The sequence below is a fragment of the Vidua chalybeata genome, chromosome 7, assembly GCF_026979565.1.
Source record: "Vidua chalybeata isolate OUT-0048 chromosome 7, bVidCha1 merged haplotype, whole genome shotgun sequence".
Classification (NCBI taxonomy): domain Eukaryota; kingdom Metazoa; phylum Chordata; class Aves; order Passeriformes; family Viduidae; genus Vidua; species Vidua chalybeata.
Window position 1 is genome coordinate 17,251,898 of NC_071536.1, and position 64,639 is coordinate 17,316,536.

Below are 64,639 nucleotides of genomic sequence, written 5' to 3' on the forward strand. Positions count from 1 at the left end.
AGCAGCTAAAAAATGCTAATGCACTTGTGGGTTTTTTTTTGTGTTTTTTTTTTTTTTTTTCTTCTCAGATTAAAATTTTAAAGAGCAGTTTCCCACTCTCCTTATTGGTGATACTGGAACACAGAGGTCTTCTGAAGGCCTGAAATTTTGAAGCTTCCAGGATAAGATCTCCCTCTTCTAAGGGCATTCTGAATTTGAATTATCTTTTAGCAATTACTATTACTTCTACTTCTTTTTTAATTTAAAAGAGAGGTTGATGCTTTTAACCTATAAACACCCATTAAAAGTTCCTCACCCTATTATGCCAAACTGCTGCTCTTAATTGTATGCAGCTGGGTGGATCACTGAATTCTCATGTCAAAGACAAAGATTTAAAAAGTACAATTAATTAGGTATCAACTCCTCATAACATGCTCATTTCTGACATGTAGATAATTCCCATGTGCTGGGAATTAAAGTCTCCCTTGTAGTGTTTGACCACAGCAGGGCAAGACCAGCTCAGACCCAAAGCAGGTGACCAGTGCCATGAAGCTGGTTTTGGCACCAGTCTGGTTTTGAGCCCTTCTGTGGATGAAGGGGTCCCAACCTCTGTTAATTCTATTTTTCATGTGTTCTCCTAGTTAACCAAAATTACTTTCTGGGAGATGTAATGTGAACTGAAGGGATTATTGGTTGGTGGACGTGTAAGGGGATGAGACACAGACCTTTCTGGAAACGAAAATATTTTATATACGTGCCATGAGTGCTGTCACAATTATGAGCACCAGAGAAGTGCCCTTTCTCTTGTTTGAGATCTGGGGTGAAGAATGAGGGTGGCAGCTCTTACTCTAGGATCTCTCTGAAACTTAGAAAGGCTTGTTCTGGGATTCCTATCAAGAGAGAAGCCTTGTGCTCTACCATAGAGGTTGTAGATGTCCTTGCACAAAATTCTGCTAAGTCAAAGAGCTCATCTGAAGACAAGATTTCATTCAAAATGTGAAAATGTATGCAATGGGATGTTAAGTTAATAACTAAAAAAAAACTCTCGATAAAGATGAGATAGTGAGGAAAGTTCTGAATGTCCAAAGATGACTTTAGGGCAGAGGAGTCTTCCATTTTTGACATGTTTAACATTTTCAGTTCTAAGTGCCTCCATTTAATGCCTCAAGTAGTCTACTCCTAAAAGTCAGAATCTCTGGAATTTCTTCACTATGACACCCAACACAAGCTGTTGCTTTGGAAGGCATGGGTGTTACAAAATTAGATGGATGGGACAATCTCCCAGACCAATGCACAGTTCAGATGATGCAGCAGCAAAGATAAAAGCATATGGCATCCTTCAAATCTGCTGGTCTTCAAACACTGCGAGGGGCAAGAGTTGAAAGAATAGATTAAAATTGTCAAATAATTAAGATGTGTGTCATGGAATTAGCAGGTTTCAGTCCTGTATTAGGGGTGGACCCCTACCGCTGTGTAGAACCCTAACAAGTTCTGGGGAAGTATGCAGATAAAATGTCCCACTACGACTGATGAGAGATTAGGGTATAATTTCATGCAACACTCGAAGAATAGAGAAAGCATAATTTCTAAATTGAGGAAAGCATGTGTTAAAGAACAAAAGATGATGCCAGTGTAATAAAAGCACTTAAGTACAGTGTGAAAAAGCAAATAATTATTATAGCTATATAGAAATTTATATGTAGTATCAATATTATAAAGCAACACTAATTGATTAGTTAATTAATGAATGCATATGCTTTTTCTGCTAAAGAAGTGTCTTCAGGAGAGTTTTAAAATCAGTAAGCTGCAGATGGCTAGTCCATGAGCAGGCTGTTCCTTTTCTTAGGGAAATCAACAACAGCTATACCAGTGGGGAGTCACATACTCAAGAAAATTCTTATCATCACCAGAAAAACAATAGGCAAATATACTTAATTTTCTCTAATGGGCTCATTAAGCAGAATTTATTGTATTAAGATAGAATTTCCTTACAAAGAATATGGTAAATTACTTAAAAAGCTAAGATTATTATCAAAGGAATATACAAGTATTTCATGACTCAGGATCAGACCAGAAATTCTGGAGCAAACTGGGTAAAACCAAAATGCCCAATCTATCCATGTGATAGAATTTGATTAAGTTTTACTGGCTTTTTACTACAATTTCCAATTTGATTGGCCCTACTAAAGCTAAAATTGAACTTCATATACAAAGCTTATGTGGTTATGTTTGTTATTAGCATTGTCTTCCCTGGAGATATTTGGATTTTGTTTAACTGAAAAATAAACAAGTTAAATGCCGAATTGCCTGGCTAAGACAGTTATATGATGTGGTCTTTTCCTTTCATTATAAAGATTGTGAGTTTTGGGATTCATGTTTAGGAGTTTGTGGTTACTTTACTTTAAATCTAATATCATGGACACATAATGGTTTTTTTCAATGTTCTGCTTTTTTCATATAAAGTTCTGTGTCCTGGCCAATTTATGGCCAGACTTATCCAATAAACAACTTTGTAGGAATGCATTTATAGATTGTTAGAAATATGTGTGGTGCCTGCCCTTTTTTCAGCAATAATGTAATGATTTATTTTGACTGTTAATTTTAAGCTATATTATAACAAAAAGGGAAAATAATTTACGTACATCAGAAGTTATTTTCCTAAAAATTAGGAAGAAATAGGAAGATGCATAGGTCAAGATTAAAAAAATACTTAGCAAGTATGAATGAATTCCTCTGGGCTTGACATTTAAACCCCCTTAATTTTCAAAGGTTAGACAATTAGCACTTGCTGAAAATCAGATCCCTTGCAGTATGCCACCTGAAGCCTTTCTGAAAGTTTTCTTAGTAAATCAAAGAGTAAGCAAACAATTCAAATGGGAAAGCCTATTATTTGTCAAAGCATATATCAGAGAGGTATAATTTACTACATTATAAAATAGGAGAGGAATAATTCTGCTGTGGAAGCTCCCAGGAATCCTAGGATCTAATTTGCTAGCCATGGGTCATTCAAGCATAAAACTGAGACAGCACCAAGCTGTATATATCCTATATACAGGGAAAGAAGCAAAAAGCATCCATCAAGAAGACATCAATAAGACAATACCACTTAATTTTCAACGTGCCAAATATTGTTATTTTTCACTGGTCTTCTCAGTGTACTATGGTGTTAGAACTCCAGTGAAAATGAAGGGAGGTTGTGATGATTTGAAAAGCAAGCTGCTAAGACAGGCAGCTAACAATGAGAGTAACCAAGTTTTCATTGTACTTTAGGGTAATAGGTTTGAGATTAGCACCTATCTCTCTTAAAGTGAAGATAATTAAATGAATATGTAAAACTACTATTCCTCATAAAGAATTTAAGTCAGTGGCAAACATAAAATGCATTACAGCATTTTTTTTTCTGATTTTCTGGCATGAAAGAATGGATCTAGTATTGATAAATGTATATCACTTAGTAAAATAACCCAGGTCTAACAAAAAATATATTTTGCCCTAAGATAAAAGTCCTAGACTTCACTACGTGCTATTTGTATTTTCTAGTAACTTCCTTTATTCTCAACAGGACTCAAATTGATGTTCTACTTCTGATGGAAAATCAGCCTTTTCTAATGCATTTTATTCTGGTTTACTTTGCCTAAACCCTTAAAGTTTTATTCCAATTTCTCTCTTTCCCCGTGCCTCATCTGCATTTTACCTTTGACTCATTGCACCTTTATAATTGACTTTGCTTTTCGTTTGTTGATTATGGGTCAGTTTACAACTGGAATGTGAAGAGTACCCCGAAAATTTGCAATGAAACTCCAACACACACTGCTCCAAAATGCCAATTCCCAAGTGTGTTTTCAAAACTCAAGACACATTAATTTTATCTAAGCACCTCTATGTAGCCAAAAGAGGCTTGAAATGATTTTGAATACTATCATTTGAAGTTATTGAAGTAATTACAGTAGAAGTTCTGGTTTTTGTCCAACTTCTAAATGCATTTAATGAAATAAATTCATTTTGAGAAAGGGACTATTTTGGACATCCTTCTAATGTAATTAATTCAAGCTCTGTTTCAGACATTTATTAGTATGACATACCATGAGAAAATAATTTTGCCTGGGAGTTTTGCACATGATGGCACTGTAATTTCAGATCTTAAATTTTCTAAACTTGAAGCCAGTAATAGTTGTAGGAAAGGATACTCAGTAGCTGCAATATGTTCAAAAATTCTGAACACTTGCAAATTTCACATTCTTTGAAAACTTATTTGAAAATCACATATTAAAAGACTAGCAGAGTTTATACTATTAAACATGAACACAAAGCAACTGTTCATTGTCCTTCAGCTTGCAAGATATATGTTTGCTTTCATGGGGAGCCCTAATATTTGTCATCTTTAACTGAATGAAATCACAGATATTTTTACATGTGGATTTTATTATAAGAATTGGTTTATAAGCCTGCTATTTAACATGATTCTATGAATTACGAACTGTGATTTTATTTCTTTTATAATCTCTGTAGAGCTTGCCATTACTTTTACATGTCTGTGTCTGGCATTATGCACCTTTGAAATTGTGCCAGAAATATTTATTGTCCTATTTCTGGCATTCTGGGACTCTTGGTTCCGTTTGGTTTCCAACCAGAACAAGGCTTATTAGCAGATCCAGTTCTTCATACTTTACTGAAAACAATTTTATATGTAAATTTAATACTTCATTAAAGTAAGCTCTTGTAACAATCAGGAGTATGTATGAAATGCATTCAATGTAGGTAATGTTCTATCTACCATTTGAGCAGTTATCAAAAGCAAAATATATGTACTAATTAGAACTTTCCTTCTCATTGCCTGTCTCCTCCAGCTTGACTAATAAGAGAGCATTAAAATGCAGTCAGGTTGAGCAGAAATGGGACACCCTTCCTGCACTTGCCTGTGCTCTGCACACGCAGGCAGTGCCCTGGAAAGAAGGCTTGCTGCAGTGACAACAGCACATTCTCATTCACCCCTTGAATCACATTTACTTGGTTCCAAATTCCATTATTCTTAATCAAGTAAAAATCCTGTTAAGGTCAACAGAAGTTCCATTCAAATTACTTCATAATTTGGCCCTCGTTTTGTTGGGGTAGTTTCAACTTTGCCCACTAGGCACAACCATATCAAAAAGGCTTTTGGAAAGTATTCTTTATTCCATTTAGCTTCAAGGAAATAGATGTTAATAAAATTTAAGGATGTACTTACATGTTTATTAAATAGGAGGAATCTTGTTGGATCAGAACTCTAATTTGTTTAAAGAGCAAACTTCTCCAGGAAGCAAAAATGTAACTGGTGTAGGTATTAGTACAGCTCAAATACTTTTAGTGAGAATAATCACGCTTTTATTTGGAAACTGGGTAAAATTGATTTAGTATGGTTTTTTTTTACAGAACATTGAGTTATTGTTTATATAGTAATTTTTATAACTATAAATATAAATTACTCATTATAGCCATTAAAGGGTCAGAAGCTTGAAGTTATATTTATCACAGAACGGGAGGTACTTACACATATATAACAACTGCTTCTAAAATTTCATACATGATCTGAAGCATGACTTCTCAGAGGCAGAACCATCTTTCTGCTTCTCATGCAACAATTTCACACTAGGCTTCTTCTTTTTGTTCATGAGATCTTAATGGCAGAACATATTCACTTCAGCATTTTATAAGAAATCACTTGCCTAATTAATTGTGCCACAAAAATAATCCAAAGTTTAATCATGTTCCTAAACATATTGTCAGAGATGTATAGTACTCAAATTAAGAAGAGCCTCTCATTTCTACTTTATGCTTGACTGCCTTCCAAGTATATAACAGGGTATCAACCAAGAGGTTTAAGACACAAAATGTAATTAATTAATAAATTAATTGAATGCTTTTAAATGTTTACATTTGTGACAGAGAAATAATCAGTAAAATAACTATAGAAATAATAACAGTAACAATTGTAATAATAACTAACTACATAGTTATTAAATGTTACATGACAATACCAACAGTAACAGCAACAGTAACAGTTACCATGACAATAACAAAAGTAAGTAGTACTACTAATAATAGCAATATTATTAACCAAAAGCAAAGATCTTAATCACAACAAGAATACTTTATGGAGTGGAAAAGTTGATCTTGGCTTTTTCTGATGACTGTATGCAACTGCTAAGAGATTTTTATATGATCCTTTCACTTGATATTACACCTTCTGCCCTGATGGATTATAGATTTCTTTTTAAGGTAATAATTTTCTGGCAAGAGTCACAAGGAAAGAACTGAATGAAAGTGATCCAAATGCCCTACGTGATGGAATACCAAAAGGCTCAGGGAACTGGAGGCAACTGTAAGAATACAGACACATGAGTACTCCAAATACTACAGCTGGATCAGAACATCAAAAGAAGCATATACTATTGCATATGAAAAATTAAATCAAAACTAGGATATCTTTCCCAGTGCTGTTGTTGTAGAACACATTTTTAAAGCATCTTGTCAAAATATGTCACTGAAGTCATCCCAGCCTAGGAGTTCCACCTTTTTTGTATGCTCTGAAATTATTTGAATGTCAAAAATGAAGCACAACTTATTTGCTTAATCCAATTTTAAGCTTTCTTGCAGCTACCAATTTATATCAGCCTTCAGGCCTCAACTCCTTCCAGCTCAGCAATTCCTTCTACTAGGGCTCTATCTGTCCCTTGTAATATAAGCATTTTTTCTTTTGGTCTTTTCACAGTCCCAGTCCTAACTGGAACTTGCAACAAAACAAAACAAGAAAATAGTTTGGAGTCATCATAATCAGTCACATCAGTTAAGAGCTAAGTAGAGGCTTTTTTTACTCCAGATATGCCCACACAAAAGTAATGAATTGCATATGTATTTCCTTGCACTGGTAAAAAAGAATTTCTTTCTGTATTGCTTTTCCAAATATATTGTAAATAAAATATACATAAACATAATTATATTTTTCCCAAAGCTGAATTACATAGGGCATTCAAAAATGTGTGTCAATTACTATGTGTGTGTCATTTATGAAATACCAGCAAGCACTCATTCTGCTCAAGATGCAGAGAAAACAGATTCCAGGCCTCAAGACACGTGGTCCATTGTTGACCAGATTAAATTTTGGTGTCCACTAACACCACTGGCTGTGGCACCTTCCACTGAGGATGGGATGTCAGGATGCCGGCACCACCTTTATTCCACCAGTGGTGGTAGAGTGGCTTTGCAGGTGGAGAGCAGAGCTGAGGAGAGCCTGGATAGTGTCCCTAACAGCTTGGGATTGTGTCCCTAACACTTTGGGATTGTGTCCCTAACAGTTTGGGCTTGCTTTAATCACTGCCGTGCACACAGGGCATGAGGAAGTGGCCTGGAGTGGCTGTGCTCTTGAGGAGTCCCCTGTGGTGTACAGCAATGAGCACAGAATGGCCAAGGCACACCAGGGAACTGCGCTACCCCAGTTTCAGCCTGAGCAATGCAATGTACAGAAGCACCTTATTCCCAATAACTGGGATGTGAAAAAAATGGTGGGATAGCACAGAGTACAGTCACAGCATGGGCAGTGAAGCTCATGGTCTTTAGGCTATATACATACCTTCATCTGCTGCAATCCATTTGCAGTGTAAACAAAGGTTCTGTTTCCCCATCTAAAACTCCCCAGCATCCGCATGGCTTCACCAGCCAGAGACGTCCAAAAGGGTCCATTTTAAATTAAAAGCCTCAAGTAAACACAATTTGGCAATACTAAGTTTCTCTTAAAAAGACAGCATTTTCCAAATAATGTACAGACCCATATACTGATTTAGAAAAATAAATTGGACTACTAGGCTACATATATTGGTAAAATATAGGAATGCTACAAATGTTACCATGGAAAAACTCTTCTCAATAGCAGTCTTAGGATGCAAGATCAAAACATTTTAAACTAAGCTTATTGTTTAATTTTAAAATAAGTTGATTGTTCAGTGTTCTGCATATAGAGGGACTGAAAGTGCTAAATGCCGCCTATGATGCTGGGGAAAATTCTGAAGATGTACTCTGCTGCTAGAGTGGTAATGCAAAGTCAGTTTAAACACTAATCCCACTGATAATGAAGGATTTTGAAGGGAATCTATTTAAGAGTTTTAAATACTCTGTAGGGGGCAGTTTTGAACCAGATTAATGAAAGTTTTAAGCTGGCTGATTCAAAGTTATGTTTTTATACTCAGTTTTATTATCTTCAGCAGCTACATGGGCATAATTTCTTTTTTTTTAGGTAGATCTTGGTGCTTAAGCAAACAGGGAGCTGCATGCTATTGTATAACATCACCCAGCTGAGAGGTTTATCTGCATGTAAGGTTCAGAATGGTAGCTAACAGTACTTTTTTAAACTACCAGTTACAGAGATCCACAACTGAATAGCAATGATTAGAACTTCATGGCAGAGGCCTGCATAAAAACCAGCTCTGCAAAAGACCCCAAGGACAGAAGAAGAGTTTGCAATCTCCTTCACAATTCTGGTTCAGCCAGAATCAATTTTGTTGTAACTAGAAAGTATTTATGACATTTCTGGAAAAGGAAGAAAGCAAAAAAAAAAAAAAAAAAAAAAGCAGCAGATTCTTAGAGACACTAGTATGGCCTGCAGCATTTCCAAATGCCTTTAAACATGGTATCTTCATTATTTGTATTTATTTTAAATGGATATGGTGCTATACCATGGAAAAAGATGTCAGCACACTTCAATTTGTTAGCTTAAAAATTAAGATTTAAATCAGTGTCTCTCCAGCAACATACCACTTTGAAGTATCAAAGTCAGAAGTGGACTATTGATCTGAAACAAAAAAGAAAGATATCCTCTCAGCAAAGTGGTAGTCATTGTTACAAGGATTTAAGTAGAAGTGGCTCTAGAGTGCAACCTGAAGAGTAGGAGAGGCTGAGTCTTTTTTCCACTTGGAAAGGAAGGAACAGTCTAGGTCTCAATGAGAAAAATGAAGTTGTATATGTAGGTGAGCTCTGTAATCGATAGCAGAGTATTTCCGGTAGAGTCAGTGGCTCTCCATTGATCACCACTATCTTGATTTGAATGAAGTGTCTTGAAGCCAGTTCTAAACCAGATTTACAGCTAAAGTTGTTACTTATCTGATACTGTAATCATGTGAGCAGCAAGATTCACACTGAACACTGGCAGGAGCTAAACACATCAACTTCCCAATGTCCAGACTAAGAATGAATGCATGCAGATGATCAGACTCAGCAGCTCTACCACTTAAAGCTTGAAGCTGATTGCATTGCCTGGACAGGTGGTGGGATATCTTTTTTGTCCTCACCTGGTCTAAAAGCTTTTCCTATTCTTTTTGAGTTCATGTACAGGGATGGGATGAAGCAATTTTCTTCACACAGCCCATATGCTGCTGTGTTTTGTGTTCTGTGACTAGAACAGCACTGCTGACACAGCAATGTTTTGGCCATTGCTGAACAGGACTTGCACAGCATCGAGGCTTTACCTTTTCTCATGCTCTACTCCTTTAGAGAGTAGGCTGGGGGTAGGCAACAATTTTGGGAGGGGAAACAGCCAGGACAGCACACCCAAACTGGCCAAGAGGATATTCCGTACCACATAATGTCATTCTCAGCAATAAAACTGGTATTGCAGAATGAGAAGGTGGGAGGGGGGGTTTGTCTTCCAGAATCAACAATTGCTGGAAGACTTGCTGGGCATCAGTATGCTTGTGGGAGGTGGTTAGTTATTTCCCTTGCATCACTTTTTTTTTTTTTTTTTTTTCTTTCATTCACTTACTAAACTTTCCTTTAATCCAACCCATGAGCTCTCTGACTTGCCCTAGTATCTCCCCCATCTTCCTGAGGGGGTAGGAGCAGGAGGTTACGTGGGTGTTTACCTCCTGACAAGGGTCAACCTACCACAGCTGGGAAAACCCCAACATTTATAGGCTGCATTATGATGCACTCTTACATACAAGAAGTTCAACAATGCAGGGTCAGCTGAAGATGTACAGCTTTTGCATAGCAATTTTTACTACAAGGCACTTGGAAGGACTTTCTTCCACATCTATGCACACGCACTTGTGTCAGTGTAGTGGTAAAACTTCTGAACAGGGCATGTCAGAAATACAGTGCAAACAGAGCAAGTATTTATTCTCTGTTCCTGTATCCTGTCGCCATAAGGCAAGGGACGGGTGCCAGCGACGTAAGAAAGCTGATGGAAGTACAGCACCAAGGGAGAGGACACTGTGATTACAGTAATGGGATTTAAAGACATTCAGAGTTCTGCTTCTCTCCAAAGACACATGCCGACTGGAACGAAGGGGACGGTGAGAGCAGCCCTGTGCCGTGACCCTAACGGGACTCCGCGCCTGCCTGCAGTACACACAGCAGCACGCCGCCTCTTTGTCAGCACTGCTTCATTGGCTAACACTAGTGTCACGAGGCCTGCAAACCTCCACGGCAGTTTGACCCTCACGTTCCTCCGTTTTTACATTAAAACACTTTTATTTTCTGTAAGAGATCAGCGACAGCCGCAAGAAGACGGGCTTGCCGCCCGCGGTGCCGCCGGCGGTGAGAGCCTTCCGACACCGGCCGCCTGGACTTGGCTGGGCAGAGCCGCCCGCGACACCGCCCGGGCCGGGCCGTGAAGCGCGGCGGAAGCGGCGCATCGGCACGTCACGGCACGGTCGGGTGCGATCCGGTACGGTTCGGAGCGGCACGGCACTGTACGGAGCGGAGCGCGGAGCGGAGCGCACACAGAACCGCCCAGCCCCGCCTCAGCCACCGCCCTCAGCGCGGCCCGGTCCGGCCCCGCCCCGCTCCAGCGCGCCCCGCGGCAGCGAGGCGCTGATTGGCTGCCGTGCCCGCGCGGGGCCTGGTGGGAGCAGCGCCCGCGCGCCGCGCTCCTCCTGCGGCGGCGTTGGCGGCGGGCGGGATGCGCGGCCCGGCCCGCGGCAGGTACGCGATGGCGGGGGATGCGCGGCCCGGCCCGGCCCGGCCCCGAGCGGCTCCGCGGTGGGAGAGGGGCGCGGGCTGGCGGGTGAGGGGCGCCCGGCGCTCCCCATAGGAGCACTCAGGTACCGGCCCCAAGGCAGGAAGCGGAGCAGGGCGGCAGGTGCCCCCTCTCTCTCCCTCCGGGCAGCGGGGCGGCGTGGGCCGTGGTGCAGCCTTGGAAGAGGAAGCCCCCGTTGCGGGGAAGGGCGGCGGGCGCCCTGGCCGGAAGCGGGGAGCCGTGCGGCTGTCCCGGCCGGGGAGCCGGGGGCTCCGCTGACCTCTGCCAACGCCCTCCCGGCCCGCCGGGCCCGGCGCTAGCGGCCCCTCGCGCAGGCTGCACCGGGTTGGGTTTCAAAAAAGAGCGCCTGACCCACCCACTTCTCGCTCCGTCGCTGTGCAGCCCCTGTGGGAACCAATTTGCCTTTTTTAGTTGAGGCTCTAAAAAGCATAGGGCTTCTGTGGGATGCATCCAGACGAAAACAGCCGAAAATGAAGTTTAAATGGAAAAAAAGTTTAGTATTTTGTTGTAACTGAGGTGTCCTAGGACAGGCTAGCAGTAGGTGGTGGGTGATGCTCCTGGTTTGGTTTTGCTTGTTTCCTTGTCCGTGGCACTCAGCTGGAGAAACTTTTTTTTGTCCCAGTGGAAGTTTCTGAGGTGAGTGAACTGTGAGCAGAACTAGAGATTCAATTTGAAAAGTAGAGTTTATGTTCCTTGTAGTGGTAAATATCTAAAAATACTTAGAAAAAAGTGGAATTACTAAGTCTGCAAAAAGATCTATTTCAAAAGCATTGCCCATTCCTTAGGGGAGAGGTCTGTATGGCTGTATGCAAGGCCTTGATTACAAGTTTCTAACTTCCTTTTTTTTCTTGTAGTATGTCTTCTCTTGATGTTATTCAGTCTTGAATTTCAGCATGTCATTTATTAAAATTTACTTGGGAGACTGAGTTTTGGAGGACTTCTAATCTTTAAAACATTAACAAGCCTGAAGAAATTTGAGACTGACTTGATAAAAGTGTAATGAGATCATGAAGCTATTTTCTCCACCTGGGTGGATGGGTGCGGATGACTTAGTGGATTTATGCCTCTTTCAAAGGAGAAACTTTTTCTGCTCTGGTTTCTTAGTCTGGTACTTCTTATTTTTAATAAATAACTTGAATGTTTTGGGAATAGAGGAGCTGCTAGAAATGTTTTTTTTTTTTTTTTTGAGAGAGTCAGGTAATAAAATTGATAGTAGTGCTTTCTTAAGCTTCTCTGTTCAGTGTTTTTAATGCATCTGTTGTCTGTTTTAAGCCTAGGACACGTTGCAGCTGTCTTACTTGTGTGTTACATCAGTGATAATGTGTGTGGAAATAAGTCCAACTGCTCTACTGCTTAGTCAGTGAAATGCACAGCTCTGTGCTAGAGTGCAGTCTTCAGAAGGGAAAAGTCCTATGCAATAATTTGTTGTTTAGAGCACGGGAAGGAAGTAACTTGTGGATGATCTCTTGCCATGAATAGTAGGATAGATATTAGTGGTAGGTATGTGGAGTGGCAGGTAAGGAGGAAGGAGGAGAGTTTAAAGCAGTTGAAGACACTTTGTGTTGTCATGTCAAGAAGAAGAGAGGGGAAGAATTAAAAACATCTGAGGCACTCCATAGTAATCATAGAAAATTTTCTACCTCCTCACTGAGGATTCAGTGACTGAACTGTAAACGTGAATCTAGTGGCCCTAATCCCTTAACACTTCTTTGGGGAAGGGTTTTGGTAGTATTGCAGACTGGCAGAGCAGCATCTGTAAAGCCTGTCATCCTCATAGCTCCTGTAAAATCAGATTCATAGTGACACTTGTCAAACCCGTTTCTCTTCCAAGCATTTGCCAGGTATTTAAAAAAAACACCTCGTGTAGCAATAGCACTGTGAATGTGTTATTGCTATAAGTCAAGTCACCAGTAGCTCAAGGATAATTTGTTCCCAAAAGATCCTCTAACACTTCTAGTGGAGAGGTTCTCAAACTATGGTTTGAAGGAAAATGGCACACACAAAGGCCATGTGAGCATCTCTGTGTCTCTCTATGCCCACAGCTCAGAGCCATTATTGCTCCTAAGGGCAGTGACAATGCTAGGGAAACCCGCTAGATTTGGGAGCCTTGTGCTGGCTTTACAGACTTCTCACTTGGCTATTTGACACAGTATCTTTATTGCAAAACAATGTAAAAGCTATCTATGTCTGTAGAAATATCTGGGAAGAAAGTGTAGGCTCAGATCTACTGCAATATCCATAATGCAAAACCACACTTGTATCTGCAAAGTCACAGTTGTGTAAAATTCTTGGTGTTCGATTGTGTGTGTGTTAAAAAAAAAGACTGCTGTTTTACTGAGGTGAATTGCTGCACTAGTGATTATTTTGAGAATTTGTTCGAGTCCAAGGGGTAATTGCTTTTTCTATATCTCACCCCTTTGTGCTACTAATTTGGCAGCAGTGGAGCTGGTTTGCCCATCTGTTCTAGCTTCGTTCTTGTGGCATTTCTGATATGGATTTCCTTATCTTTAAGGATGGGTTTCTGAAACCAGTAGGGCCTATAGTTCTGAAGTCCTTGGCTTTTTTAAAAGGTGAGGAGGTTACCAGACTATAACAGTGTTTGTGCTAGTAAGCAATGCATATCCTGTACATATTAAATTGCTCTAATGGCCTCAGACAATTTGAAAACAAATTTGGGTTGAAATGTATTTTTCCATTTTTGGCCAAAGGAAACTTAATAAGCAAGATAATGATCACTTATATTTCTGTCTACCTAGATCATTGCTTTGTTAAGTGTTATCGTTTCATTCCAGAGTGAAAAAGGTTTGAGTCCTGGTTGGGATTGAGCTTTAGTTTACTCTCAGGGTTGTTTGGAACTGATTACTTTTTTGTTAAATAGGTAAAAAAACTTGTATCTTATATGGATGGAGAGAAAGTCTGCTATCCTAAGGTTCAATTGATTCAACTATCTTCTAATGGAAAGCTGCTGCAATTTTGTTTCAGGAGCCCAGATCACCAAATTAACGTTGTTCATGGGCTCCAGGTTTGTGTGGGGTGAGGTGAGCTGCTCTTGCCCCTTTGGAGCTGTTTTAGAGTCATTTCATGTGCTGATGACTGGGTTGTGAGTTGTGCAGGGAAGACCTGCCAATGTAGTGCTTTTGTATAGCAAATGAAATCTTTGAACTTAAAACTGAGCACACAGCACATTCTTGTTGATGAGAGCATAAAAAGGAAATAGATTTATTAGAGAAATTTTCTCATGAACAGGATGAGATGTTAACAGGGTGTTGATGCTGAATGCCTAGAGTTGCAGCTAAAAAGGAATACTGAGTTATGCTTAGGGGCAGCAGAGGAAATAACTGGAAATCAGTATCTTAAATAAACGTGCCCAATACTAAGTTTTTAAAATTGTTTTTCTGCTGGAGTATTTTGGTGGCTCTTTTTGCAGTTCATTTGTGCCTGTGTTTTTGAGAATTCCCTGCTGGTTAGGTATTTCGAAAATAAAAATAACTTTGGCTACATCTGAGCTGATCAACAGACATACAGGATGGCCTATGAATCAGAAAACTGAATTTAAAAATAGCACATAGGTAGATAGCTAGACAATAGCTTTATACAATATTTTGATTTCTTAAGATGTTGGAATGAATTTGAGAATCTTTGATTATGTTGTTAGATTACTCCTAAGTGCTTAATGCTTTATTCCTAGCTGTGAATCCTCGTAGAAGATTGATAGCTCTGCCAGTATTTGTCCACAATAGAAGATGGGTGGATTGATTTCAAGATGGAGGGTAAGTAACATTGTGTAGCAATGTAATAATGTTAAGTCCAGAAGATGGGAGTATCTAGGACATGTTACCTATTAATGCTGGCTGAATGATAGTGCTGAACCTTTTCTGTTAGTATGTCACTTAAAAGTCCAGTAGTGAGATATCATGACCAAAAGTATTCTTTACTAAATCACTAAGCTGTGAAACTCTGCTGTTGTCCTTCATTTCCTTTGCAGTCCCAGTCTGGCATTGGCTTGGTTAACTTAATACAGTTTTAACTCCTTCTGTAAATCTAAATACTTTTGTGGTGCATCATTGGGATAGAAACTGCAGCATCTGTGACTTGAAAGATTGGTGACCTAGGTAAAAATGGGTATGTGCAGAATACATTTCTGGCTGTTTAAACAAATAGCTTGGTAGCTACTTACTCCTGTACAAGTCTGTCTTTCTATCTGCTTTTATTGGTTGTTGAGTGGTGTACTGAGTTGAGGAGGAAGAAGAGGCGTGACGTTTTTGACTACTCTCCTGGCAGGTGTGAGTTGCTTGAGTCTAGGTTTGCCTTTGCTTATTAGCAATTGACTGCAAAGTCTTCCATACAAAACTCCATTAAAGGTGAAACTTTAGGTGGACTGTCAGTTTTGTATAATAGAGACTCACTTTCAGGGTAATGTAGTGTGAGCTATGGCTTTTGAATTTGTCCTGTGAAGGGTGAGGCAAGATTGTGGCTTGATAATTCTCAGAAATTAGGAAAGAGTCCTAGAATGTGGATTTCCAGTTGCTCCTATAGGGAATTTTACTGGTGATGAGAGCCCTTACTTGCAGGTGCTTATGATTTATTTATGCCATGTGTCCTTATATGGAATGAATAGTAATAAAAAGCTGGAGTACTCAGATTAGGGCTTCCTCTCTATATTCTCTGTGTTTTGCCTATTTCTGCCACTCATCAATTCTGTTCTTGTTTTGCTTTCTACCTACACGTTCATTATTGCTGTAGAAGCATTATAGATTTTCATTTTTTGTGATGTAGGAGAGGAGCTTTCCGGTTAGAGTAATGCCAGCTGTAAAATAGCGATTCATTACAGTCCCTTCTATTTGTCACACTAAAGTAGGAAAACTTGTTACCTTTATGTAAAATAGATAATTTATTAATCTATTATGGGTATGTCTTTTTCTTAGGAAACTGTTAATGTACAGTAATCCACAAAATACCGAGTTTTTAGAAGTGAGATTAATATCTTTGTTCTTTCCCTTGTAAGCAGGCAAAGCCTTCCACTGTAGAAGTATTAGAAAAACTAGATAAGGTATGTGTTTGCTTTTTGGTGTTTTGTTTGATTTTTTGTTTAGAAATATACGTCCATTTTGCTGGCCATGTATTTCTCTCACATTAGGTAAAATACTCTCATGAAATTTTAAATTATTTTGGTAATTATTCCAGTAGTAGAGATTCTGCATATCAGAGGAATTGTTATAAATTTTCCCCCTTACTGTTTAGCCATTTAAAAAACCAATACTGTTTAATAGATAGTGGGAAACTACAGGGCAAATATTTATTTAGAGAGCCTGAAATGGGAATGAGTATGAAGCTACCTTGATTAAACAATTCAGTTATAACTAATTGTTTAAGTCCCATGTAAAGGAAAGTGTCACTAATGCAAAGTTCCATTCATCAGGTTGATTAGAAAAGCTTCAATGTATGGTTTTATGTGCAGAAGTTATAACTCTAGTGGTAGTTAGTAAGGTCAGAATAACCTGATAGATTGTTCAGTAATCAATTGTGATTTTTCACCGGTGTTTGTGACAGATGTCTATACTCTGTGGGGAAATTAACTGTTTTGAAATATGCTGTTGATATGTTTGTTTTCCTTTTAATGAAACTGTGAGTATTTCTGTTGTCACTTGAAATACGGTCAAAATGGTTATCATGGCAGAGCATTGCTTGATCACTTATTGATATAGCAGAAGCATCATACAGATGTTCATGATTTCACTCTTAATGTGAGGAAAGTACAGAGAGAAAAACAAGTAAAATGGTGGAGTGGTTCCAGCGATTCACCATGTTAGTAGAAAAGTGTCAGAGGCGTTTAAAATTCCACAGGTACCTGATGAAAGCTTTAGAATGCCGAGAATGGTTAGTAGTGACTTATGTGATAGTAAAGACTGCCATTCATAAGATACTGGTATTTTTCACTTGTCCCAAATATACTAATGCATTACAATTGTGGAAAAGTGCTGTTTTTTAACTTCTCTTACCAATTGCTAATAAGGTGCAAGTGGCCCATATCATAGCCAAATTAGTGTGGAGTATTTATGCTATGAAAGTTATCTTTGGGCAAATATTGTCATTTATCAAAGAGCTGCTCGACTTTTCTAATCAAGTATCAGATTGCTAGGGCTGATTTTAGCAAACATTTCAAGGCAGCTTAGTAAAACCTCTTACTAATTGCACTAATAAAGCTGAACCCTATTTATTTGCAGGAAATACAGACATTAGAAGAATTCAGAGAAAAAAATCAGAGGCTACAGAAACTATGGGTTGGAAGGCTTCTTCTCTACTCCTCACTTCTTTACCTTATTACTTGCTTAATTGTATATTTGTGGTGTCTTCCTGACGAATGGACAGCAAGACTGACAATGACACTTCCATTTTTTGCATTTCCATTGATGTAAGTAAATATGCCTTTTTTATTTTCTAACTGCTGTCTCTTTTATAAAAGGAGATGGAAAATACATCTCAGCAGGGGTTTGGGTTTGCTTTGACAATTCTTGAGATGTCATAACTTGCTGAATTTTTTCTTCTAAAATAGATTCAAGTAGTTAGGCAGATACTTTCTTTGAGGAGAATGTCTCTCATGGGTCTGGGTTTAGTATAGAACTAAGTCTTATCATCAAAAGATAATAGCATCTAAAGTTACTTGGCTTATCAAAATCATACTGGGTCTAGAGAGCTGTGTCTGAGCAGCTGTAAGGTAATTGAGTATAAGGGTTTTATTTTTACTCTATTTCTTGGGTTTTATTTTTACTGCAATTTGAGAAGTACCATTACTATACAGAAGTAACCAAAAGTATGTCACTTACATGTAAAATGTGGTGTATAAACCTGGGAAATATACAAGAATTAATGGAGAAATTTACTTTCATGTGTTAGTGACTATTAACAGAGAATGGACTTGAAAGGTAATCACCCTAAGTGTGTTGAAAACTACTTTTACATAATTAGCTGTTTTTCTGAAAAATCATTGATTGTTTTATTCAACAAGTAAATATGCAGGCTTCATTGTATGTGACCTAGAGAAAGTATTGCCTACATATTTGTTTCACTGAGTTGATTGGCTGCTTATCCTGATGAGTGGCTTTTGTTGTCTAAGAAATCTACTTTTCTAAAAGTAACAAAATGGGCTCCCACCTCACTGAGCAGCTGCTTTGCTGCCTCTCCTTCCTTCAGACCATCAGGAAGGTGAGAGCAGCCTACTGAGCATCTCTCCTACCGACGGGGAGCGCAGTGCAGTGGCTAATTTGCTGAAAGGATCGCAAGTACTTCCATTTGTACAGCACCTCTGTATGAAGGCATGGTTTGTAGATGCCCTAGCTTTAGACTTGAAAGGCAAAGTCAAAGTAAATATTTGAGGATTTGCAAGTTTGATGAGCGTGGGTCAGCATAATGTAACATGTGGAGAACCCCCAAGGTGAAGAGGCTTTTTGTATGTCATACTGTGTTATCTGTAATATACTGATATGCTGTTGTTGTGGACTCCAGCAGAGAGGATACATGGGCAGCAGGATCTTGACTGGAAAGGATTAATATAGAAATTAGAGCTCAAATTAATCTTTGGCAGTAATATGAATTAATTTGGTTCTTAAGGACAAGCATTTCAAAGTCTTTTTGTTAATATGTGAGGCTTGTTCATGCTGATAGGAAAGGACTGTAAAAGAGGAAGCCTCCTTTCACATAGGTGTGTTAGAATTAGTGTAGAAATAAAAGCCTTTATTATTGAAGGTGATGGCTTCTAGTGCTGTGGTTTGAATTTACATGTTGGACTTTTATTCTCTAGTTTTTCTTCCAGTTCTGCTTATTTTTCTCAAGATGGCTCTCTGTAAAATTCTGATTTAGATGTCAGCTTACTAGTGCTTAGAATCAGTCTGTTGTTTTCTTATGACTTGCAACTGTTTATCAGATTTTTTTTTTCCTTAAGCTATTCCCCTTCAGCTTTTTTTGGCAGATATGAATGGCAAGCAGCTGCCAGCTTGTCTTTGTTCTAGGTCAAGAGGTGACTCCATGCTGAATGCCTGGTGCCACCCAGTAATAGCTCTAGAGATTTTTCAGACCTAATCAAACTGGAGTATGTCTGCCTTTTCCAGCTTGCAGTCAGTCACCAAGTTATTTCTGCCTTAGGTCAGTCCCTCAGGGTCTCAGCAAGTTACTGATGTTGGTGTAGAGCAAGTTAAGCTTTAGGAATATAACTTCATTAATTTTAAATATACACTGAAATACCCGAAAAGTTGAAGAAATATGTTAGCATTTTAGAAGGGTGCTCTTCTTGAACTGATCTTTATTTGAATTAGTTTTAATCTGCATGTTGTGATTTTCACAGAAATATGTTTTCTTTTTTGTAAAATTGGTTGAAATGGTCTGCTATTAAACTTTTGTCTCAGATTTCTTACAGAGGAAATGCTTTATTTCATGATGTCTGACTTCATATTTAGAATACAGCTTTAGGTAGAAGACTATTAAGCATACATTTAAAAAGAAATAATGCTTTTGCCTGGGTAACAAGGTATTTAAGGCAATTTAAACCCTGTAAACATTTATGTCTTTTGGTACTTTATGAAGACACATTTTGTGTCGTTGAAGTGGATAAATCCACCTGTATTATTAGATCAATTATTATAGCAGACCTTTGAACATGGAATACTTAAACTTCTTTTTTCTCTTACCTTGGATAGGCTGCTTTCAGATTCCAGGTGCCTCATCCAACTTGCCTAACTTGGGCTGTGTTGTTAATACTTCAAGGCATTTTTAAGTGGGCAACCATTGTATAAATACAGATGATGTTCTTAATAATTAAGTCATTGTGAAAACTCTTAAAGCCTTTTGCCTGCTTTCTTATGCATGCTTTTAGTCAGATAACCTTTCTAGCCTTTAAGATTGTTTTTTTTCTTAAATGAAACATTGCTAATTTAGGCTCTGTTATTTAATTAACATTAGGAGGGTTTTGGATACTTGGAATGGCTTGGTGTATGAGGTTTGCCACTTGGCTTAGACTGAAAAGCTTACCAGGAAAAGTGTCAGCTTAATATGTAGAAGCAATTCTAAGCTTTAAAACAAATGAAGTCCTGGTAATTGCAGAGAGACCTGTCAATTGTAAAATGGTCATAGATCAGTTTAACTTCATCTTGACATAAACTGCTCCAGCTAAGTCAGCTGAAACCCTGCAGAAACTGACTAGGGCTCTCTAAAATCACTAGGACTCAGGTCAGTTAATTCTGCTTGGGAGAGCATTTGTACAATAGCTCTTATCTCATGGTTTTCATTGGTATTAGAATTCTTCCCACAAATCTCTTGGCGTTAATTTTGGGCCTTAACTGCTAAGTGTCTTTTTTTTTTTTTGGGTAAAATGCATTATAAATCTATCAAATAAGAAGTGATGACTAAGTAATTTTCAGCTGAACATTTTTTAGCAAGTGATGATATTGCTGCTGCTGCCTTAGTATTTCTGCCTTAAGTAACAGTTAATTTCAATGGAGAAGATGCTTTTATTTAGAGCAATATTGATGTCTTGTTGAGAAGATGCTAATTTAATTTTTAGTGTTTTTATATGAATAGTGTTTGAAGGTTTCTGTCCTTTGTATTTGTGAGCTATAATCTCATCTGCTAAGTGTTGCTTGCTAAATGACTTCAGAAATGGTTACTGTAGTATTTTTTAACTAATATAATTCTTCTTTTTCTTCTAAAGAATCTGGTGTATAAGAACACTGCTCATTTTTTTCTTTTCCAAACGGACAGAAAGAAATAGTAAGTACTTTTTCCTTGTTTTTTTTTTAAATTTAATATGTAGCTAGTTGAGAATGATGCTTACTCTGATAATGTAAATGCTTTTGATCATTTGGCTTCCAGGAAGACAAGAGAAACCTTTTAGTTAATACTGAAGTGGGTAGTATTAGCTAAGCTTTTTTCTACCCCATAGTTCATGAAGGAACAGGAAGGATCTTCTTAACCTTTACTTATAAAATTGTGCTAACTTTCTCCTGTCTTTGCGTGTGTCAAAAGTATAATGGAATAAAATATTGTGTAGAAGTAGGAGGAAGGGGAAAGGAAATATAAACAGTAGTAGTAGTTCCCATGATACTTGCATCTCACAAGTATTCTAGCAGTCATCTGTTATCCTTATACAAAAAGGAAGAGATTTATAGCAGATGTGTCTAATTTATTTGTCAGGATATCTTTTCTCTCCCAAGTTCTCCAAAGCATACTTATGTTTTCCTGAGTGGGAAAGGTATAAATGGGTGTTTTTCTGCTTTTTTGAGAGCTAAGGAAAATTGGAAGTCATGTAACAAAACCGAAAAGTAATGGAGGTTTTTGAATATATATAAAAAGTTGTTAAATTTTGCATTAGAATGAATCTGCATGCTATTTAAAAACAGCATCTGTGGCACTTGTCTGCAGTAGTTAGAATTCATTTGAGACTTTCCTTGAAAGCAGTCCAGCCTGTAACAATATCTCATGGTGATGTGAGCAATAATACAGGAAAACTTCAGTGTTGCACTGTGTTTTATGACTTGCAGAGCAGCATGATGTATTTAATTTGTGACAGCTTACAAGTTAAACATCGCTTTTAGAATTTTTCTTAAACTGAATGTTTGCATTTGATATGCAAGCACAGAACATACATTTTTATGTAGAAATAAAATTGTCCATATATTCTGTGGTGCTGTGTGATTCATTTCTAAGGTGAAATGAATGATTTGCATTTCATGGCTGAATAAGGAAAAAAAGTATGTTTTTCTAGTTTGCTTAAATGTCTTTATTGTTGTTTTGAGCATACAGGCAAGTCTAGTGCTCTTGGTGAACCTGTTTAGTAGATGATAGAACATGCCAAAAGGGATTATTTCTGTGTGGTTCCAGAGACTTGATAGAAATGAAGTGTTTTACCTCAGAGATAAAAGTTCTACATTTGAAAAAGAAAAATCAAATGTAGGGTTGAAGCAGTAAAGCAGGAGAAAGTGTAGCTGAGAGAGGAAAGTGTCAGCCAAGTTGCTCAAAGCCAAATTTTTATTCTGGGATAAGTTAGTATAACATACTGAGACACTGGAGGAGGTCATTTAATACAATAAAGCTCTGTGCTGGATAATCAGTATACACCAGCTTTGGGAATGATGCTGTGAATGAAGAAAATTTGTAGCTAGACTCCAGGGAAGGTGATGCAGAGAGATTATGGAATTTCAGTTTTTAGGACTGGTCGGGCAAACAGTTGTTAAAGATTTAGGCTGATCTGTCCCAAAGCTGGAGAAAATAAATGAGGTATATTGTAGGTATTGACTTCTCTAGTATGAATTCCATTTTTTTCTGTAGGCTTAATTAAGAGGAGATCTGTTGGTTTCTTGAGAGTACTTTGCAGTAATTGCCATTTGGCCATGTTTAAGGGGCAGGTGTTTCCTGAGGTTCTTGTTGAGTACAAGAGGTAAAGCGGTCAGAAAGAAACACCCACACTTGAAACTGATTGCATTGCTTTGTGGAAGGCTATGCTTGAAGATGTTCTAGGCATTTCTGTACCAGAAGTACTTGCAGTTTCTTGAGTAACCATTAATAGATGGCTGTATTCTGCTGTTTATTTGGTTTCATGATACCATACTGCATTGCAATACATTTTAAGCTGTTAATCTGTTTGAGGCAATGTGTGAGACTGTGTTCTAATATAAATGTAACATTTGGTGAAAGGAGGTACCTTAGTAATTTGAAGATGCACACTTTCTAGAATTGTCCATCTTCTGTGGTCCATCCCAGGATTAAATGTTCTTTTTCCATGTCCTATTAACAAATACGGGTGGTTGTAGTTACCCTTTTATTGCATAAATAATAACCTTTCGAATATGTGCATGCCAGTTCTAGTATTTTGCACATTTAATAAAGAGGTGTATTTGATCCAAATGGATTTCTGCATTCTGGAAAGGTTCAAATGATTATTTGTTCCCTTAATTAACAGTTTTCCTGAAGTAACACTGAATGGTGCGGAATACATATTTATAAATAGTAAAAAAAAAAAAAAAAAAAGGTGTTTGGTTGGTTTTGTGTCTTGTAGTTCTATAAAGCTTTTTCTTTAAATCTGAAAAATGGGTAAGAATAGGTATATTTTTACAGGAAATAAGCTGCCCATGTTCAGTAGAGCTGAGGAAGGGTAAAAAGTTGTAGTTTATTGTTAAAATCTTCTTGCTGTGAAGAGAGGTAGTAGAAAGGTAGTTTGTTGAGAGAGTATCTTCTGCATTAGGTGATGGTTTATTACAGTGAGTTTTCCAAGAGTGTCAAGCTCCAAACATTGACTTTCAGGAGAATCCTACATGCATTTGGCCTTTCTTCTCTCTCTTCCTCTTAGACAGGTTAGGTGTTGTGCCTACCTGTTGTAAGAGTCTCTTAACATTTCGTAGCAGAATGACCTTCTGGTACCTGTTTTTACAAAACTGGGGACTTTGTTTAGTCCAAGAGCACAGAAGGGCTGAAACAGATTGAGCTTTGAAGCTTGGAATCGACCTGGCATTTGAAACTAGTATGTGTTAAGAGGTTTATGTGAAATACTGAAGCCAGTAAATCTGGTACTCAGATGTATTAATGCTTAGACCTCAAGCTTTTTTTTTTTTGTATTTTGAGTCATGGGATTAAATGTATTTGGTCCATTGTTGTACCAGTTTTAATGTAGGTCAAAGCAGGGCACTGGCTAGAATTGGTTTTGCTTAATGAGGAAATGGTACATAAATTTTTTTAATAGTTATAACTGTAAAGTGATAACAGTAGGTTATAATTTATAAGCAGTTTCAGCATTTAAAGTGATTTATTTTCACATAAAAACTCTAGTTATTTTATACAAAGTTTACTGATGCTTAGAGTTGGTAGTGGTCAATGCATAATTTTTCCTGATTTCACAAGGCAAAGTCAATGTTTAGAGTGTGCTGAAATTATCCTAATTTATATTTGAAAACTAATATATAATGTCCTTCTTTTAGATGATGCTCTGGAAGATTTAAAATCCCAAAAGAAAAAAATAGTAAGTAAAACTTCAAGAAAAAATGCTTGTTATCATTCACTAAAACTGGTGTATGCCAGATATTTGTAACAAACTTGATCAACAGTTAATCTCAGTAAGAAAAATTTAGGATGGACAAGGTTCCAAGTCTTTGATAACTTGCCCTCTTGTGAAGTTGGTAACACTGAAAGCTGTTTTCTCTCTGTTTAATGACTCCATAAGGAAGCTTGTTGAGAGAGGAAGCTGTTTTCTTACATGATTGACTTCACCTGCCTTGTAAGGCAAAACTGCTACAACCCAAACACTCTCTGCCCCCCCAGCCCTACCCTGCCAAAGCAACTCCTCCTCCCTCCAGAAATGCCAAAAATTCTATTATGAGGCTTTGTTATTAATGAGTTTCCCAAAGTGTTCACCTCATACCTTCTGGATTTTGCCATGGTAGCTAAATTACTAAAAAACCCAGAACAAAGGTCTCAAAACTGAGTTGAGTAAGAGTCTGGTATTATGTCATGATCTATGTTTTATCACTTTTAAAATGTAGATGTAAAAAAAGATAACTTGTAACCTAATTATGTCATTGTTCTTTGGTAAAGAGGATTTGCTAATATTTAAATAGATGAGTCCTTTGCTTGTAGTGGTGTGATACAAAGGGGTTCAAGTGGCTTACATTTTCTAGGGAGGAAAGACATGAGCATGACAACTATGCTAAGCTTATTTTATGAAAACTGCTTAACTGAAATCAGTTAATGTTTCAAATTAATAGTCATTTGGTAGCCTTAAAGGAAAAGTTCTTTAAACAGAAAAAGCACAGTGGAGAGCAAAGGAGTTTTTGGAATCTTAAATGTAAAGTCTTCATTTCAGTTTAGCTTTAGTTTTCTGTAATAATAAAAATCTTTTTTGTAGAAAGACTAGTAATACTGAATTTTTGTGTGTGAGAAGCAATTAGGACAAAAGGCATTGAATAAAAGATTAGTCAGGAAAAACCTAAATGTGTATTTTGCATATGCAAGACATCAAAACAACATACTGTAGAAGACCCAGGATGAAACAATGCACAATACAAAAATGAGACAACTGCATAAGTACTTCATAGACAATAATGAAATTATGGTGTAACTATGGAGAATTTAAGTCTGGAAGTATAAATTGCCATGAGTATATATGCAAGTCAAGCTTTAATCAGTAAAGACAAACTTCTAAATTCAGTTAGTGAAACTGAGTTCTGGGAAGTCAAATAAAGTGTAAGTCAGCTATTTTTCAAATTCTGTGATTATCACATGATCTTGTGGGTGCCTTGCTGCTAGCAAGGAACCAGAAACAGAGGACTTACTGCAAGCTCTTGAATCAGTGCAGTGTTGGTATTTTTTACTCAGAAGGTGGACTTGGGAGGTTCATCATAATTTAAGATATTCAATTAAGCATTAAAATTAGATAATTATACATAGAACAGAACATGTTGAAATGAGCTGAAAGGGGATGCAGGTAACACGACAGAATATTAGTGTTTTAGATAAAAACACTGAATCAATTGCATTCTGTAAAATTTAATTTTGGTAATTCTCAGATTTGATTTTGTTTTGTTTGATTATCTTCCTTAGGAGTACCTTTGGCTAATTTTTAGTAAAACAAAAATCAAGTGAAATAATGGGGAGAGGGAGGATTTTTTTTTTCCTGTTGAATTCTGATTTGCTGCTGAGTTTGCAAATAGGATTAGTTACTAAGACATTTACACTGCGGTCCTCAAAGTATTTAGGATAAGTAAATTATGTTTTTCCTGTTTATTTGTAATGCAAATTGTTGTCTAGGCACTGAGCCTGCTGCAACATCTGTGCTTTTTCACTTTGTTGCAGCTCAGCTACCTAATTGCTGGATAAATCTTCTATTGAAGACAATTGTCCTTTTGAAAAACCTTACAGTACTTGTTTTTTAGTCATGTGGCCCACCTTTTCCCTGCAGACATTGCTTGTGTGCTGAAGGGACATAAGGTGGTTACAGGTCTTACCTGTAAATGCTGTAAGCTCCTCATCTGCTATAATGCCCTGGTGGGTTTGCAGGGACAGCTCAATAGAAATTAATTTCTGTTTAACTTCTCTTCTGGCTTTGGTGACTTAGTCAAAGTCATGTGGGTAAAATACTTGAAAAATACAAATAATTCATCTGGAAATGACCGTTAGTATTGTCTACCTTGTACTTTGACTCAAAGTTTGTGTAAAACTTCTCACAGAACTGACTATGCTGTTTTTATTTCTAGTGAATACTTTAAAGCTGGTTCAGTTATTAACTGGGGGAGGGGCAAAGTTAAATAGCTGTAATTAAGGCAGTTCTTCAAGATGCAACTTTGTTTCCCTCCTTGATCATACGGAGGGATGCTGTGTTTATGTTTGTGACTGCTTAGCTGTGACTTTGGCCTCAGAGTTTCTCAGTTAATGAGGATGACCATGGGTAGATGAGCAAGTTCAGAGGGTTAAGCATATTAAAGCAAGGGCACAGGATATGTATTAAGCTGGTACAAGTGGGAATTAGTGGAGAATCTACCTGGAACAGCAGTCTTAGAGATGGGATAATTCTTAGCCTGAGGACAAAATTGTGAAGCTAGTATAGTAATGACCATGCTAATTTTAGAATTAAACTTTGCTGAAGCTTGCTCAGCTACTCTGAATACTAGGCTAAGTGTAATATTAGACTTTGACAGACTTCCAAGCCATTTCAGGTAAGAGTTTAGAAATTGCATCTGTTAATCTAGGAAAAAATACCCAGCTATTCTGATTTCAAGGCTGTCTTGGAGTTACATTAGTAATGGGAAAAAATACAGCATATGAGTTCTGTTACTTAAATTAATTACTCTTTAATCAACTTTATCTCCAGCCTTCTAGGTGTAGACAACCATTGATATTTTGATAACTTGAGTATGTGATAAAAGCTCTGCTAGGAGTTGGTTCTTGTATGAGCCCAGTTTTGTCTAACTGGTAAATGCTAGAGTACTGAAAATATGCAACTGGAAACTCAAAATACAGTTTAAAATCTCATTTACTGACAAAGGGTCAGTTACCTTGGTGGTTTTAATGTTGTCATGGATCTGTTCAAAGTATACTTAATTACTGTGACTTAAATGATGTCTTTCCAATTTTAATGAAACTTTTGCTACGTGTACTGGTATATTTTAAATGGACTGAAATGAGTTTCATGGCTTTGTGTGAACATAAGGAAGGATCTCCTTCTAGCTGGGTTTGACATACCAAGTAATTCTCAATTTATGAACTCACGTAGTAGTATGATGAATAATGAGTGGTTTGCACCATGCCAGTACTTAAGTCTTTGGCTGCTAAATTGCCTTTACAAGATGCATAAAATACATTACTCATTCTGTTCAATTTAGGCAGCTGATGTCATTTCCATGGGAATTCTGTTTGATTGCCTGTTGGGAAGGAGTTTATCCATACAATTGTTCATAGGAAGAGAATGTGGTACCATGCTTCTTTATTAAGATCTGATTAATTCCATGAAAAAAATCATGCTTAGGCTGGTATTACCTTTCTTAGAGAGTTCACTCCTGATTTGGGTTGCTCAGCATTATAATTTTATTGATAAGGATGAGCTAACCCTTGGCAGAAAGGAGAAAATGATTTGGTAGGAGAAGTTTTGGATCTCACAGAAGGCTTTATTATGGAAAAAGATGAGGTGTGAGCAATTTGCTGTGTTAGTGCTCAATATCAAGTTAACCTTTCCAAGATTATGCTTCAGGACGGTGAATGTTCCAGAAGTCAGTGTGTTGGTTTGTGCTCATAAATGAGCTTCCTGTGTTGGCACAATAGCCAGTTTGCCCTGCTATGCAAACACAGAAATAATATTTAAATTTTACACTAGCTCTTACTTTCTTCTGGTAATTACACTGATTTGCTCACAGTAAGTAAACTTGGACCTTTTTGATTCTTTATTTGGTATTGTTAGCCAAATTTCAATTTACTTTAGAAAAGTGTACTCTATAAGTGAAAGCACAAGAAATGTGAATATGCCTGTAGAAATCCTCACAATTTCTATATATTTTCAAGAAATTTGTGAAGAGTCAGTTGTGATACTGAATTCTTGTTCAGATTCAGCTTTACTAGGATTTTAAAGCTATATATGAAGAATAATGCGTTGAATTATCCAAAAACTGTAATGTGGAGGGTAACTTCAACATCTGAATCTTGTGGTGAGAGCTGAAATTATGTTTCCAAATAATGTAACTGTTTTTGCAAAACTTATGTATCCACAAATAGCTACTATACTATCTAATACTGCTGTGGCAAGAAGTGCTTTAGATAAAGAAAGTGTCAAGTGATGGTGGAGCCTTCTGGTTTTTCTCTCCCCTAAAGGTCACTTTGTCCTGCAGAAAGTTATTACTCTGTTTTCTTTTTGGCTCTACAGACAATAGTATGCATTTAATGTTCATTGATGTGAAGTGAATTGGGTTTTTTAACTTTTGATTTGGCAGACAAATATTAGCACTGACTGTTAATGCTTCCCCACTTTGCAGCTTCACCTCAGCAGCCTTACCCCTTTGTATAAAAGTCTGTCTTACAGTTTTTACTTTTATAACCAATAAATACTTTATTTTTCCTTTTAGGTCATTAATTCTGCTCTTATTGCACTGTGTGGCATTTGTTTTATGAAGTTAGTGGGTTAACTCCAAAGTGATGCTGAAATACAAGTCTAGGAAATTGATTTTTACTTCCTTCTTCACTCCCTTTTGTTTCAACAGTCCTTAATTAACAGCCTGGATTGTATTCCTTGCCTCAAACTTGAAGAAATGTGTGGAGGAGTGAGTGTTAAATGAATACACACTAGCCATTAAATGGAGTGAATTTTTATTTAGCTTCTGAGGTCTATTTGTAATCCTGAGGTCTGTCTAAATGCAAAACTCCTGCACAGTGTGTGTATGCAGAATGGCTGAAAGTTTAGTTTCTCACTAGCTAAATAATGGCATAAAATTCATGTTAACCTGCACCATTTGTTATTTTAGCAGTGATAAATGAGTTTGAGAGAATTTAATTTTTTGACCACTGACCTTTTCAGTTTTGCAGTTTATGCCAACAGCAAACTTCAGAACAAACAAAGTCCCCACGTTTAGCTGAACATGGCCATTAGTCAGCATATCTAGGAAGAAAGGTCTGCTTAAGATACTGTAAAATGTATTATAATTTCTGTACATATTAGGTATTTGTCATAACTTCAGCTGTCTCAGTTTTAAAGTTAAGCTGCTTCTGATGTTGGCTGTTAACCACTGAAATGATACTTTACTAGTGATTACTTTTTTAAATTAAGCCCATGTATTAGCTATAAAGCCACTTGAGTGCATTGTAAATAAAACGCTGTAATAATGAAGTGCTTTAATTACACTCCCTAAAGTATGCATAGTTCTCAGTAAATTTTTTTATTTAAATTCTTAACGTGTTCCTTTTTCTGAAAAGCAGTATGAATTGCTGTAAAGATGTGGATCCAGCCTTTAAAGTCATTTGAGCAAATTCCATGGCTGTTCTCTAGTTAGTGAGTTTTCACAGCATTTGCAGCAAGCTAATTGCTTCTGCTAATAAATAATCTAAAATCGATGCTGACAGCAGTTAATTGGCACAGGGACTTTATTCTGTAAAGCACTTGGCTAACGACCTTCCTTAAATTAATAGCATTAAGTGCTATGAGGAAATAAATCTAAGGAATTGCCTGTCATTTGCTTGTCATGTCTAATAACTTCCAATAATGATGGCTGATAGATTTTTGCACATTCCATTATTGAAGTTGGTGCTTGTAATTATTCTCCTCATTATATGTAAACAATTAGCAATATTTGGTGTTTCCTTGCAATAAAGCTGTTAAGTACAAGTAGTCCATTAGAGTTTGGAAGCTATTTTTGAAAGCAAAATTTATTTTCCATTGAATACAGCAAATCCTCAGGTATCTGAAAAAGCTACTGGTTCATGGATGAGCTTTGCCTTTTGGTAACATTGATAAGATGCTTGTAAATGGGAAGCTATGGTGGGGGGTAATACTTGAAAAATTATCTATTGATGTGTGGTGGAACCTTTCTGTTTCCAGCTTGAGGAAGTAATGGAAAAGGAAACGTACAAGACTGCTAAACTAATCCTTGAAAGGTTTGATCCAGAATCAAGTGCAAAGGTGAGTCTTGTTATTGATACTGGTGTAATATAAAAGGTACTATGGAGCTGAGCATTCAGATAATGTTATTTATAATTAATTGGCAGGAGACTGAACTACCATCTGCTGGAACATCTGCAACCCCAAGACCTGGACAAGGTAATAGCCCTGTAAAATGGGTGCTCTTTAGCATAGATACTCATCTTTCACAGCAATTTCTAGTCTAGAAGTCTGTCTATGATAAAATTTGTAGATCAATTGACCTTTATTTAGGGTTAATAGACTGTTCATTAGGCTATGCCCATTACTGTTCTGTACTTTTCAGGCAAGGGATCTATTACTAAAGCCTGATGTTCTAGACAGCAGGATAGTTAATACTGCTCGATGTTAAAGCTGAGAGAAAATTAACTTCTTGTGGCATACTTGCAACTTTTCAAGAATACTAAGGTGTTTTCAAATCTTGTGCAATATTCATTGACTTAGCTTTTCAGTTGTGTTTCTATTTATGGCTAATTAGACCTTCCCTATTGCAGTGCTTAAGCTACTTCTATTTGGTGCACAGAGAGGAATGAGAAACTGGTGCATAATTCAACTACTTTCTAGTTGCTAAGAATGGACAGTTCTTTACTGGTTTACATTGTTCCATTTAAAGGTGCCATTGAATAAAATAAAAACTTGAATGTGTTTCAAGGAAGCCTTAATTCTAGATTGCCCACACAAGTTTCAAAACTCAACAGATCTCACACATAGTTGAACGCTTACATTAAAAATGTAGTATTTATGCAAATATTTATGCAGACACACAACTATTAATTTTTGCTAAGGTTGAGTGTAATATGCTGTAGTTAAGCTGAAAATGCTTGTATGAACATAGTATAAAGGCTGCCTGGTACTCTAATACTGAGGATTGTACTCACACTTCAAGACCAATCTTTGGTCATTAACTCGCTGTTATAACCTGAAAGGGCTGATGCTCAAAATAAACTGCAGAATCTGATATGCATAGTTTTTCATAAAATACAGATTGCTTTAGAATTTAATATTAGAATTGTCAACTTTGGTTACCCACAAGAGTTAAATACAAACTTCTATTTTTCCCATTTTTCACTCTTGGAGTACTCCTTTTGTTCAGTGCAGAGCACCTGGATTTACTAACAAAGGTGTTTATAAGCTGCATCATCAAATCTTCTTGCTTAGCTTCAAATTGCCATGAAAATATTTTAAAACTGTCCTTACTTGTTGACATTGACAGTGAATAGCTGCAGTGCAGTACCTCAATAGTGAAGCTTTAATCTCTTCTGTTGTCTTAGACACAACAGATTTTTTTCAAGCTTGCTCCTTACCTGTCTTTTCCATACTCCATTTCTGCAGCATTCATAGTTTTGTTCAGGCTGAAGGGCCATTCTGACATGCTGTTCTTTTCTCTGCCTTAATACAGCTCATGGGTGGTTGCCAAGAATTTTCTGCTATACCTGTAATGTGTAGGTAGTGTGTCTTTGGCTCTTTTTAAACTCTGTATAAAATTCATCCTTCTTGAGCTATGTTAGAAATCACTCCAGTAGTCCAGTAGTTGGGTGACAGATCTGTTTGCAGAATGCAAGTAACATTGACTAGGGGATGAAACTGCCTGGAAATGTGTGTTTCTATATAGAAATCTACAGATAATTAGCTATAAATTAGACAGTGCTAAGTCTTCAGTCACTCTGCCTTTATGAAGAGAGAGCAGCACCAGTTTTGAAACTCCTTGGGAGGTACATGACTGAATTCTTCCCCTCTCTACCCAGGCTGTGTCAGGAGCAGTGGTGAGAAGCGAGTTGGTCAGTGTCTATTAATTACTCTTGTGCTTGTTTGGGTTTCCAAAGTGTAGTGCCCCTGCTTTTGATCCAGTCAGACAAAAAGCAGATCAGTTGGGTCCCGCATATGCTGTGTTGTGTTGATTGTGTCTTGACTGTTAATAGAAGGGCTGGGAGGAAGAGGTTTTGAGAGAGTTGGAATTATTTCTGAGAGCCAGTCACTTTAGGCTGTGGTCTACATTAATAAGTGTGGTATGAATAGATATGTGAAACAATTGTTGCTGAGGAGTTTACCCATGCTATCTGTGCTTAGAAGTTTTTATTTAGAGCTAGCTGTAAATTGGTCTCATGGCTTGATGGAAGGAATCTTTTAGTCCAGTTTCATTTGCAAAGAATGCTTTCTGAGACTGTCGTGGTGTGAACCAATAACCTCTCAGTGGGGACACAACTGAGAAAATATTCAATTCTCTTTCAAACAGATTCATCTTTTTGGGGTGCATGGGCATTCTTGCTTGATCCTGAATAAAAGTGTAGTTTAGTTTTGGAAAGGATTTTGGGAAATAAATTTTGTAAATTGTCATGGCTTGTAGTTGGATTTTATGATCTTAAGGGTCTTTTCCGACCTAAATGATTCTGTGAGTCAATGTAACTTTGGTCATATACAGCACAATTAAATTTTTTTTTTCCGATCTGTTCTCTAATGCATTGAATTTGGAATTGGTGCAGCTTTTTGTCCCTGTGTAAGTGGTTAGTCAGACTATTCTATTTTGGAGGTGTGTTATATAGTTCAAGAGGGACAAGCTGTGCTTGCCTTTGGCTTGTGAAATTATGGAGACTTAATTTCCAAATACTTCCCAACTAATTCTTGTTATATGCAGTAATTATTTCAATTCTTAGCTATCAAAAAACCTGCTAGCTTATTGCTGTTCACACTAAATATCTGCCCAAAATGAATATTAGTTGCTGTTCTGTGCCGTATATAACTTACTGTAACTAGATGACACTTTATGTGGTTGTGGTATAATTTGGTGCATGTAGTATGTGGTAGAATTAGAGTGGTTTAGAATAATAAAATACCTATATATACCTATAATAGCAAGTTAACATTAAAGCTTCCCTGACCTTCTCTTTGCTCACTTTGAACACAAGCTAGCCAAGCAACAGAACTCATTTTCTTGAGCTCTCTGAGTATTTTTGAAAAGATGATAAACAATAACCAATATATAATCAAGTTGGACAATGTTGTGTATGAAGCAGCTGATGAAAGATTAGTTAGTTTATATGTTTTTTCCTTACTGGTTGAAATGAAAGCTTGCACATCATACTAATTGGTACAAAGGTTTAATCAGTATTGCATATTAGTTGGTTCTTAGAAAAACAACTGGCAGCAGCCCAATTTTCCTGTGTCTTTAGCTCTTCTTGCAGTTTTTGTGATTTTGATATCTACTGCTGAAATTAGTGATGGTAGTTTTAACGGATCATTTAGGTTGATCTTGTGTTTGGCATAAAAACCTTTACAAAATCCAGAAGGGAAGGAATTTGAAAATTTAGTGCAATTTTATCTGTTCAGAAATGTTTTTTGAGGGGGTACAGTTAATGAATATATACTTTAGTACTTTGGCCATAAAGAAAAATAGTGTAAGAATGTATTTGCAGTGAAATATTTAGCAGCAATATCCTGTTGTTGGTACCTGCTCTTTTAATTTTGCAACTATGACTGTTAGCAGGGGTGTATTGTAAATGAGATCACTCTGTGACCTGAAGGAAAAATAATGCAATAAAAGATAGTTGCAGGCTGTGGGGTGGATATAGGCATGAAGAGGAAGGAAGAAAATGCTTGGTTTGCTGTGGATACTAAAGCCAACAAGTTATGTAAACTATATATTGACCTGTAGTGTAGCTCTATGAAAATAATGTATTATTCTCTGCAAAAATCAAGGTGTTTTGAAGTGAGGAAATAATAAAATAGCTATGCTTATAAACATGAAACACGTCACTGCTTCACCCCTGCAGTAGTGTAATAGTCTTTAGAGCTCATACTGAATCATCAGTTGAGTAGATACCTCTTAAGTAATGTGTCTGCTTATGTCTGAAGTGTCCAATGCTGGTAACTGCAGAATTTGAACTGCAGTGTGTTTGGAGAATAAAATTTCTATTTTTAAGCTATTTATCTGTTTCCATGCTGTTGACTTTTGGATACACAAATATCGTTACTGAGGAAAATCCTTGGAAAATGTCAAAACTTCATTACAACTACATCAGCAGTAGCTGTAAATTGTGTTAGTGTTGAGGTCAATGGACTTCTTTCTTATCTAAGTTGTGCAACTTGGAATTATGGAAATCTGGAACTTTGCAAAAGGCTCACTTTAACACGTTGCATCTTGAGGGGATTTGAGAAGCATAGAGATCATATTCAGTTACTTCAGAAGAATATTAGGGCTGTTATTGTGGAAGTGCAGAGCAGGAATTAGGGGAGTTTATGGGTAAAGGGTCTGTATGTGATACTAAATGATGAGCCAGGGCTGTACTCTCGATGTCCATGACAATGCATTTATGGATCCTGGGGATAGTATCAGGAGTGAAAGCATCAGAAATTCACATTTGTGTGCTGTCACTGAATAACATCTACAGCCACTCTATGAAAGGAAGTACTGGAATGGATGTGGGAGCAGCAGCGTGTTGGCAAGTTCTCTTAAGTATGAATCACAGAATAGAGTGAAAGCCAAGTGAACTTCTCAGTGAAGGGGATAAAAAGGCATTGTAAATAACCTACTATTTTGTGGAAACTAGCAATGAGTCTTGCATTCTTAACTCTGTAATGAAACTAAAACTACTGAAGCATATCTCTCTAATACTTACTGTAAAGTACTGCTTCAGCATCTTTATAGGAACAGAAATATGGGGAAAGAGTCATTAAAGTAGCAGTATCTTTGTAATTGAAAGTCATTTAAAGAAGACTTGCCAAAAATGACCCTTCAGAAGGAACAGGCAAGAGGGGCAGAGCTCTTGCAGGTGGCTTGGAAATTGCTTAGAAATAGCGTATTATGGGCTCAGAATAAATGTGAATATAGCCATGACCTATTGAAACAGACTCAGCACTCTTAAACAATTAAAATTAATATGCTTAAACCACATGATCTAGAGAGACGTCCTTCAAAATGTAAAAGTAACATCCATATGTAGTAAAGTAATGGTCTTGGACATTTTTCTATGTAAAACAATAATAAAGAGGGTGTTGTAATAATGGATTAAGATAGCTTTACAGATGTTTAAAATGATCTTGGAACAAGTGGAATTAGGCTTTATATTTATCACTCATTTTTTGTACATATGTGGACCTGAGAAGACTTGAGAAATCTCATACCTTTTAGATAAATTTTGAAACTAACACATGACTGGAAACTATAACACAAACTTAAATATAAATCATGGGTTTTAATCACTATTTTATATTTGGAGATAGGTCATACCTGTTGGTCAGATGGCATAGAGAGAATGCAGTTCCTGGTGCAGTAGAACTTGAAAGGTTACTGCTTATGTCTCTCACAAAAAGATCTTGAAAATATGTGAGTGGGGAGGTTCATCATAAATGAATTCAGATAAAACTCTCAACACAGGAGCAGTTTTCAAACCAGAAACAAGTCACCAAGGAAATGCTGATGCAATTTCTGCAGCTACCTCACCAATTAATCTCGGTTTCTAGATTCTGAACAGCTGAAATAGTGAGGGGGCAAACATACTTGTTAAAATACAGAACTTTCAGACTCATTGACTGATGTAATTTGGACGATGAAGTTGTGTGAAGTAATGCAGCTGTGCACATGATGTGGTAGGGGAAAACTAGTGATTTGTTCTACTTTGTAGGAAACTTAACTAGATAGATTTTTAGTAAGACTGCAGTTTTTAAACTTGTAGTTTTTAAAGTGGTGACTCCAAAGAATTTTTAATTCTTTCTTCTGTTGTGTATTAATCCCATTTATATATACAGATAAGTAGGCAAGACCATAACCTATGTATGTAGCAATTTTCATGTCACTAGATTGGCTGTATTCCCACAGAACTGTTACATCTGACCTAGTGCTTCAGTGATAGCAGCTCTTTCTTAGCTGGTGCCAGCTGACGTAGCATGCTCACCTCCTCTCCCCACAGAAGGAGCTTAGCATGGTAGTGTTGTACTTTTGGGGACAGGGATTGTTCCTTCAGACTCAGCACACCCATTTGCCAGTGGCTGGTTGCCAGTGGACCTGTAAACTGCCTGCTAAGCAGTTAAACTCTTCCAGCCTGACACAAGGTCAGCAGATAAAATCACTAATCTTGAGACTTGTGGAAGTGATTTTAAAGTCCAAATGTAGTGTTAAATTCCATTTGTTGTGAAGGAAGACACGCGAGGTGGTTCAAAGTGACATGGTACTATAACTCTGTAGGGTAATACAGCCTTAGGTGTGGGTGTTATTGGGGTGTCCCTGTAGACACTAACCTGCTACTTGTTAACCATGTAAATATCTGGAGACCTAAAGCAATGGTTACATTTCTGTTTGATTTGTTGCAATAGTGTGTGAATGTCAGGCTTGCATGACTCTTACAACATTGAAACCATGGTAGATTACTCTGGTGATATTTGGCTTCATGTAAAAGTAACTGAGGAAATATATTAAGTTTTTCATAATTGTGATTTAATAGCAACTGATAGTGGTGTGAGAAGAGGTAAAAGTAGGCACGTGTTCTGGCAGAGCCTGTTCTTGCTTTGTGAGAATCCATGCAGGTGGTTTGATGATGGGGATACTAAAACAAGTAAGTGAAACTATATCACCTGAATGAAGCATTTCTTTTTCTTCTGGTTTTAGAATAGTTTCATTTATCCAATCTGATATTTTTTTTCATAACTCTGGGCACCTAACCTGGACATATTAGATACTGAATGAATAGTTTTGATCCCATGGAAAGCTAAATACTTGGAAGCATTTTTAAGCCATGGAGTAAAATGTGGCCAATTCTATACATTGTTGTTTGAGTCTAGCTGTTTGTATGTCCAGTTTTCTGCCTTAGCAGATACTATGATTCTGTTCTCTAATTTCCTTCTAGAAGAATTTTGCCCAAAGTATTTAACAGTTATGATAATTGAAATATAGTATTCTATCTGGTATTTACTTCTATGACATGCTCACATGATGATGTTTAGTTTTAGTCTTTCCTCATTTTGTTTGATTCTGTAATTTGCTAATTGGTGTAACAATATTAATGCACTTTTAGTAATATCTTGTTTATGCTAGATATTAAATCCAGTATGTACGTGTTCTTGTCAGAAATTCGTCAGAGGACTGCAGCTCAAAGAAATGCTTCTACACCCTCACCTGCAACTCTTAAACAAGGCTCTCCAAAGTCCCCTCTTCCAGCAGCTCCTAATCTGCAGAGAGACAGCCCAGCTCCGAGTGGGCTCCCGGAAAGAACTGCTGTGCCATCCTTGCAATCCAATGTTTTACCAAGGCGCCCTGGATCCCCTGCTACTTCAGTGCCTGGAATGGGTAAACACAGCACTTAATGTTATTTACAGTTTATATTGTTTTCTCTGGTTACCAATAAAAGAGGCCATTTTCAGACAGTATGGAAATGGCATTTCATTTGGAAATAGCAGAGCAGTTATCTGATTAAGCAGGAGTTCCATATTCAATTAGCCATAACTCTTTACAGCTGGCACCTTTTGATGCTGAAACCTATTGCCTGAGCTCATTTAACTGTTATGGCTTCTTTGTTAAAATGGCAATAAAACTTTGCAGTATTCTGTAGTCAACAATATAGCATACCTTTTTATGTTCTTAGTTTAGAAGAGCTCTATGCTTGTATAAATCAGGTGCAGAGAACACTTTCAAAATACATTCATGCTTCTCACTAAACCCTGCACATATTTTTTTTTAACCTAGATCTTGACATTTATTTAAATTTTTACTCCAGAAGGTATAGTCATGCAGCCTATACTCACAGATTAAAGTGTGGAATACCAAATACAACAGAGTTGTCTGTGTTGTAGCTGAATACTAAAATGGCATTGTTGTTTTGGTACAAGAATCCAGAGTTTAGCAACAGGTTGAAATCTGGTAGGAAGGAGTAGTCCTTAAAATTTGGTTTCATATCCTGAAAGTGTTTTTCCCTTGATTTCTTATTTGGTGTTTCTTATTTGGTGTTCAGATGGGGTGGACTTTTAATAAATAGAATATGAACCAAATTACATTGGAAAGATTGCAAAATTTGAGAGTTTTGGGTGGGCAGCACCATTCTCATGTTCCTTGTGGGTGGTAAAGCTGTATGTGGGTTTGTGCCAGGCCTTTCATTCTTTGTGGGATGTTTGACAAGTTGGATCACAGGGCAAGTAAGGAGATGAAATGCTGTCTTGAAAATAGAAGGGGCACAACTTGCCAAGAATCTCATGAGCACCAGTTTAATGTGGAGTAGTTCTTTGCTCTGTGTACGGGGATCAAGAATATTTTTATCTGCCCTGTGTTCCTGATTTTTACTTGAAGCTACTTAAGTCTTCCAATTGTATGTCCTTCCTTACTAACTTCCATGATACAATCAAAAAGTAGAGCTGTAGATAATATATTGATACCTGCTCTCTAAGCTCTTGGGAAGCTAAATGTTAAAATGCCTTTTCCCGTTCTTTAATCAAATAAACTTGTCATGGAAAATTGTGATCTCCCTTCTCTGTAGATTCCATTAAGCCTTATTTGGTGTTAGTAGTTTTTTACTTGTGTTATGAAACTGCTAAATTTGTTTTTATCCCTGAAGTGAACTGTGAAGACAAGTTATTAGTAAGCCTTGATTATCTTCAAGTACCAGAAATTAGCTCCTTGCACCAGGAAATTGGTCATTTGGTTACAAACCACATTTACTGATATCTGATTACCAAAAACTCCATAATGAGTTTAAAATTGTATGCTTCTTTTTAAGGAAGCTGACTGTAGAATAAAGTATTAGCTGTATAATAGCTTTATTTTTAGGGGAAGATTCAGGCACGTTGAATATGCTGGATGAAATTTAGCCTTTACTGCATAAATGTTTTAGAGGAAGAAGGAGAATAAAGTAACTGACTTGATTGAAAGGACAAGTTGCCAAGCTTGTGATATAAAATTTTTAATGTAGTTTTTGTGATAATGCCTTACAGGCACTTTTCCCTTCATTAAAGAACTGAAATTTTGACCTAACACGTTACTTTCCCATAGATAAGAATGGGAGACACTGCAATTGTCAGTTAAAATGGAAGCCCTCTTTTTTCTTGAATTTCCCCTAACCTTCCAGGCATATAAAATCTCAGTCATGTAGCTGTAGTGAAAAGTTCAGAAATTCAGTATCTATAAGAATACTATGGCATCTAAGTTTATACATGGCCTGCAACAAATATGAATAGCCTTAATTATCTCTATTTTACAGAAGATTAATAATTCATTTTCACGATACTATATTTTGTACAGGAGAATCAATTTAACATGTATTACCACAGAGCTCCCATATGCTTGAAAATTAATAACCAGCAGGTAGTTGAGAGTTTGCCAAGCTTTGCAAAAATGACCAGTCTTTGTACAATGATTGCTTTTGATGTTTATATTAATTACTGGTGTCCATAACAGCATGAGAACCGAGATGGTTGGTTTGAGTTATTAGTAGGCAGGTAATTGAAGTTGTCGGAACGTACTGTGATGTTTCATTCTAGGTAACTTTATTCAAATTTTACTTTGTTTATTGACTTTTAGAAACTTCATATATTGATTATTTACAAGTCATATGAAAACTGGGTCTTCTGAATAAAGGCCTAAGTAAACATTTGAGTGTAAACCAGTATTCACAAAATTATTCTTGGGCTTTAATTTTATTGCAGATTGTATCAGTGCCTTTATTTGATGAAAGTATTGGATCTTTCAGGTTTTTGTAAAACTCTAGGAAATGAATTTTGCCTGACCTCTGCTTTGGACAGCTATAGCAGAATACAGTTTATATTGCACTGAATTTGTTGTGTCTTGCTGCTGGGATGGTTTTCTTGGTCTAGGTTCCTACTTGTGGACAGAATACAGGGATGGCTTGGAAATGCATTCACTGATTCTTATCTCCTGAATTAATTTCTCTTGTTTGTGAAAATAAGGTCTATTTTAAAAACATTTGTGTTGAGTATGGATTTTTTTTATACTTAATTGATGGGTTGCAAATTGCAGTATTTTCTGAACGAGTTTTCTTGTGCTCCTAAAAATTAGGACAGTCCATTTAGGTCAAATATCCAATATTGACAAGATGTGTCTTGAAGGATGATGTGCTGTTAGAAATAGTACAGCCTTAATGTCAAGATTAGTCTTGTTCTATGTGTAGCACTACAAGAGGGCATTGCTGAAAATACTTGATTCCTACGGTGTTTAATGTTTGCTGTAGAGGATGGAAGTTAGCTGTATGTGGCATTGAGCATGAGGTTTACCTCCAAGTATTACATTCTGCCCTTAGTTACCTTTTCCTTTGTTCCTTCTATCTGTGAAGATTTAAAGGCAGGAATCTTGAAATGATAATTTGCTGACAGTTACTTTTAGTGCTATACTTAAACACAAAGCCCATCTTGGATCAGGTTATTGAATAGTAAGACTTGCTGTGTTCTCTTTGCCTACTGGTCTGGAGCTGAAGATTTACGAGGAGTGGCTGAGATACTTGATTTATTCTGCCTGAAGAAGAGCAGAGGGGAGACTTCACTGTTGTCTTCAACATCCTCATGAGGGGAAGCAGGGGGGCAGGCACTGATCTCCTCACTCTGGTGGCCAGTGACAGGGCCCAAAGAAATGGCACAAAGCTGAGTCAGGGAGGTTTAGGTTGGGTATCAGGGAAAGGTTTTTCACCCAGAGCAGTGGCCTGGGCTCCCTGTGGTAGTGGTCACAGCACCAAGCCTGACAGAGTTCAAGAAGCATTTGGACTGTGCTCTCAGGTACATGGTGTGATTTTTGGGCCAGGAGTTGGACTCAGTGACTGAGATGGGTCCCTTCCAACTCAGCATATTCTGTGAATACTCTGCTTAGGAGGTACATGTTACATGTAGAACACGTGTACGTTTATCTAGGTGCTAGAAGCTATGACTCTGCATGTCCTGATGCTGTCCCTGGCTAAGTTGCTATAAGAAAACTAAATCTAAACAATCCTGAAAAGCTTGAAGACTACTCTTTTAAACACAATATCTTTCAATTAAATGTCCTTCTGAATTAATTAAACATACTAACAAACTATACTCTCTTAGTTGTCCTTTGTTTGGATTTTAAAAAAATCCTATTTGCATTTTTAGACAATGTGTTTAATCTGTTTTACCTTTGTATATTGAAACAGTGATTTTAGTTTGTGTTACCCTTTCCCTTCCTCTTTGTTTATTGGTCATTATGGGGGATTCTGTGAAACATACATCAAAAATAATGCTGGAAACATACAGCAATTTGAAAAGAGAATTGTTAGTTGACTTCTGGAGTCACTAAAGTAAGCCATGCTGTTTCTATATTTGTTTTTACTGGATGGAGTGAGAATAGTTACAAGCCAGAACTCTTCTCAGAGAAAACACTGGTCTCTTTTTGCACTTTCAGTATTTCATTTCCATTAATTGCATATACTTCATACAGGACTTCAGGTTGCCATATACTCATCTCAGCATGAAGATGATTATTTTTTTTTTGTCTAAACTTCTTAGCTATCTTGAGCTTGCATAGGACTTTTGCATTTTTAAAAGTAATTTTGTCAATGGTTTAAACCAAGTCTTATTTGTAAGGTGTCACAATTTTGTCATGGAGTGACTTGAAACTGAACCATTTTGTCCCAGTTGGAGAGTTCTGAAAGACTGGTTCATTGTCCCACTCAAACATTGTCTAGTTAGTTTTGTGGACTTGGAATGTAATTCATAAAGGTCTTATGGGAATAGGTTTTAAGTGTTCCCCTCTCTTCCCCAAGTGCTGCATTATCTTACGCTCAGGACAGTTTGTTGAAAGTACTGTAACATGATACTTCCGGTGCTTAAATGTAAAATGTTTCCTCTCCATACTTAGTTACTTGAATGGTCTCTTCGGAATGACTCACACTGGAGGTTCTTATGTTAGGCCTAGCTTATTCTGTTTTAAGGCTGCAAGAGAAAGTAGACAAAAGAACTCAAAGCAATATAAATGAAAACTGGCAATTTGCAGTGGTCTTGTACAATGGGCTAGAAGTTTTAAAACTTTATGAAAAGAGAAACTTTGCTGGTGTTCTGGTTTAACTGTAGAGGTGAAAAAGAACCAACCATCGCTCTTAAAGGAGTTTTATTTTGATAGTAGCTTGTTAAGTACACAAGTGAAATAGTATCACTATAGTGGCCTTCTGGCTTCTTTGATTAAGCATAAATCTGAAAGCATCCAGCTTGTCATTAAATGTGGGATTACCAAAATGACAAACATCTGGACAGGTTTAACGTGTAGACTCAATGTACACTGAGGGTATGCTCATGTGGTATAGTAATTACACAGAAATCGGGGGGTATTCTGTGGTGACATCTTCATAAAATCATAGAATGGTTTGGATTTTAAGGGATCTTAAAGATAATTTCTTTGAAACCTCTATGCCATGGACAGGACACCTTCCAGCAGACCAGGTTGCCCTGATCTCTAGTTCTTCTACTGTTGCCATTGATGTTGGCAGATTTATTGGTGTAAACTACAAGTGTAAATTTGCAGAGCTGAGTGTATATGAAGAGAACTTAGTTAAGTTGTTCTTTCTTAAAAAGCCTCTATTTGTTAGCAATCAAATACTATTGTTATGTTAAGTTCTTTAGAAATTATATATTTAATTACATATCCAAAGTGTAAAAATTGAGCAATTTAATTAAATTATAAGCTAAACGAGCAGACGAAGAATTTTGAACTATTGTGGATTGAAGAATCTTGCAGCTTTCCTAGTGAACTAAGAAACCTGTCTATATATATTAAGTAGATGCAATTATTTTGTTACACTAGCACATGCAATAAAATATAATACATATTTATACAATGGAAAATAATTTTGATGTAATTCATGTTCTAGGTCTTCATCCTCCAGGCCCTCCTTTGGCAAGACCTGTTCTTCCTAGAGAAAGAGGAGTTGTGGATAGAGTTATTGAATATTTGGTTGGTGATGGTCCTCAGAACAGGTAAAATGTTCTTTAAGAAATACTTAAACACTTAGGGGAAAGGAAGCATCTAACCTTTTTGTTTAAGCCATGTCAAGGTTAAAAGAATTGTAAATGAACTTGTCCCAAAATTTTCATAATTGAGAAATGGCTCTTTCTCAATGCTTCACTTGAAATATCTTTGCAGGGAAATATTTAGGCAAACCTAACCTCTGTTCTGAGTAATATTAGCTGTGTGATACAAAGAAAGATCTATGTTCAAGTGGGTGAATGACTTATATTTTGAACTAAAAAAAAAAAGAAAACATTTGCCTCAGCACTTTAGCTTTATATCTGTTATAAATGTCTTTCAGATTGCCTTCAGAACTCTCCAAACATACCAGAACTGAACATGTTTTCTATGGTTACTTTTCATATTAATTGTATTCTAATGAAAAAAAGGCTTAATTTGGATGTTATTTTCTGACACTGATGATATTAAAAATATATTGAACCGTAGTTTAAAGTGTAGCTGAGACTATTTCACTGTAGTTAAACCAACTTCAAAAAGTATTATTTTATCTACAAATTTGGTTTTCTTTCAAGGTTAATAATTTCATTGTAGAAATCACCTTTGGGAGAAAAGTTTAAAGTATTAATCAATATGTAAGGTAAAATACATCTCCCTTCAGTGTGTTATTACTTAAGGGTATGTTACTATATATTCATATTTTCTAGGTATGCCCTTATATGTCAGCAATGTTTTTCTCACAATGGTATGGCTTTGAAGGAGGAGTTTGAATACATAGGTAAGAGCTAATCTTTTTTAGACTCTATTACTCGGCTTATGTTTCATAACAAACATGCAGCATACTTCATTTTGGTTGCAGCTGAGTACTTAGCTGACATTGTGAAGTACCACTTCATGTGGGGACATTTTTTGGTAACTTATTACTCTGTTTTTTAAGATTTACTTCAAGACTTAGAGAAGTACTTTATTGCAACCTTCAGGTCATGGATTTTATGTGTAGAAAACTATTCAGCAGAAATAAGCTTCCTCCAATACATCCCTGAACATTGCTACTGGCTATGAATGGTTCTCAGAAGGATTTTATGTTGAGAAACTATCTGACATTAAAGTGTGCCTCTTTTACCAGAACTTAAACTAAATTTTCCTTTGGCAAGAAGATCTTGGGGATGTATTGAAAAAAGAGTGGGAACAAGCCCTAGGGGCCTATATGTCAATTTATGGCTGACAATAACTTAAGACAGACGCAGCTCTTTATTGAATACAGATGTTGTATATTGCCTGCTTTCTACCACAAGTGTAAGCCTGATGCTTAAGAAACTAGGGATTTCTTCTTTTATTTCTTTCTTCCATTTCATTTTTGTTTATTTTTATGAGTAAATACACTGCATTGTAAGAATAAGCGAAATGTTTCCTATTAAACCAAAGATAAGTAGTCTATCTGTTATCTTAGTTCTTATGAGTTCACAACTCAACTGTACCAGAATCTGCCACTCCCCACCTTGTCTTGGTGAGAGTGGGGAGGACAAAAAGAATTATTTAAATATTAAATGATATCCAGTACTTCTGCAAAACAAAACTGCTTTTTCTTAATTAAGCACCACTAGAGCAGAATGCTCCTCAGAAAGCAGAGTGAGACATACCTTGTGGAATTCCCAACATTTCCTAACACTTGCTAACATCAGAGTGTGAGGAAAGTGGTGTCTTAAGGGTAGGGGAGAAAAATAATCTGCCAACTTAATTCTTTTATAGGAAAGAATAGAACAACACCATGTGGCAACACCTGGTGCTACTGAATTGCATTATTTTGTTCACTGTGGTCAAATCTTTCACAGTGTTGTGCAGTACTCAGTTCAGCAGAGCTGAAAGCAAGGAGGTTTGTAAACAATTGTTTCAGCAAATGTGTGTTGAATTATAAAAGGACTTATATAGAAAAACTTATATAAATTTGGTGGAGGTGCTGTCTGGTACTGATAGTCACTTAGTTAACTCTGGTTTTAAGTATTTTGAATCATCAGAATATAGTGTAGGAATAAAGGTGAAATGTGAAGTTAATTAGTGAGGCTGCTTACTGGGTGTGCTTTGTGGTGTAGCATTTAGATGTGCCTACTGCTTCTTCCTGAATCCTGCAAGAAAAACTAGACCTCAAGCTCCACGACTTCCAGACTTCAGTTTTGAAAAAAAGCAAACTACAGAATTGCAATCTGAAACTGAACCTCTAGAACCTAGAGAGAGAAAGCCCCAGGAGACTCAAGAGACAAAAGGTAAGTACTAATCTCATGAAGTCTGCTCTTTTTCAAATGTCTAATGAAATTCACTGTCATCTAGCTCTCTGTTGAGCTAAGTTTTCTCGTAAGAATGACAACAGCTGAAGTACTTAAACGCTGCTCCAACATGGTTCCTGGTGAGGTGATCAATGACCAAAGTCTGTCAGTGTTACGTTTGGTCAATGCCTTTAACTAGCTTTTGATCAACCCTCAGGCAGGCAGTTGATCTAGATGATTGTTGTTAGTCCATTCCAACTGAAATAGTACAGTTTATTCTGACTTCATAGGAAGTGCAGTTTATATATTTTTCAGTTTTTGTCTCTGCTCCTAACTTAGGTTGTTGATAGTAGCGTACCTGTACCCTAAAATTTCTTTATATTTGTCATTATCTCGTGCAAATGATGGCATAACAAATTTTTTTCACTGTAATGTTACTGAGAAAGGGATAGAAAAAAGCACTGTAGATTACAGAAATAGTTAAGGAGGGAGTATGTCCCAAAGTAGTTAACTTTCACTGTGTTTGGCAGGTCATTTGATTGAGGTGTGTTGGAATTTCTGCCTTTGTTCCTTTTGCTCTTTTCCTCAGGGCAGGAAAATCTAGTAAAACTGCCTTGTTTAATTTCAGGTAGTTCAAAGACAAATTGTCAATTTTAATTTAACATAGTTCCTTTTGAGACATTTTATAGTCTACAGATACAGTAGGCATCTGGTATACAGCCAACAGAAAGATGCAGTGTTTTAAAAGACTCCAGAAATCATAATTTCAGACCAGAGGATCTCCAGTTAGATGTGCTGTTAAGTGCTTGATGGGACTTTATGTTGGTTTAAGCAGGGGTCCTGGAAGAAAACTATCAGCTAGTGTGCAACCCTGAGGTTCAGGCTAGAAACACACCAACTGTGGGAAGCTGTCAGAGTGCAATAGAGTGCTTCTGCTTGATTATTTTTTAACAGAGAATACAAAATAACGTTGGGTGTTACTTTCTGGCATGAGAAGGCTGCACAAAACCAGTCAGGAAGTCGTATTTAATGGTGGCAGTCTCTGGACATGGTCTCATGAGAGTGCATTGTAGTGAAAACTCGGTTTCTTTTCCTGTACCATAGTGCACTCTTACCTCAGTAACAGTGCTGTTATTGGCATGAAAGTAAGACTGAAATCAAATGGATGAAACGGAGACAATGAAAATATCTCATATGCCCTCAAATCACAGTGTTGTTTTTTTGGAGAGAGGTAAGGAGATGTGCTTGCTAATTAATCTGGTATTATCATTGAAAGATATTATTATGAAACTATGCCTATAATGGGTCTGAGCTGAGTCAGTCTATAGGCGTTGTAAAATATGTAAAAATCTGAAGAATTATTGTGGGATTGCCATTAAGCATTTCAGATGTAGGAATGAAAACTGTGAGATAAGTTGCTTTTTGTGGAAGTGGAATTTTATCAAACATTTCAGCAGAAAAATAGGATGGATTTATTGCAGAAAATATGATTTTACCAATTTACCTTTAACAATGAAAATTACTTTTTTTTTTTTCTCATGTGGTCTTGTATTAACGTGCTGCTTTACTTACAAACATCAGGAAAAGAAACAACTGTGGGCTTCATTGTCCAGTTGTCTTTTCCTGGTAGGAAGTATATGGTAAGATTTTGCACAAGAAGCATAAGTGGTATACAGACTTCTGGTTTTTAATGTTAAGTAGCAGATCTTTTCTGAATATTTATTCTTGAAGATTATACAAACCATTCTGTTTTGATAATTACTAAGCAGCCAGAAATAAAATACAGCTTAGTATTTTACATAGCTGTGAGAAGTGTCTTGTTGATTTAGAGGAGGCCAGTGCCTGCCTGTGACTTGCCACAAAGGAATCTCTTCTGAATGAGAAAATACTTTCACTAAATCACTTCTTCCACTGGAACTGTAATATGAAACATAACTGCTAACATGCAGTTGGGTTTATTAATAAATGAACACATTCCTTGATTGTAAGTTTTAAGGTATGAAGCTGTCATTAAGGTAGAACTCTGGGGAAGGCTTTTGTTCACCACAGTAAAATAGCTGCTGTCATAGCAAGAATAGGGAATATATCTTCACTTACAGATGTAGACAAACATTAACATCAGGAAACCAACTTCACCACAATGCTGGCAACACAGGGGAGTACAGTGAGTTATCTGTAATTCATTTATACCATAGCTGTATAGCTCAAGGAAATGGCAGAATAATGTCATAAAGAAATGCTATAAATATTTTTACCAGTCAGCTACTTTAGCTAATGGGTGGAGCATGAAGCTGAATCTTTTTTTCAGTTGTGTGCCCATGTAGTGACAAGCATGTTAGATGCAACTCCTGTGGATAAGAGATCTGAAGAATGCTTATGGGGAGTGCCATTGGCACCGAACTTCAGAATTTTGTTTTAAATCTCTGGAAAATGGAGTAATCAGCTGTCAATCTGGTGCAGATTACTGGCACAAACATCATGCTTCCTTATTCACCAGATTAATTTAGGAAATTTTAGTTACCAGAGTGAAGCAATAAACTTCAGCTCTTTTCATACCTATCCCATAAATGGCTGGATTTTGATCCTCTCCTCCTCCCATCAAAGGCTAGTTGGTTCTCTTATGTACTTATCTTAATTGTATAAATGCTTGGATCATATTGAAAGAGCCAACAGGAAACATTTTTAGCTTTGATTAATTTTGCATTGTCTTTATTTAGTACTGTTATGCTGTGTTCTTGATTCAGGTTTAGCATTTCACAGTATTTTGAAACAAAATTGAAAAAAAAATCTTTTGTGTTGAATGTCTGGTGCTGATATTTAGGGGTCTTCATTAGATGAAGATTTGAACTTCATCTGATTTGAACTTCAGACTTCACCACAGTGGTCAGCACTTCATGGATTACTTTGTGTGATGTCTCTAGATTTGTATGGAATTCCTTTTGCTTAGATATTTTTATGATTAGTTAATACTGTCACTTGTAAAGATTCTTGGAATACGGCAATTGCTAGTACATTTGAAAGGGTTTCCATTATAAAGGCAGGTGCAGAAACGTGGCTTGTTCAACTGAGGGGGTCACAGTAATGATCTCTGCCAGAAATAATGGCATTTCAAGTGTGTGCTCATCGTGAGTTCTACCACAAATGGAGCTTGGCTTTGGGCAAGTGCTGCAGAAATCTTTCATAGGAATAAAACCAATGGAAGACAAAGGACTAATATATCTAAAACTTGGTTTCTCAAGCAGACATAAGTCAGCTCACCTTGACTCTAATAACTTGTAAACAAATTCTTTTGATTTAAAAATATATTATGTTTCCAGTCAACCACAGTTCAGTTTTGCTGAATAACATAAGTTGCCTTTTTGGTAGGACATAAAGGGTAGAGAGAATGCTGTGCTATTATCTGACTCGTTTCAAAGGTTTCACAATAGCTCTCTCTGATACCAAGGCCATGAACAGGTTACTGTGAGACACATGTTCTTTAAAGACACTTCAGACATGTGGCACTATGTAAAAATCTGTTGTAAAGGGGAGCTGTAGTAGTGAAGAAAACTTGTCCCAAAGCTGCTTGAAAGCACAAGCAGCTTTAGAGCAATTACACTGTTTTTATGAATTCCCACTTAATAGACATTTTCTACTTAATTTAATAGTGATGCAGTATTATGATTTCACTGGTTACCCAGTGAAATACTATCTGCTACAAGAGGAAGGGTGGCTGACTTCTTACAATGTGAAGTGCATATGCTTTCTAAGTACTAAGCATTAAGCAGGAGTGTTGGTGGGGAAAAGCTGCTGTAGCCAGGAGCAGGTTTTTTAAGGTTGCATTGTTGCAGCTCTTAAACATGCAGCAAGCATAGGGCTGTGTTTGCTTTTAAGATTATATGGGTGAAGCTACATTCTTTGGTTAAATGATGGATTAAGTATTCCTCATCAAGGACACTTATATTTTCTTTTGTCATCTTTTTATGTTTACAGTCAGAACTTTCACTTGTTGGCTTCTGCTCTTACAAAGACTTTATTCATGCACTATTTAAATCAGGTTGACTTTAGGCAAGCTTTCCATTAATTGCTGTGTTTAAAATGGAATCACTATATATTTTTAATGAAGACTGCTCATGTTTGTGGTTGGAGTTAGCATCACTTACTCTGAATGCCCTGGCTCCTCATTCAAGGGACCTACTCTTTAGTTTCTTGTAACTTTCTCAGACTGAATTACAAGACCAAAATTTTCCATGTAAATTTGTACTAGTATATATTCTGAAGAGTTTCAAGAGTTTGAATTAGTTTACCCAAGAACATAGTGAAGGGAAAAATCATAAAATACCTGACAATTTTTGTTTAAATAAGCAGTGTCTCCATACCTTTTAGTAGAATATAAAAATGAAAGCACTATCATGTTCCTTTCAGTATAGTTAGAATATGCATTTCTTCAGGTTTTCTCCTTTCCATTAGAATCTTTTGCTGATGGCTGTTATTGTTCCTGGGTTTTACATTGAAGATGTTATAAATGCTTGGCATCTTTCTGATCAGACTGAGCAAACAGTCTCTTTACTTTCTTTGACTCTAGCCTGAAGACCAGCAATAAAGGAGAGTAACTCAAGTGTGGAGGGATTGGAGCAGGAAAATGCACAAACTTATTCATAGAATTTGAGGCTGAAGAAAAAATGCAGAGATGAAACAGAAAGAAAACTGACAGTTGGGAGATAAAGATTGAGCACAGACAGAGATGGGATCAAGATGGAAATTAAGGAGCAGGAGGAGAGAATGGGATGGCCTGGAAAGTAACTGGGAACATTAATTTGCTTGGGCAGAAATAGGAGGGTTGAAAAATTTTGTAACAAGCAGCCAGGGCAGGTGTTGAGCAGCCTGTGGTTGAGAGAGTCAGGGAAAGAATCAGGAGGTGAGTCAGCTACAGACTTCCTAAAATGAAAGATCAAGTCTGAGAAAAAGATGGAGAAGCTGGGCTGCTCTCAGCAGTCTGAAATGAAGCCTGGAACTAGCTAGGTAGAGGTTTGTGTGGAAAGAGGGGTCTTAAGTTCTTGAAGACAGATGGCATTTGTACAAGGTCTGCTGGACAGGGATGTGCAACAGCTCTTCTACTCAGTCGTGGGCCCAAGAATCCAGAGCAACTGTTCTAAAACTTCCAGCTCTGCTTGAATTCTGTATCAGCCTGAAGCAGTCTGATTACTTTCAGACTTTTACCCAATATGTTTTGATCAACATGAACATGTGGCATTTGACTGACACTGTTTTCCTGAGAGGTTGGTATTGGGACCAATGCTGCTTGATATCTTTGTAAGGAACATGGACAGTGGGCTTGAGCACACCTTCAGGTTTGCTGATGATGCTGAGCAGTGTGGTGCAGGGCAGGGATTCCATCCAAAAGGACCTTGAGAGGTGGGACTGTGAACCTCATGAAGTTCAGCAAGGCCATGTCTAAGGTCCTGCATCTAGATCAAGGCAATCCCAATTACAGGCTGAGCAGAGAATGAATTGAAAGCAGCCCCACTTAGATACAATTTTGTTGTAGTCATTGCTATCTTAATATGTTGAATTACTAGGCTGTTCAAATTTTAACTTAGGGGTTTAACTTTTATTGTGATTCTCCTCCCCATCCTATCAGGATGGCAGGAGGGAGAGTGGGGAGTAAGCAAGTGTCTCGTCTGCAACCCAGTTGCAGGCTGGGTTAAACCACAACAGGCCCCTGGCATAAGAAGGATGCACTATTCTGCTTTTGGAGCAAGTCTGGAGGAAGGCCACGAACAGGGTCAGAGGGCTGGAGCATCTGTTCTATGATGACAGGCTGAGAGGGTACAGGGAGCTGTACAGCCTGGAAGGCTTTGGGGAGACCATAGAGCACCTTCCAGGATCCAGAGGGGCCTCAAGAAAGCTGGAGAGGGATTATCCAAGGGCATATAGTGATAGGGCAAGGCAGAATGGATAGGAACTGAAAGAGTAGGTTTAGATTAGGTATTGGGAAGAAATTTTCCCCTGTGAATAGGGGTGAGACACTATAACAGGCTACCCAGAGAAGCTGTGGCTCTCCCATCCCTGGAGGTTGTCAAGACCCAGTTGGATGGGGCTTTGAGCAACTTGGTCTAGGGGAAGGCTGGAATTAGATAGATCTTTAAGGTCGCTTCTAAGGCAAACCACTCTATGAAGTTAGAAACATTTGATAAGGCTAACATTTTTGAGCTGTAACTTTGTATCAATTTTGCACACCGTTCCCCTTCACAGTATGCATTAGTACTGTATAGTATTGAGTAATACTAGTCAATAAATCAACTTCCATCAGCAATACCATTCTACAGTACCTTTGTGTCATTTAATGCAACTCTACGTTCAGTTTTTCAGTGCTTATGCTTACTTCAAAATATGACTTACTTCTCATATGCTACTGAAGTCCTGTGGTGAAGCTAGAATTTACTTCTTTAGTGGCAGTACTTAAAATAAATGCTTTTGATCTTAAAAATATGCCTGTTATCAAAGATACTCCCACCCTGGATAAAGAGTAAGTATACTCCTGTGCAACCTTACTACACTGCCCCTGGGACGATAGAATATGTAATAATTTTTATTTGCTGGTTTGATATATTTGTTTGGGTTTTTTTCCCTGGTTATCAGACTCCTTATGTTTAAAGTAGTTTCCATCAAGAAGAATGTTTTAGTTTGTGTACAGGTTGAACCCTTATAAAAAAAAAAGTAAACAGTTGGTGAAACTGACATTACCAAAGACAAAGAAACTGAATTGCCATAATATGTTCTTAACATCTCACTTTAGTAAACAAGCTTAGGAAGCTTCTGTTGAGGATGAACATATGCAAGTAATACATAGTATTTTCTTAGTGGGAGCTAAACTCTTTTCCATAGTATTTTTTCCCCTTAAATTTTAATTGTTTTACCTGTGACCATCTTAGAAAAATCAAAGTTTTTATCAGTTGAGAACATCATGCAGTTACTAGTCAAAAGCAGAATGTTTAATTTGCTTTGCAAGACTGTTAGCTGCCTCTTAATTTCTGGAAATGGCTATTTTGTCATTTTTCTTTTCACAGAATCTGAAGATGATGTGGCCCAGCTCGTTGAGGCAAATGACACAGATGATACAGCGCCAAGTTCTGAGCATCTAAATGATAAGCTAGCTGAAGAAGTTGAAAAAGAAGCAGAAAACATTTCAACAACTGAAGAGGCTATTTCAGAGTCTGCTTCAGCAGAACAAAGTGAAGAATCTTTAATAAAAGCAGAATAAAATACTTCAAGTGCCTTCTGTAGCTAGTTTTTAGCTTTGTTCATGCCTGTTGTTACTATTCAGGTGAGCTTTTTTTAATGGTACAACTTAAAAGTCTTGCTTGGGCTTAAACTGCCTCAACTGCCACAGTGTGTCAAAGCTATGTGTAGAAATGGGTATTGTAAATTAAGCATGTCTCTTAATACATAGAATGTGTAGTTGGTTGAACTCTAACAGTTGTAGCCCTTGTTCAGTTTGCATATATAAAACCTTCAAAGTACAAGCTTTGCTAAGGGTGACTTAGAATTTGACATCTCTTTAGCTGTCACACATTAAGAGCAATTACTGATGGCAACTGACCTAGTAAGTTTGATCTAGTGAACTTAAGATGCTTTTTAATGCTGCCCTGTTAAAATGGATTGAGTACACGTTTAATACACAGATGTTTACAAGCTAAAGTGTCATCTGACATTTGACTTAAGCATATGGAAGTGTCAATGCAGTGGTGTTTAATATTAATTGTCTAACTTCTTGACAGAACTCATTTAAATGGCACTTGGATAAATGGCATCACCTTTGGTGTTTGCGTTGCAGATGAACCAGAGGCACCTACTTGCAGAACTGTTTTGTGTTTACATAAAATATAAGAAGTCTCTGCACTTGATTGTACTTGAATACAAAGCACTATTTATACCTGTACTATAATGACAAGATATAAGTGAATTTTGTGCCTTTGTGTATTTTGTTAAAAGAAAATAAAGACCTCTAGCAGCAATACTTGCTTTGTGATTCCTAAAACTGAAGAGAATTCATGTTCTGCTGTATGCAGCTATTCTACAGTTACTTTGTTCAAGTTCAGAAGGAATGTGCCACCTTAAAAGGAGCATGTCTATTTGCAGCTAAGGTGGCTTTGATAGAATAGAAGTAGATCCCTGAGGAAAAGGGGAAGCGCATGGGCATTTGCCAAAAGGCTTTTCTAACTGTACCTAAAGCTTGTTGATACTATTTAATGTTACAAGTGCGATGAATATTTGCTGCTGGATTACTGAAAATGTATTTTTTTATTGCATTGCTTTTTAAGCTAAGAACACTTGTTACACATTTCCTGTTAAATGTAACAGCTGGGATCCTGGATTAGAGGTTTTCTGGTGTCTGTGAGGTACATAAATCAATCAGATTTTTAAAGAAATAAATGGTGAACATATGTGACTTGGTTGATTTAGTAATATTTACGATAAAAGTTTTATTTTGTGCAGTGTTGTGTACCTCAGTACAGGGAGAGGCAAATTTCAAAACCATTTAAAATCTAATGTCTTTGTTCCAAAGGGAAATGGTTTTTACACTGTAAGGACAATAAAACCCCTCAATCTTAACAGTTTGAGAGTCCTCTACAAGAGAAGCATGTTTCTCAATATGACCTTAGTATCCACGTCTTTATACAAGACATAATTATTACATGAACAACAACAATTAATTTTCTTTCTCAACTATATGCTTTTTCTGATTCTTTGGGGATAGTTTAGAAGCTCAGCCTTGCATCAGTCAGAAACAAGTGTGGTCTGTATTTAGATTAAGGAGGAATTTTTTCTGCTCCACTATGTTAATTGCAACTAATATTTTAATTAGTAGTCTTAATAGGCAGAATGTAAGCATGTGATTAAAGGAGTACTCACAGGTGTTTGCCTATACTTACATGAATAATTAGCAAATAAGCATTTTATGTGTGATTGTCTTAGTTGGGAATATGAAGAAAACAGTCCCTTTTCAGGACATGTCTTACAGGATGAAAAAAGTACAGGGTACAAAGTGATAGGGGAATTAATTTTTTAATACTTTTAGAGAATATATTTCAGATTACAGAATTTATTTAAAATGGAAACAAATTTGCCTGAAAGATGGCAAAGCTTACTTATTTTTTTTACGTTGCTAATCTCTACACTGCATTTTGTGCCTCGCTGATTTATCTGCTTAAAGGCTTATTTCTTTGGAGAGAAAAAAAATCACAGACCATGTGAGTAATTCAGCACAGTAAATTGTTTGATGTACTTACATTATAAGTGCTAAAAAGAAGTAAAATTTTATATCCTGATACATCATATGGGAGATGAAGGCATGAATTACTGTCAGTTCAGAACTTAAGGTTACTCTCGGTGCAGATATGACTACCTTTTAAAAGTGTGCATCTGAAGTGTCTGGTCTTTTGTAGAGTAATTTCAGGTCCTTTCCACGGCAAGCAGTGGCTGAACTGTGATGCATATAATATCTATAGAATTGACTGAGAAAACTGTTGATATTGGACCTACGTATTAAAAATGTTTTCATTACCCTGGGACATATATATTTTCACCTGTCCTGCTTTTGCCAAAGAAACTGATGTTTCTTATGATTTTAGGAATATGAACTTCTTTTTGAAAAAGGAGACTTAGTATTTGGGGGGGGGGGGGGCGGGGGGGAGGGAATTGTTTCTCCCAAGATTCTTAAATGTGACATGAGCAACTTTCCATAGAAGTGATTGGTACTTTTTTGTTTAATATATCACTGAATATATCAAATATATCAAGTAGAGACAGTGAACCTGATATGAAAACAAATACTTTTTGGAATGTGAAAACCTGCTTTGTGACCTAAAAGTACCTACAACTTTTGAGCACAGGAAGATTTAGTTCTGTTTTAAATGCATGATAGAATTGTCCTGAAAGACTTTCATACTTAAAAAAGTGTATGAGCAGTCATTTCCATTAACTGCTTCAGAAGGCTTGAAGGTTATGTTAAGGATGTCCTAGAATTTTGGCAGAGAAAAACCTATTTTTAACTTTCTAATTTGTCGGGGTTTTCAGGGTTTTAAAGCAGCTCTAGTAAATGAGGGCATAGGGTTAATCTGTGGGTGCATTTAGGTTCATGATGATACATATGGCCGTTATGGACTGAGCTTTTCTCATTTTACAGTAAGCATTCGCATGTTACTCCTGCCAAGTGTGGGTGCCCCAGTCCTGATACGAATATGGGAAGAGGATTCTGTTTCTGCAGCAGTTGCTTCTTGGCTTCTGTGTACTGTAACTGTGGCAGTAGTAAAAGGCACCTGTCCAACAGGAATTGAATCCAAAAATACTTGTAAATGAACAGCAGTAACCACACTTAGTCATGTCTTTGTAACACCAAAAAAACCTTGGAAGTAGGAGTATGTAGACAAAAAAAGTACAGCAATTGTCATATTTAATCCAGTTGCAGTTTGACTCTTAAGAATGAGGAAACGGAAGAAAGTAGAGGGGAAAAAATTAGAAAAATACTGTGGTTCCACATTTTGTTGTCTTCTGACTTCTTGTCGTGTACTCAAACCTCAATTTTTTCAGAAGTACTGAGATTTCTCACAGGACTAGACTTCTGTGATGTCAAAGGGGCCCCCTTTCTTTCTGCAACCAGGATGAAAAGCAAAATTGAGTGGGGTAGTGAAGTAATACTTAGCAAGCTTGTTGATGTAGTGTTTTTATTGACTCTGGAATATTTTGAATAACTGTAGAAATGTCCTTTATTCACTTAGAGTTTATAAACTGGGGATGAGTTATCTTGGCTGTGTAAAAACTCTGCCACAAAAGACAAATGAGTGTTCTAGTTCAAAATAAATTGAAATGAGGTGGCCGAGTTTACATTTTACTTTAGAAGTGAATTAAAAAAGGCAATAGAATTTAAAATTCTAATACTTATTGTAAAGGAGAACACAGTTGATTGCTCTTGGATACTTTGAATTAAAACATTAAGTGGAATCTTGGTATGGTGATTTCTCAAGAAATCTGTTTAGCCTCCATGCAGGAAAGAGAAGCTCCCAAGGAATGGAAAATGAAGGTAATGCAAAAGCTGATGGTTTAGGAATGGTTCAGAGATTATAAAAAGCAAGTAACTAAGGGTGGTTATGGTTGCCTTGAAGCTAAGAAGAATGAACCCCATGTGTTGCATGAGTAGAAGCCAATAGAATGATTTAATGATGGAGTGAAACAGGTGGGGGAGAGAAGGGATAATGTATTTTTTCTTTTAGAACCAAGTCTTAATCAAGAGATAAAAAAGATGAGCTTGAAGAGATTTTTTTGGAAAATGTAGTAGGATTAGGCTGTTACCACATGGCAGTACATAGGTTATTATCATGTTCCTATGTCGGAAATAAGGATGGAATTGACAAGGAATCTTATTGGAGAATGTTGTTTGCTTTTTAGAGTTAGTTCCACAATAAGCATATGACAATAACTTGGTAGAAAAAAAGCTGTCTAGATATTATGAGAGACTTAAAAAGTTTTTTAACCTTCAAAGGCTAGGAGAAACGCTTCTTTGTTGGTAGATAGTTCTGAACTTAGCAACGTTTGTGCACTTGTGGTTTTGTGGTGCTGAAGGAGTGAGTAGGCTAGAGGAAACTTTCATTATTCAATAGCCAAGTCTGATATTAAAAACTTAAAAAGTCTTTAATTTTTGTAAAGTCTAAACACATTCAGTTCAAGAGTACTGGAGGTAAAGAAAATTTTAAATAAGCTGCTTCTCCTTATTTATTCTGCTTCTGGAGTGAGATTTTGTTAGGTATTCTACAATGAGGAAAACTGTCCTGTCTGTGAATGTTGCACTAGAGCAATAACCTTGAAGATTCATTTTGTGTCTTTGGCAAATAATCATTTGACCAGTTCCCTGAGTGTTCTCAAGCAAAATCTGTAGGCCTTCATTTCCTTCCATGTCTTACAGACTGGTTTTGGTGTAGTTTGGTGGTTTTTTTCCCCCTAATCTCTCTTAAGAGGTTCTTTCCTGTCCAGTCACGTGGTTGAAAGTCAATGCCTCGGATGTCAGCATGTCATGTTTCAGTTCCCTTCTAGAACTGGTAAAATGCAACCCTGTCCAGTTTTCTGGTGTAGTGAGCCTCTACAGGAGGCTCACTACACCAGTACAGAAAACATACCCGTAATACAGGCTAATTTAAGAAAAGGCTGCAGATACATCAAGACATTAGGAGGAGAATAAGTTTTCCAGGAATAAAGACTAGAATAAAGAAAGTTCTTAATAATTTGGGCAAATAGCCTTGTACGAGGGATTAGATTTAAAATGAGAGGGCAATAAAAGATTTCTCCATGACTAGTGGATTGTGTTTGATTGATGGCATGTGATTTCTGATAATTGCTTAAGTATGTATTTAATGGCAGTATATGGGTGACAGAGATTTTTGGTGGTTGTCAGGAAGTTTTGATTCACTGACAGGAAAATGTATGTGAAATGATTACTGGTCTTTGGCAGTGCTCCTCTCTTCCATGGTGTGATCTTTAAGTGGAGTCCACATATCTCAGGTTTGTGGAAGGTGATGAAAGCAAGGAATTACAGCTGATGGGGTTGACTGGCATAGGGTTGTTGGCTCCAGATCCTGGTGTGTAGTCATGCAAATGTTTCTGTCAGAGGACGAACTGTAAACTTCCATCAGAAGTGTGTCCTAGTTGAGATTGTCTGGTAGTCTGAAATTCAGTGTACTTCCTGCTTTGGATTCTTGGTGTTTGTAGGAAAAGAATGGCATCCCTGAGTAGATGGGAATTTCTTAGCCTTGGGTTTTTACTCGAGGTTTGTCTACACTACAAATAGAGTAAGTTCCAATGGTGTTTAACAATGGGAACTGCTACCCCTCAGCATTAAAAAAAAAAACAAAAAACTGAGTTGTCCCTTAAGATCACGAGTCTCAAGGAATTTGACTTCACTGTTGCTTTTGATTTGTGGGCCTCTCTGGGGTCTTGTCAGGTCACATTCAATCTGTTCTCTGAAAGAATAATGATTCTGTGATTCTATGAAGAATAAGACCTAGAGAGGTATATGATAGGCAGGATAGTGAGAAGGGCTTTAAAATGAAATGTATTGATTATACAATAATTTGTTCCTAAACCATGGGGTTTTGAGATTAAAGCAAACACTTGAAAGATTCTCAATAGATTATTTAACTTCGCAACATTGAAAAATCTAAAGCACTGTATCATAATATAACTTTCAAGGTTGCATAAAATCAATTTGATCATGACTTAAATTTTTGGGTAGAAGGGATGTCTTGACCAAGTCTTGTAATACTGGTTGTTTCTCACAGTAGTCACTGTGGGAATAAACCTATTTCAGAACTGCCACTGTATGTACCTAGCATTGTACTGGTAGGATTTTCAGTGAACAATTACTAATGTTTTTCAGGAGGGCTTCATAAGCCTTTGCCACTGTGAAATCATGTATTCTCCTTTTGTTGTGTGACAAAAATAATTTGCAAAAGGGAGATTGCAACTGCTAGAGGGGAATACATGCAGCAAAATCCTGAGATAATCAGATATAGGAGAAAACAAGGGGTGCAGATACTGGAGACCTGACAATTTTGGGTGTTCAATTTGTAAATTCAAAGTCATCTCTAAATTTGTAAACTTATATTGAAATAATAATTCTTTCTCTCTTTCTCTCTCCATTTTGCTGCCGCAATGAAAATAGAGAAGCTGGATTTGTAGAAAACTCAAGCAACAAAGACCTTCCAGCTCTTCTCAAGTGGTCTGCCCTCTAATTCCTTGCATCACTTCAAGGAGTTCTGCTCAGTTGACGAAACTTAATTTTTGACTTGTTCAGCGCTCAAAAACAATTTACAAAACCACCAAGAAAATTCATTTTAAGAAAACTGTTTTGAATGATGTTTTAAAGGAAATGTGAAAGTTATTTCTTTAGGAATGTTTGTACTTGCATTTTTTGTATATTAAGCTTTTATTTAAACAGGAGTTCCTGTATATTTATAGATGCTATTGTTGTAATAGCCTTGTTGCATTAGTAAAGGGTATGTGTGTTTATGTACTATAAATATTATCTTTAATCAGAAATATTATCTTTAATCATTCTAATCCTAGGTGTAGCCTTGACTATACTGCATTCACCTGCACTTGCACTGAAATTCCATTAAAATCAGTGGCAAAAACATTAATTAGTGTGAATTCTTAGGCTCTAATAGACTTCCTGAAATGTCTGTCTTAGCTTTTCTGCTTGTAATTGAGAAAATATTTGAACGTGTGCTCCCCTTTTGAAATTTACTATTTTACCAAATTTTAAAGCATATGAAATTAAATTGCATAGCTTGTTATTTGAATATATTCTGTTTTTGCTGTGTATGTAGCTTCTTGAGGAAAAAATGGATCATGAAAAAACTATTTATTTACCTGAGCTTAATTGATGATTTGAGGTGATAATTTGTTTAATAGTTCCTTCTGCACTGGCTGTACTTAATCAACTTGAGTGTTATACCATAGGACATATGAGGACCCCATATGTTACCAAACAAGGATGAGGGGGCCCCTGCCTCTTTAGTGCAGTTCCTGCCCCCTCAGTTGGACTGGCATATGTAGGAGAAGGAAGTTGTTCAAGGTTGAGTAGTTTCTGATAAGACCCATTTGTCTGTGCTACAGCCAATTGTGAGAACTCCTGGCTCATGGCATGAGCAGCCAGCTCTCCACCCTCAAAGGTCAGCCTGGCACAGGACGGCAAAATTTTGTGTGTGCTGAAGTAGAGGCAGGGAAAACCTGCCTTGACTCAGGATTGAAAATATGTGGCAGCTTCAGAGAGAATTGTGGAGTTGTGAAGGTGCTGACTTTGGCACGTGATTCCATAGACGTTTCAGGGTGGGTATTGCAGGTTTTATTGTATCTAAATGGTGATTTATGTCCTTATTCCTCCATTATTGTCCACAAGGTACTGCCCTGTGTCACAGGCCTGTATTACCTAATTTTTTCAGACTGTTTCATTTTCATTAGCACAGCTGCTTTAGCTTGTGATCAGTGTACTGCACCTCATTGATAATCTAAGAGGGTATTAGATGCACAGAAGTGACACGTAACCCTGTCAGCGTGGCTTGCTTGACCCCTCAGCTTCCGAAACATGGGTTCATTTTTTTTTTTTTTTTTAAATCCAAGTTAGCCTGCATCCATTTTCACACAGATTCTGGGTAGTTTAAAGGTTGGTCAGATTCGAATATTGCTCTTTCAAATTTGATAATGTACGAGTACAGAACTGTGACCTTTGATACGTAGTAATATATCAACATGACACGAGCAGTAAGTGCAGCAATTACCTTTACTACACTTCAGATTGTGTTTTAGTTCTCATCTTGCATGCAATTATTTCGGGAAGAAAGAAATGCCTTTAAGTTAAATATTTTTTGCAAATAGCATAAGTGCAGAAATTAATCTCTGGGGACTTTCTGATTTACAGGTAAATGCTTTCAAATGAATCTTGGCTTTTAAATTAACATTGTTTTAGTGGTAGAAAGGAATCTGGTGCCATTGACTTTTATAATACTTTTTTTTTCTGAAAGAGTTTCTTTAAACATTTGTGTTGTGATCTAGTGTAATCTAAATTTCATATTCTAATTTATGGCCAAAGCCTGATCCTGCAGGCAGTTGACATGTCACTGTGTTCATGTTGCTCCCATGATAATACTCATGAGTTGGTTATGTGCATGGTAATAATGCAATTTTACATGCTTTTAAGTGCCTTTCAGAACATCAGAGCATCTCAGATGTGCATCACATACTGATTTAAGAGGCTGTTTTTAGGTGCCCCAGCAATGTTTCATCTTTTTCCTGAGCAGATCAAGATGCCTTTGGTTTATTTCCAGATGTTCTTTCTCACTTGTTGTTATAAATTACTTGGATAATGCACAACCACTACCTGGTAGTGCTATAAAAACACAAATCAGTACTCCTTGCCAAAGAGCATAAGGCCTTGAGAGGACTGATATCAGTTGTGGTTTCTGTTCTGTGAACTAAGAATCAGAATAAAATTATTGTGTCATTCTGAGCAAGCAATTGAGTGACTATTGAATGGTGACTCTGTCAGTGTTGTCTGTCACAACCTAAACTCGAAGGGATAATTTGAAGTAGAGCTTCATGTTCTTGTAAAATACCTGCCTCATCAGCAGCCAAGCACTGAGTGGTGTTGGTGTGCCAGAGTTAGGCACTGAACTTTAATTCAGGAGCTGGGAAAGTGCTTATTTTGTTCTATATTGAGGTGAAAACAACACCTTTTGGAAGGGCTTTCTTTAAGCTGTCAAAAATGTAAACCCCTAGTCCCCAAAACCATTTAGCCATTCTGGGTCACAGGAGGCAGCTGTCCCCAGTGGCTGCTGTGGAATAGGGACTGAAAGGAGCCACTCCCTTCCAAACTAACCATGAGCAGAGGGGTGCTTTTGCTAGGCTGGCTTTGTCTTTTAATTCCTGCCTGTGGAGGTTGCTCACTTGCTGTATGTGTGCACTTGTTATGGATTGATAAAACTAAAAGCTTTTCTAATGCAATGCAAAGGTGTCTCTGTTTTGCTTACAATTTTCTAGCAAGTAATTGTGGTGTTGTTTGTCCCCAGGGAGTAAAATCAAAACAAATTTATTAGATCACCATATAACTTACTCCTAAGCAAGCTCTTGACCATACGAATTGTTTTGCAAAGCCACAAGGAAGGTGCTACCTGGGGACAACATGCAGATGTGTTTTTGTTTTGTTTCTTGTTGCTTTTGGCCTGTGCCACTTAAAGGCACTTGGACCCTTAATTCCTTTAAAATATGCAAAAAAGTAGAGTTGGGTTTTTTTGCTGTCATTAAATTTTAAATGTTAATAGCCAGTAGTTAACTTATTTTGGAAAAAACCACCCAACCTACTTTTCTGCAGTGTTTTCAATTAAAAAAATGTAAATACTGTATATATGGAAGTCTTGGGTCTATGCTGCTGACTTAGCAGGTGATGACAGCTCAGTGGGGAAGTTTGTTTTTCAGCTGGGGCTCCACGTTTGTAGTAAGTTCCTTAGGCTGCAAGGCTGCCTTGGTGCAGGTGGGTGACTCTGGGTAGAGAAGTGCATTTGTTACTTGACTACAAGTAATAAGGGGATAACAATGGCAACTGCTCATTTTGTATCATTATTTGTTGATTGTTATTTGCTCATGCTGAATTTATTACTTCTGGTAACAACTTCAGCCTCTTTAGCTTTCTGTATATTAATAACCACTTTTTTAAAAGAGCTGACAACACTGGTATTCCCCAACAGTAGGATCCTTTTTATAGTATCTATAAAATATTTCCTTTCTCTCATATTTTAGGGAAAGGGGTGAAGGTAATATTTTTTCCATGATTCATACTATAGCAGTATGACTAGAAGTATTTATTTTTCAGAAATGCTAGGATTTTTGTTTGTTTCAGCTAGTTGCCTAGATCTATGTGATTTTGGGTCTTTTTAAAAAATGGTGAATGATAGCCTGGTTGCACAATATATTTTCTTTTTAAGGCTTATCTTAAAAGAAAAGACCTAGCAGGTTGCAATGGTAAAATCCTTCTGGAAGGAATTGGTTGAACTATTGAAGAAATGGTAGGCAGCTGAAATTATGGACACTTAGTGGAAAGTACTTGGCTAAGACTGTGCACAACATCTTGTGAATATTCCTGATACGTCATAATAAGGCATTATGTTTGTCTAGTCATGAAGTCTGATCTATTTGATTTTAAGTCTCAGATTGTGAGATTAATCTCTGATTCTGAGTAAGTGTAATGATTCTGAGAGCTGGAACATTGTTTGCCATTGTGAACAGTACTGAAGGAGTCTCAGAATGTATAACGTAATAGATGCAATTTTGTTTGATTCTTTTTTCCCTAGACCAATTTAATTTTGATTTATTTGCCTCATTAACCCAAGAACTCAGAAAATTGAATGCTACCTGAGTGAGGTATTATTAACACTAGTGAAATATCTTCAAATTCACTTCATGCTTATAAATTAGTCTTTTGAAAGCATTTTAAAGGCATAATGATGCTGTAGTGAAAATGTACAGCATCATTTAAAAATTGCAAAATGCTTATTTGATTTCAGAAATATAAGACTTGGTCATCTGACTTAAATATATACTGATCTATTATTTATGCTTTGAAAATAGGGCTGATAAAAAGCATAAGTGTTCTTGATATTATATTTTGTCATATCTAGCTAAAAAGATTGAAATCCAGAGAAACAATTTTCTGAAGAAATGAAATAGCATGCCCTCCTGAACCCCTGGGGAAAATAGCCTCTCTGTTTGCTCAGAATACGAAGCAGTAAAACAGTATAAGTAAAACAGACAGCCCGTGTCACATTCCTATTTGTACAGTCTGGAATGATGTTTTAAAAACATTTTCTAGTTATTTTTGATAAATAAATGGCACAAATAACATCTGCAAACCAACCTTGCTGATGTAAGATTTTTCAGATCAGATTTGTTTGTCAGTGAAAGTTCAGAAAATTGCCTTGCAGAACTTAAGTTGTATAACTCCCAAAAATATGTATACCAAATATGAATATAAGAATATATTTTGTTCTCTTTTGCCTTCGCTTGGAGAAACTAATGCTGATTCTCCATTATCTTTACTTTCGGGCTTAGAAGGCAGCTTGATAAAAATATGGGATATCGAAAAGCTCAGTTGCTAATCATGTTTATGAAGTGTTAAATAGCTGTAAATTCATACTCATCGTGGAGCACCCAGCTATGTATTTGGAATAGTGTATTCAGGTTAAAGCGCTGAGATTTCCCTCTGAGCCAGTACTGCTGCACTGAAAACTTGGCTTAGTGCTTAGTGGATCCTCCTGCAGGTGCTGCTTCCACCTCTGGTCAGGGTGTGTCAAGGACTGACATACATTGTCTGGTTGCTTTGTTCAGGTTCTGCCAAAAGCTGCCACACTGAGGCTGAAGGGAAGTTCCTCCAAACATTGTGGCTTTCAGAAATGCACTCTTCAGTTCAAGGATGCTACTGCCACTCTAATTTCCACCCCTGATGTAATAGCTGAGATGGAAAAACATTCCTTGGGCAGCAGGACTGAGAAACCTGATGTCATGGCTCTACAAATGCCTGGTTACCCAGGACTGGCTAAAGGAGGTGTGTCTCTACATCTTCCAGAACATGGCTTGTTGGGGTGGTGTCCTTTCAGCTGCATTTGAGTAATATATGTCTTATGATTGTTGTTATGCTTTGGACATTGGTGCTCCGAAGAGTTGATTAGAACCAGCTTTGATTTTATTTTTGATTAACTGATTCTCAGTCAATGGACTCCATCTCAGGCTAAATTCTGTGATGTATCCACAGATAAACGATGCAT

General features: G+C 37.0%; 1 protein-coding gene across 4 annotated transcripts; it reads left to right on the forward strand.

Annotated features, from left to right (window-relative positions):
* Positions 1-10,844: 10,844 nt before the first annotated feature.
* Positions 10,845-52,540, forward strand: LNPK (lunapark, ER junction formation factor). 4 transcript variants are annotated; one of them, XM_053947982.1, is made up of 13 exons: positions 10,845-10,929; positions 14,673-14,754; positions 15,990-16,034; positions 17,209-17,396; positions 20,685-20,743; positions 23,944-23,984; positions 30,036-30,116; positions 30,203-30,254; positions 37,192-37,410; positions 42,938-43,043; positions 43,740-43,810; positions 45,123-45,293; positions 52,343-52,540. In XM_053947982.1, exons 2-13 carry the CDS (start codon positions 14,728-14,730, stop codon positions 52,534-52,536), a joined length of 1,254 nt encoding a protein of 417 aa, XP_053803957.1. In that variant the 5' UTR covers positions 10,845-10,929; positions 14,673-14,727; the 3' UTR covers positions 52,537-52,540. The 4 variants fall into 4 exon arrangements, with proteins under 4 accessions (XP_053803957.1, XP_053803960.1, XP_053803959.1 ...); XM_053947985.1 differs by having other exon boundaries at positions 15,993-16,034; XM_053947984.1 differs by lacking the exon at positions 10,845-10,929 and adding an exon at positions 10,958-11,048.
* Positions 52,541-64,639: the final 12,099 nt, after the last annotated feature.

What these genes read in the sequence shown, in the direction of transcription:
- LNPK (XM_053947982.1), top strand. Translation starts at nt 14,728, where the DNA reads ATGGGTGGATTGATTTCAAGATGGAGG. An exon ending in TACTTCAGTGCCTGGAATGG is followed by an intron (nt 37,411 to 42,937) that starts GTAAACACAGCA and finishes TTCATGTTCTAG; the next exon opens with GTCTTCATCCTCCAGGCCCT. An exon ending in GGAGACTCAAGAGACAAAAG is followed by an intron (nt 45,294 to 52,342) that starts GTAAGTACTAAT and finishes TTCTTTTCACAG; the next exon opens with AATCTGAAGATGATGTGGCC.